The following is a 72089-nucleotide window of genomic DNA, read 5'->3' as shown; positions in this document are numbered from 1 at the left end:
ACCCGGTGCATCAGGTCAGGCAGATTCTTTCATTAGGAGGAAATTGGGAGAGGAACTGTCATTAAAGCGCTCACAGATCCTCCCACCCTGCCTCTCAGCCCCAAACTGCATCTATAGGCTTCACATCATTAAAGAAGAACAACAGAAAACTCAGACTGCAGCTTTTCCATCGGTTATGTAACAGAATTTCAGAATTTTTATCCTTGCGGCTGCTATAATCCAATTTTTTACACTGACAACACAACAAATAACCATATCTCATGTGACAATGAGGACTTGTGGTGATGAACCCTCAGCGAATGATCACCTGGCAGCGGCTCTCCTCAGCTCTGGTGGTTTTAGAATCCCAAAGCTCTCGGTTTTGGTTTTACGGCCCATAATTTTGCTTGTTTGCTTCACTTTCATCAGTGTTGTTTCATTTCAGCGGGGCAAAATAAAACTCTGCCGTTTTCTTTTTATTACATGCAGCCGCTCAATTTCAATGTGGATTTTTTTAATAATCTGCAATGATTCATATTCTATAACGGATCAAATAGCTGCTGAATCTGAAGATCTGCTCCCAGTGACAGTTCCTTCAGCTGCTTTGAGGAGTTCAGCATCTCTGCGTTTCTTTGTTTTAGGTTTACAGCCCACAAATTGACTGGTTTGGTTCAATCTTACTATTCTCATCAGTGTTGTTTCCAGATGTTGCGGGCAGCTCTTCTCAACAAAACAACATCAGGCAGACACAGGCAGGGTGAACACAGTGTAGCATTTAGCTTTTTTAAGAGCCTCATAATGTGATGTTTACAGCAGTAAGTACAACAGTGGTCAGAGAGATCACTTAATACTGATTTGGAAAAATGATCATGGCACAAAACATTAAATTGTTTCACTTCTAACGCAAAAAAAAGAAACAAGGGCACATGTCTCATCATTCCATGTCATCATTTGTTTCCCATGTGGAGTGTTTCCCCCTGTGAAACCAAAGTGGAAGTGTATCGATGGGGAAAGCAGCGTACACACTGATTGTTTATGTTTAAACTGCCTGCAGGAAATGGAACCACATTTGAAGCACGAGAGCACAATGGTGCCTTGGACCAGAGACAGATGAGAACCGGACCATATACAGAGGCTGAGAGCCGGCCAGGAAACGCTACACAACTAGTGTTGTGTCCTCAACCAGTGTTGGGCACTTTAAAAAAAGTAATAGGTCGTATTTACTCGTTACTTTCCCCCAAAAGTAACTTAGTTAGTAACAGAGTTATTACATTATATATATATTACATTATAAAAGTAGCTAATTACCAGGAAATGTAACTACTGTGTTTCTTTTTTTAAAATAAAATACTCAAATATGTCAAATTACTTGGACTCACCCGCCTAACTCCCCTTTATCTGGAACTAACCAACTCACTTAGTATTCCTCCACACAGATCACAGATTGTGATGGTTAAATAAATGACTTGTAACTTGTTCCAGGGAGAATGGAGGCTCTCTGCCTTCCACCTAGCGTCTCTTGGCTGAAAACCAAACCCAGATCTCGTCTCTGCGGCACCACCACACAAACAACCCATAACCCATAATCTCTTGTTTATGACAGATAAGACTATTCAAATATACACGTCATAACATTGTATATGATAAATAACATTATCCACCGCTCCAGAGATTGCTTTCTCGCCATCTTTGTTGTAAACAAATGCACATGGCTGGGAGGAGGGTTAGCAAGACAGAGGAAAAGCGACCCCTTTAATGTCAGTAACGGTAATGGAAACAGTAGCGTGTCACGTAGCCTGCCTGAGCGGAGGAATAGTTAGTGATTTGGTTAATTCCAGATAAACGTCTGTTTGTTTATGGACTGAAAAAAATGTATAGCATACTATATAACGTACACCTAAACGGTTGTCTTGTTATTTTGTTATGGGACGTCTTGAGTCTTCATTCCTGCTGCCATCAAAATGCACAATGCCATTTGTTAGGCTATACACGTTTACTTGGCATTTATATCATATCATTTTAGGTTATGTAAGCTGCAGGACAATTTGAATTATTTAAGTATTTTTCTTCTTTCTTTGAGTAATGGCACATTTCAATGTCAATAATGGTAACGGTGTTATAACAGGGGAAACAGTAACTTTTTCGATTATTTGTTACTGGAAAAAAGTAGCGTTAGTAACATTGTTTATTTATAACGCTGTTATTCCCATCACTGACTGAGACTACACAGAGTACAGCTGCTAATTCCAATAAACACCAGTGTTGACTTTCTCTCACTGTGAGGAAAGGCAGGAGATGAGAGGTCCCGGTTCATTCTGACACACACAGTCACAGTGTGTGTGTGTGTCCACCTCAGGACCATGTGGTGTTGGTCGGTTCTGTCAGTACTCTGCTGCTGTGTGCCATCACCTCTCCGTCTCAATGGGAAATACAGCGCTGTCGTCACGTCACACACTCTGGCACATCTGCGTTGTAGCAGCAGAGGCGCGTATAACAACAGTACACACAGGTATAGGCCACGTGTACCGCAACGCTCATGTAGAGTAGAGCCGAGTTGAGATACAAATTCAACTTGGCAGAAAACACACAACAAGACAGAAAATCCAATAAGATTCTGACCTTTGCCACAGTTCAGTGTGAACCACAGACGAGAAAATGTCTGTGATGAGCTGCCAGAGCCTGAATTCAACCCATTTGTTTTTTTTTTATTCAATATTTAAACATGCTTTGTAAAAACAAAAAAGGCTGCTTCTTCTGCAGCCTGGACTCGTCTTCTGGTTCTCTCTTTTTCCCTCCCTGAGTCCTCGCTCGAGGATTTATTGTTAGGTGATTAGTGATGACAGAGAAGACTCAACTGGTCTAGCCAAAACATTTGCACAAATGTGATGAGAGATGCGCCATAATTCCTCTCTCTTCTCTTTTGTCAGACTGTTGCTCGTCCTCCTCCGCTCCTCGCTGTGCTGTTATTGTCTCGGGCGTAATCGGGGCGTTTTGGGAGACTTGGGTTATGCACACAGTCTGACACCAAACTCCAAGAGAAGGAGTGCAAATGTCTCACCGTGAGAACACACACAATGTAATGAGGGCAATGAAATTATTACATTTTTTGGTAACACTTTACAATAAGGCTCCCTTAATTAACGTTAGGTAGTAGCCTACATTATTAAGCATTAATTAACTGTTTACAGATATATTAACAATCATTATTATGTATTACTTAGGATTAGGAAACACATTCATTAATGTAGCCTAAGCAGTTAATTAATGTTTACTACACAAAGTTAGTTAATAAATTAAGTAATAATGAAAGTTGAATAATGTAATTAGTTATCAATGTTAATGAAATCAAAGTTAATGCTTAATAATGTACTAACTAATGTAATTGTAAAGTGTTACCTACTTTTTTTGCACTGCATAAAAGAAGAAGTTTATTTGAATGCATGCTGAATTTTTTATTCATGCAAAATTGATGGATTTAGAACAGCAGCGAGCAATCTGTGGAATTAAAATGACTAGTGACATAACATTGGCCTTATTGTCCCCACTCATGCTACGTCTCTGTTTTGAATTTTGCTGCATGTTTGAAATCGAGTCCTGTGTGAGTTTGGAGAAACCAAATACCACAGCGAGGGTCTGTTTCCTGTCAGAGCAGCCAGAGAAGCAACACTGAGATACACACCTTTCATGTGCTGATTTAGGTTTTGGTCCAATGAGCAGTCGGACACACACACACACACACACACACACACACACACACACACACACACACACACACAGTCAAACAAGCACAAGGACGTTAACTTCATGGAGAAAGGCCTCCAGTGTTTGTGGCCCTTCTGAGAAGTGTGAGGTGGAACAAGGATTTCTGTCTGGGTCCTGTGAATTAGACACGCTGAACTTGTTAACCCAGACCACACACACACACACACACACACACACAGGCAGACACACACACACACACACATACATACATACGTGCACTGAATGATAATACCCCCCCCCCCTCCTCCTGTTATGCAGGGGCATCATGCGAGGGGAGTGACTGTTGTCGGAGCGAACAGCTGCCTGAGCCAAAACACATCTATCTTCCACAGGAAGTTATTGGTCAAACAGACGTAATGACGCCGTTGTTCTTGTCTTTTTCACCGTGACCGTGTCTGTCTGCCCCTCACACACAACGCTCTCAGCCCACAGGATATATACATACGCCAGAAAAATAGGTGTGTATGTTTGCGCGTTCAGCCCCTTTAAAGGAAACAGTAGGGTGGAGAGAGAATCAAGGTCATGGATCTGCTGCGTGAAAGACGTCTGGTTTCAGTAGCTTATACAAGCATATGCAATGTGTGTGTGTGGGTGTGTGTGCTCAATGTTGTGAAATGTAGTTTAAAAGCAGCTCATGTGCCCGTTTGTATTACATCATATGATTTTTGATAAGGGTGCAGATGAAGTGAGGCTAAGTCAGACAGTCTACCTGGATCACATGCAGGGGCCCGGGCCTGTCAGCCAACCAGGAGGCAAACAAGGTCCACTGACATGAGGTCCATGATTTAATTTTTGTTATCATACAGATTTTTGGTTTTCCAAAGCGTTCATCCATCACAGCTAGTGACGGCAAATTGCAGTGAAGCTGCAAAACAAGAGGTGAGGTCATACCGCATCAGGAGGCAGCTCTAAAGTTCTGGTGACCTCTAGGGGGAAATTCGCTTTTTGTCTTATAACGCTTGATCAGACGTCCTGTGTCTGGTCTGTAGTCAAACTTTGCAGAAGTGTTTGCTCATTAGAGCCTGTCCAGATTGGCCACAGAGGTGCCAGACAAGAAATCAAGTCATATCTAACTATCTGTAGTGACCCTTCTTGTTCTAACCCCAGATAAAAGAAGCTATCATGGTGGCTGATGATCCATACGTGGGTAAAGAAAAAAAAAATAGTGTCCGAACAAAGTTTTCACAGAGAAACAATATTGTTGTAACTATACAAAAGTCCAAGTCATTTATGAACAAAAGTTCCAATATAAACCAATAATACCATTTCTTAACACAGATCTAATTACAGATCTAAATAGCCCTCACGCCCCCTGTGCATTGCATCACTTCCTGCGTTAGAGGAGGTTCACCAAAATAAAACTCGCCTCGAAATAAACACTCCTCCTACACTAACAATCCTGGTGGTCTATGCAAACTTTACAAGAAAAGAAGTGATGAAGATAGAAGCTACTTCCTGTTTCTTTTGGACTGGTAGGTTAGCAGCTGTTCACACTAACGTGGGATATGGATTGTTAGCAAAAACCTGCAAATAGCTCAGAGACGAAGTGATATGGCAAAAAGACCTAATAAAACATTATACACAATACTTTACTATTTTGTAAAAAAAAAAAAAAAAAAAGGTTTTAATGGGCGTGTTTCCTCAGTTGGATATTCTTCCATACGTGTTGGCAGATGCTACAGCTAAAATAGATGCTGTGAGCTTAGAATTATAAGGTTCTATCTCCATTTTTTTCAAAATTGAGTTTTTTGCATAATATCATCCATTAGTGGTCTGTTAATGCCTGTGTGGTGCTATTTTTAAATTTTCAACATTTTTTAATTAGTTATTCATAAAATAAAAAGGTTCTATCAACCAAAACAAAAGCCGAGTTGGAACTTTGATGCTCAATATCTCGGAACTACCCAAAACGGAGATAGAACCCTATAATTCTAAGCTCACGTAATGGCAGGCATGCAGTGTCCTCAATTAGTGGTCTCCCTGTGCAGGTGTAGCCTCTCAGAGGAAGAGACCAGCTCAGTCCGTCATGCTACAGTTGTTTGAGGAAAAAAAAAAAAAAGACCGCACATATGTACAACATCAGACAATCTTCTTTCTTCCTGCCTCTGGGCTGTCATCAGAAGCCAATGATTTATAGGGGAGTGTGTTCGTGTTCACTTGTTGGAGAGCTGATAAAATAAGGAAGTGCAGATACCTGTTCCCTGGAGCCGTGCTCTGTAAGACATCAGCCTTGATCCCATAACTCCGGGAGCCCAGCCCTGTCATGCTGAAGAATGAGTGAGTCTGACCTGGGTTATGGAGTAGTCAGGGACTTGAGATTCTCATAAATTACACCCTTGTTATAAATAAAATCCTGTCCATGGAGCCAAACGAAGAGGGGGGAGAGGTGGTGAGATCTGGCTTCTGTTCACTACAATGAAAATCAAGGCATAACACAATACAGAGAACAATGTTTTTGTTCTGCAGACACAGTGCAGTACTTTTGATTTTCAAGACAAATCATCTGAACAAAAAAAGAGAAAACAATGCGATTCTTTCATTAAAATGAAAATAACCAGATAGTCAATCTAGAAAGAGCTCATTTATATTCTCAGGTTTCAGCTTGCGTTGGGTCTGAGACAGTTTACCCCCATGTCCTTGAATGAGTCTTTGATGTACTAGCCCTCAGTCTGTACCGCGGTAGCAGACAATGATGTTTGTGCAGGACTTTTCCGCTTGTTTCTCCTGGCAAATGTGGGCAACCCGTATATTTAACCTCTGCACCAAACCTTTACAGTCATCGCTCTCACACCTCCCTCCTCTTCCTTTTCTGCAGCACGCAGTTCAGACTGATACCATCTCCAGGTTACTCATGCGCACCAGAACCGTAAGGGCCGGCTCAAACCACACAGCACTATCTGGGAGCCATTGTGCTTTGAGTCATTTCAAGTCCACTTTTCTTTACGGCAAACGAGCAAGGCCACTCTTAAGCTCCATTAAGCAGAGGGGCAGTTATTTACTGTATTTGTTTTTCTTTTCTTCTGCCCTGGACAAGACCGGCCGCAGGTGCAGGCTGAGCTCTGGGACCCCGGGGGCAGTGGACCACCAAACACAGCGGTCTCAGAGGGGAACGTAATGGACCTTCCTCCTGGTCCTCCTGGATGCAGACCATTTGAATAGGATTAAATGGGATTTGTGCACTCAATGTGGTCCTGTGTGCTGAGCTGAGCTGTAGAGGATGTTGTTAGAGGGTACAGAGCAGGGGTGGGCAAACCTTTTGGCCCAGGGGCCACAAAATAAAATTTGACGGACAGGCCAGGTCAGTATCAGATGGCTGGAGAGTGTTTCTGTATACTAATATACCGTAAATTCTCAAATAAAAGTGCTCTACTGGGCCAGGTCCGGGCAGGTTTGAATAAATAAAAGTTCTTGTGAATGTACAAAACCTCTCAAAGCTCACGATCGGCCGTTTGTTTCTGAGCTGTCTAATTCGTGATAGAGTTCTCAACAAGTCTGAAAATTAAGACATGATCTGGTCTGATCTGCGGGTGATGAAACTTGGACCCAATTTTTGAAAAACACGTGATAAAGTGCCCTCTTTGGAGCCAAAACATGTGCTAAAGTACCCTCTTCAGTGGTGAAGACGCGCTGTATGTGCCCTTTTTTGTCTTTTCGCCCCTGCCCTTCAAAAAGTCTGTGCACGCCACTGCTCACAAACATTAATTGTTGGCCCGAACGCAGCCAAAAAAAGAAGTGGTGGTCGACCCGACCCGAGTTATTTATCCTACTGTATATGTTTTCAACCCGAACCTGGCACTTCCTGCCGCGTTGATCAGGCTGGCCTGGCCCATTGAGAACTCCGACTGACACAAGGAGCCGGAGCACTTATTTTTATTTTTTATTTAATCGGTGCTGATAAAACTTCTAAAGGAACACGCGCTCTGGGTCCGTCTTTTTCCTTCTATTTTTACTCTTTTAACGACATAATATTTTGAGAGGATTTTCCATCTTTGCTGAGCATAAGATTTGTTCAGAATCAAATAAAAGCCTGTCCCCTAGATGCCTGTCTCAAATATAATCCGGGTCAGTTTGGCAGTTGAGGCAAATAGAAGCCTGGGCTTTTATTTGAGAATTTACAGTAAATGATGTAAAAGCCAATACATAAAACTAAAAAACTTAAATTCAGTTTCAGTGGTCACAGTTTTTTGCCAGTGTATCAGAGTTTGTGGTCTTTATATGATTTGTACCAATATTTGACAGGCCAGATTAAAAAGCCCAACAGGCCACATATGGCCCGCAGGCCTTAGTTTGCTCAAACCCAGTATAGAGGCTTCCTGTTGTTAGCACACTGTTTGCTATTCCAAGGTAACATAACAACTAATACATGAGCATGGTATCAATTTTTTCATCAAACCAAGCAAGTTTGATTTTTCTTTTTCATTGAAGAAGCTGAACAAATATTTATTATTAGTATAATTCAACAAAAAAAAATGCATCACATAAGTCTGTTCTTCATTTTTTTTTTTTTTTTATATTTCTCTTCAAAGCCCCCCAGGCTTCAGTAGCCTCAGATATTTGGCCTTTACATCTCTGGAAGTCATAAGCTGCCTAAAGTGTATAGTTTATCCATATGTCATAGAGTTTTCAAAACAAATTGTAATCTTAGATAGCATGGGTAGAGCGCCCGGCCACACTGGTCAGGCAGTGTTACAGGAACAAGCTGCTTCAGAGGGGCCTTGTTTGGAGTTTGGCTTTTTGCGGAGAGCCGGTGTTTGGAGCTGGGAGCACGCTTCAGCTCGGGTCACCTCTGCAACAGCTTTTGATTCTGTGTCTTTGTTCTCCAATCAGAAACGTGTTTCAGTTTGAGTTTCATTAAAAGCATGTCCTGAAATTGGATCCGTGTCTTTGTACACCCACCGAAACAGGAACAGCGCGCGGCATAACTGGAAGCAGATCGTCCTACCCTTCATCAATGGACTGCCCTTACACGTGTGTGTTTCAGTTTGTGTGTTGTATGTGTGGGCGGGTGCGCACCTATGTTTTGTGCGGTGTATGTTACACACTGTTACATATCCGTGCTTGTGAAACACTATAGCTCTACGTGTCAGTCTCTCTGCATGGTGTGACAGGAACATATATTCACTGTGTATGACATAATTTACCCTTCAGACATATTAATGATTATTTCATCCTCTCTTGCTGCCAAGGAAACGCCCTCTGCTGTAAAAAAAAGGCTTCAGCAACACACTTGTGTTGTGTTTTCCATGCTATGGGAAACAGAGGAATATTTGTGGGTCTGTTGCTGCCTACTAAGCGAACAGAATTATGGGATGTCCTGATCTGCTTACAGGAGATGCTAACATGCTGTCACATCATTGTCGACTTAAAATAGGTTTCACTTTTCTGACCTTACACAAAGAGCCCCTCAGAACCAACCAGGTGTTAAAGACTCCGGGACTCGCAGCAAATTACTCCCAATTTCGATCCCACTCCATCCTCCACCTATTAAAGAAACCGATCCTGTAACATCGGGGAGAGGAATGTGTCCAGGATGCATTCATTAGCCCAGAGCTGTTGCGTAGGAATCTCAGTCTCCTTTTTCACATCATTACAGGAGCTTCACATCGGGGGCCTCCTGGGAGAAGGGAAAGTGAGCGGAGGGAAGGTCTATGCAGCACATGCAGGGAAGAGGTTCCAGATGTGACATGTCAGCATCAACGACACTCAATGACAAGGTGGGGATGGTGAAGAGTTAGGGGGGGGGGCTGACTGACAGGCTCTCAGCGTGAATGAGGATATCACTCGAGCAGAGAGAGAAAAATAATCTTAACTTGTGTTTGTGTGTCCAGGCGGCTTTGGAGGAGGTGTGAGAGACACACTCATATGGATCATCGTATAAACACAGATCAGCTGCACATTTCATATCAGTGTTAAAGGGGAATTGCCGTCTTTTACAATCTGGACCTTCTTTCTAGCATAAAATACAATCATTTACTCACCCAGATATCGTTGGTGTCATTACAAGTCGTTCTGACGGAATTAGCTCCAGCCGAGAGCAGCGTATATCCATATAATGTGAGTCTACAGGGCAGCGGAATGCGGCCTCTAAATAACACATTATCTGCCGCGCACCAATATTTTGTTATGATACGCTAGTGCTCATTTTGTTCTGACGATTCAGAAACACGCAGAAACGAACCATAGCATTAGCAGTAGCAACAAGCTGCGCCGTGCAGCACTCAGAGATGACATCATCCAGTTCAGAGGTTAGTAGGTCGAACTACAGACCCCGGATGTTGATAACAGGTAACCCCGTGCGGCATGGCTTGTTGTTACTGCTAATGGTTCGTTTCAGGCTTCCTCTCCGCAACCTGGACTTACTATTACCCAAATGCCGAAGTGGAATGATTATTATCAGAATTAGCTGTGCAGCGGTCAGAGATGATATCATCCAGGTCAGAGGTTAGTAGGTCAACCTACAGACCCCAGATGTTGATAACAGCTAACCCCGGACTCAGAGGGGAATAACACTAGCATATCATAACAAAATATTGGTGAAATGAACGAGTTTCGCTGCAGATAATGTGTTATTTAGAGGCGGCATTCTGCATTATATGGATATACGCGGCTCTCAGCTAGAGCTAATTTCGTCGGAACGACTTGTAATGACACCAAAGTTATCTGGGTGAGTAAATGATCGTATTTTATGCTAGAAATAAGGTCGAGATTGTAAAAGACGGCAATTCCCCGTTTAGAGCTAGACTCTCGACTGGACTGTGTTCAGTGTCTATGTGCAATAACTAATAATAACAGCATAGAAGAAACACTGCAAACTTGGTTCCATGACTCAGAGAGAGCTGTCTCCCGAGGCCCAAAACCAATGTTGAATTTCATTTCTATTGCATCTTTTCTACTGAAATTAGATAACTGACCGTGATAGCTCCAGCCCACATGTTTAATTTATCAGCGGCCATATTTTTTTAGTGGCTAAAGCACATTTTTACAAGTCTGTCACTGTTATTTTGGAGTCAACTGGCCTTACGATGCCAAAGGGATTCATAGGAAACTATGAATGTACAAAATCCAGCAGATGCATTTGCTGCTCAGTCTCTGTCCAGATGTATCAGACCTGGATTAAGTTGCTGCCAATGCAAACCCAACTCAATTCAAAACATAAGGTGGATTTTATTGTGACAGACAAATTCAAGGTTTTAACATTTTCTATCATTGAGCTTAAATACTAAAGGACATAATGGAATAACAGTGATCTATCGGTTAGTGATCCCCAGCGATTAGTGTAGTAGATTTCCTGGCCGAGGAGTAGGAGAGCTGAAAACACTGCTGCTTCTTGCAAGTGCTGCACAACATTGTGCAAATAAGACAAATTGAACTCCATTGCACCAATGTATATATGCAACAGACAGCAAGAGGTGAGCAGAGCTAAGTCAAGCTACAGTGCAAACTAGGGGGTGGACAGGAGGAGAGCAGGTGAGGCAGAAAATATGACAGAGGCATGAGGTGGGTGTCAGTGTGGAGGTGCAGGTCGTACATAGAAAATACAACCTCATGTGTTTTGGCTTCACTGTGTCCTGCTGTTGCTTGGAGAACTACCTGTTTTGAATGAAACTTGAAATCACATCAAAGTTGAAATTATTTCTGCCTTTGGTTCTTTATTAAACCGACGTGTGTTTGACTGCACTGTAAACACATACAGAGGTTGTTTCTGAAAATCAGAACCTGAAGCTTCTAACTTTAATCTGATCTCTCCTCCATCAAAGTCATCCAAATCATTAGTAACTCCTGGAATAATGGACCATAAGAGTCAATACGTTTATGTGGCACCCCTAAGAGGGAATGGCCACATTAATATTATTTTGTATAAAACCTATGTAGGTATGGGACACTTTTCATTAATATATGTATTTATTTTCATTTATTTTATTTAAAAAAAATAGAGAACTATATGAAAGGAGTCATTTTATTTAGAAAAGCAGTGGGGCGGAACGTTTGTGGTTGCTCCAGGTGTTCGGGGGGTATGGTAAAGGAGCCCCACCTTCCGCTGCTACCTCAGACACATTCTGGAGGAAAACAGAGACGCATGGTGTCTTCATTACTCCGCTCTTCACCTGCTTTTACAGGTCGGTAAACGGTTTGAGAACCGGAAAATGTTGTTTGATGTTGTTGCCTTTTATCCATGCTAATGTAAACAAGAGAGTTTAAGACGGTTTGTTTGAGTTATTTACGGGTAAAATGCGCTAGAAACGGGAGAAATTCGCCGCACAGCCGCCATTAACGAGCAGAGCTTGTTCAGGTCAGGCACTCGTAATGAGAGTCTGGGCACTTTATACACTTTGAAAAACACGGGTTATGTTTTGTATCATTGCAATTAAAGTATATTTTTGTTGAGATGTGAATGTTTACAGTTTATATTTAACAGTGACTGAGTTTATTAGCTAGTGTAGCACAAGCACTATGAGCACTTCTGTGTAGCTAACAAATGCAATTAAAGGGTTATTCCAACATGCTGGATTTTCATGATACACTGTGAATAGTGATTTCTACCGGTAAAATACTGAATTTGACAAACATGTGATGTATTTACTGATACTGATTATTGAATATAACTGTGTATGAAAAGAAATGTGATGATTAGAGAAACTGAAACTGCTTAAAGAGAACATATTTCACTGAGGTTGTGGAATAGTTGAATGTGAATGATGTGAACAAAGAACCAGCTGAATTGTATAGTGAAGACTCATGTTTAGTGTTTACATAGCTTTTATTTTGTGTAAAATAAATCAGACTCAGACACATTCTGGAGGAAAACAGAGACGCATGGTGTCTTCATTACTCCGCTCTTCACCTGCTTTTACAGGTAACATATTTGTCACCACGGTCCTCATCCTTGGGACCCGTAACAAATCTTGGGGGCTCGTCCGGGATCGGCACCACCTTCCGGTGCGGGGCTGATCCACTGATGACATCTGGGACCAGGACTGGAGCTGATGCTGCGTGAGCGAGCAGTGAGCTGGAGCAGAGCCTGATCCAACGTCGTGCTGAGTGACCCATCGAGAGGGACCGTGAGGAGCTACAGCCATGGCCGAGAGTGGGAGGAAGAGCCTAGTGTGGGACATTAGGAAAAGCCTGCTCACCCTGTCGGCGGAGGAACTCTACGAGGTCGCCAAGAACGTGGGTCCAGAAGGGCCGGATCAGCCAGAGCTCAACGCGGAAGACCAGGAGGACTGCTTCGAACACATCAGTTCTTTTATGTACAGTAAGCCATTGCTTGAGTCAGAGGATGGTGGGATGGTGAACTTGTTAATGTTAAAGGACTACATTGATGAGGTGATTAAGAATCGACACGCACAACATACAAGTGATGATACTGAGGCTGTAGATTCATATGCTACACAGACAGTTACACAAACTGTGCAAACAGCTCACTCTTCGGGTGACATGGGTGTTAGTCCTATACAGACTGTTCCTGTGACCACTACAGCTAACATGGTTAACCAGCCACCAGTTGTAGGTGCAGCCAGTCAGGCTGGCCCAGCCAGCTCTATTACTGATAACAAGTCCAGTGATGCTTCCACAGTTAGCTCTGTGAGAACATCAGCCAAAACTGTCTCTGATATCACTAATACTGAACTACAGGAAATGTTAAGTAGCTATGAGGAGCTTGGTAAGAGACTTAGGCAGAGCATAATGGTACCTACTGAACAGTCACCACAACACTCCACAGGGTTACCAGTTCAAGCTAACCAAACCCAAAGTGACCCATGTCGACCCAATCCACACGGGCAGCCAAGGGCCCAGCCCACCCGTGAGGGGACAATCTCTCTGAGAGACCTCTCTTATCTCCAGAGAAGAGAGTTTAAAGTGCAAGGGGGTCAAGTTGGGGATCATTCATCAGACATTAGCTACAACAGTATTTGCAAACAGATGGATGAGGGGATTAGAGAAGGCTTCCCGGACGCAGAAATAGTTCGCGGTGTGCTCAGAATAATAAAGCCTGGAACTTTTAAAGATATGCTAATCAATAAAGACGATCTCACCTTAATAGAACTGAAGGGGTTCCTCCAGGCCCACCTGAGGGAGAAAAATAGCACCGAGTTATTTCAAGAGCTAATGTGTGCTAGACAAGACGAGAGTGAGACACCGCAGCAGTTTCTTTACCGTGTGATAGGGTTGAAGCAGCGGGTCCTCTTCACATCCAAACTGTCAGATGCAGGCATAAAGTACAGTCCAGCTACTGTTCAGGATGTTTTCTTGCACTCAGTCTACCAGGGGCTAGGGTATAAGCACAGTGACATTCGACGAGAGTTAAAACCTCTGTTGTCAAGTGGAAATGTGAGTGACGAAACAATCTTGCGCCACATAATGAAAATCACGAGCGAGGAAAGCGAGAGGCAAAAGAGAATAGGTTCGTCACGTAGACAGAACACAACTAGCGCACACAGTGCTCAGTCTGAGCTTAGCACCGTCCAGGAGTGCAGTAAGCAAGACGGACCAGTTCACACAACAAAGACTGACCCAATTAAAGAACTCACAGCTAAAGTTAATGAGCTCACTGGTTTGGTGGAAGCAATGAGACAGCAGACCCTATCGCGACCATTAGATTCAGTGAACCCATATTCACAAAACAGGTCAGGAAACAGAAAATACAGAACCTTTGGATGTCCAAATTGTGTTGAACAGAACCGCTCAGATTGTTGCCATTGTTTCATCTGTGGGGAAGAAGGTCACAGGGCTGTTGGCTGCGTGAAAAAACCTAAGAACCAGGGAAACGCGAACCGGTCTCTGCAGCGGGGCAACCAGTGACCGAGTCGGGAAAAGAGCCCCAGAGTGAGCACTTTAGGGAGGTAATGACCCAACCTAGCCTTAACAACAGCAAATCAGGTTCCCCCTTGTCATTCACACCAGAAGTAGCTAACCATCAGCAGGGTGAGCCATTTGCTACGTCTAGTGTTATGTCACTCCACACTAAGCGCGGAGCAGTTGCTAAGCTAATCGGAAAGAAGGCTCTCATACAATGTAACTTGAATGGTTTAGCAGTGAAAGCATTACTTGACACGGGTGCTCAAGTTAGTATCATAAGTCGACATTGGAAAGACAAATACTTACCCGACTTAGTCATGCGACCTCTGTCAGAAATCGTCGAGGAAATGGATGAGTTGAAAGTGTGTGCAGTCAACGGGGAAACCATACCATTTGACGGCTGGATCCCCATCATGATCAACTTACCTGGGGGTGAGGACCCCAGCCTCTCAATCAGTACTCCGGTTCTTGTCAGCACTTTGCCTATGGACAAACCATTGATTGGTTTCAACGTTCTGGAACAGATCATTGAGGGACAACCAGAGCGGTTGATACCTACTCTTGTCACCTTGCTTTGTAATGCCATCTGTCTTCCCCCTGAGAAAGCTGAAGTGATGGTAAGCTTCATCCAGACGGTAGAGCCAAACACGACACAAGGGCGCTTAAGAACAGGTGACAGGGACGTGGTTATCCCTGCTGGACAGGTCACCTGGGTAAGGTGCCGGGTTCCATCAACCATGAACCCGTCCGATTGTCTAGTGTTGTTTGAGGCTGATGAGGGCAGCCAGGCCCTAGAGCAGTTAGATGTTTTGACAGGGTTAGTTAAAATACAAAATCCAGCTAAGCCCTACGTCACAATTGCTCTAAGTAACGACACCAAACATGACATTACCGTGACAAGGAAGACGGCCCTAGGCACCTTACAGCCGGTTGAACGTATTGTGGAGGCTGAAGCCCCAAACGAACCTCAACCTACCGTGACAGTTCGCGAGGTAACAGTTGAGCCAGCTGAACCTCCTCCACCTTCGTGGCATCCGCCAGTGAACCTTGATCATTTGGAGGAGAAACAACAAGAGATTGTCAAGAAAATGTTGTTTGATGAGTGCAGGGCTTTCGCGAGGGACGGAAACGACATTGGTTGTAATCCCGATTTGAAAATGGTGATAAATTTAAAAGATGATATACCAGTGCAGAGAGCATACACTTCCATACCGAAGCCACTGCTACGGGAGGTTAAAGAATATGTTCAAGACCTCCTGGTGAAAGGATGGATAGTAAAATCCAAGTCCTCTTATGCTGCTCCCATTGTGTGCGTGCGGAAGAAAGACGGTTCACTCCGTCTCTGCATAGACTATCGTCTATTGAACCAGAAAACGGTGCCGGACCGACACCCACTACCTCGGATACGAGACCTGCTCGACACCTTAGGTGGATACTCTTGGTTCAGTATCCTCGACCAAGGTAAGGCCTACCACCAAGGGTTTGTGGATGAAGGCTCCCGTCATCTCACCGCCTTCACCACACCTTGGGGCCTATACGAATGGGTGAGAATCCCGTTCGGTCTCACTAACGCACCCGCCGCCTTCCAGAGAAGTATGGAAGAGATCCTATGTTCTCTGAGGGATGACTGTTGCATACCATACCTTGATGACATTCTTTGCTACTCACAGTCTTTTGAGGCTCATGTCGAGGTGGTTCGCAAAGTGCTTCAGGCCTTACAAGCTCAGGGCGTGAAGCTTCGGCCTGAAAAATGTGAGCTATTTAAAGCTGAAGTTCGTTATGTGGGGCGCCTGGTTAGTGCTGAGGGCGTCAGAGTTGACCCAAACGATCTCGAGGCCGTCTTGGCTCTGAAGGCCAAAACACCACAGACTGTAGGTGATCTTAGGCGTGTCCTTGGCTTCCTTAGCTACTATCGTTCGTACATACAGAACTTCTCAAGAATAGCTCAGCCACTGTACGTGTTACTTCAGGGCAAGTCTTCAGAGCAGTCAGCTCATGGCCGTCAGAGTAAAAACAAAGGGCCCCAAATGCCATCTAGGGCGCCCATAGACTGGACTCCTGAACATCAGAGGATACTTGAGCAACTGATCGACATGCTAACCCATCCTCCAGTTCTAGCATATCCGGACTTTGACCAGCCGTTCGTCTTGCACACTGATGCGTCCGAGCAGGGACTTGGCGCTGTTCTCTACCAACAACAGGACGGGAAGTTGCGTGTTATTGGTTATGGATCACGGACCCTGTCACCTGCTGAACGAAACTACCACCTGCACAGTGGCAAGTTAGAGTTCCTGGCTCTTAAGTGGGCAGTTTGTGAAAAGTTTAGAGACTATCTTTTCTATGCACCACATTTCACAATTTACACTGACAACAACCCACTTACATATATCATGAGCACAGCTAAACTAAACGCGGTCAGTCATCGTTGGGTTGGGGAGCTGTCGGATTTTCGATTTAGCATTAAGTACCGACCAGGGAAAACTAACATAGATGCAGATACACTGTCACGTGTTCCTCTCGACGTTAACAACTTCACGTCAGTGTGCACAGAAGAGCTATCGCAGGAGGTGGTAAGCGCGGCTTGGGAGGGAACACGAGTAGCCCAGCAGAAAGAGGTTGCTTGGGTGGCTGTCCTTTTGGCTTCCTCTCAGGACGTCGTATTGCAGCCTAGCGCACCCCTCCAGGAAATCAAACCTGATGATCTGATGCAGGCGCAAAGGGATGACCCCACAATGAAGGAAGTCATCAGACTTAAAGAGTCTAATGTCAGACTCACTGAAAGTACCAGGAAGTCGTTGAGAGGATCCGCTTGTAAACTCCTCCGCGAGTGGGATCGATTACACCTTGAGAACGGAATCTTGTACCGGCGAACACCGGAAAGGAAACAACTAGTCTTACCTCTCCCGTACCAGCCTATGGTCTTAAAACATCTTCATGATCATATGGGCCATGTCGGTACCGAGAGGGTACTTCACCTCGCGAGAGAGAGGTTCTATTGGCCTCACATGAAGAGGTGCATCGAGGACTACGTGACTAAGAAATGCTGTTGCATTAAACAAAAAAAACCAACAGTCCATGTGCGTGCACCCATGAGTAGTTTGAAGTCCAACTCGCCACTCGAACTTGTCTGTATCGACTACCTGCATCTCGAGAAAAGTAAAGGGGGGTACGAATACATTTTGGTTATGGTCGACCACTTTACGCGGTTCGCCCAAGCCTACCCGACCAAGAACAAATCCGGTCGTACAGCAGCAGAGCGGATCTATAATGATTTCATACCTCGCTTCGGGTTCCCCAACAAGCTCCATCACGATCAGGGGCGAGAATTCGAGAACGAGCTCTTCCGGACTCTCGGGCAGCTCTCGGGGGTTGGTCATTCTCGAACATCCCCATACCACCCCCAGGGAAATCCCGCAGAACGCTTTAACCGCACTTTGCTACAGATGTTGCGTACCCTGACAGACAAAGAAAAAGAAACATGGAAAGATCATCTTCCGCAAGTTATACACGCGTATAACTGTACTCGTCATGAGTCCACCGGTTATTCGCCACATTTCTTGCTATTTGGTTGTCACCCCCGCCTTCCGGTAGATCTCTTGTTTGGTTTAGCTGAGCAGGCTGACCCTGGTTCGCACAAGGGGTACGCTGAAAAATGGCGAAAAAGAATGACAGAGGCCTATCAGGTTGCTAACAAAAATAGCCTCTCAGCTAGTGCTAAGGGAAAGTCTCACTATGATCAGAAGGTGAGAGGAGTAGTACTGAAACCAGGGGATAGAGTGTTGGTTAGGAACCTAGGAGAGCGGGGCGGACCTGGCAAATTACGCTCCTACTGGGAGAACAGGATATATGTGGTCAGGGAACAGGTTTCAGATAACCCAGTGTATGTCGTCCACCCAGAGGGTAATGGACAGGGAAGGACTAGAACCTTGCACCGAAACCTGCTCCTGTTGGTCAATGATTTGCCAGTGGAGTTCCCACAACAACCAACTAAGCCAACCTCAAAACCAACGCGCAGACAGGCAAATGATCGAGTGAGGGTTAAGAACTGTGACAACCAGACAGGAAATGCTGAGACCTCTGATTCAGATGATGACTCAGGTAGTGGCTATTGGCTGAGAATACCACCAACCTGGGCTGAACCCAGAACAGCAGTTGCTCCTGAGAAGCTAGCCATTAGCCAGAGCGGGAGGAAACCCGTGAGACAGACACAGGTTCAGTCCGAAAAAAGACCTGTCCAGGGTTTGAGGAGTCATGATGAGTCTGGGCGAAGGACGCCTGTAATGGAGGCCGTAGACATTGTTGAGGACCTGTCAGATATGGCTGGGGTCCATGAGGGAGGTCAATTAGGAAGAGAGGGTCAGGTGGCACCTGAGACTGGTCCCACACTACTAGAGGATGATGTGGTGGTGGAGGAGGCAGGCCAAGATGAGTGGCAATTGAGGGATGAAGTTGAGACTCACCAAGATGACTTAGAGAGGACTGATAGTCCAGCAGCTCTTAACTTACCTCAGCCAGATGCCGAGCCTGAATCCCCTCAGCACGGGTGTAGTGAGGAGCAGATATCAGACTCTCAGTCTAGCCCACCCACCCCACTGAGGCGGTCCATTCGACAGAGGCGTCCAGGCCAAATGCTCACCTATTCATCCTTAGGTCATCCAACATACCAGTCAAGGCCCACTATAAATACTGTAGATACTTACCTTGTGCCTTCTGCTGACCTGTGGCATCCACAGCCATACTTACCTTCATTCCAAGGTCCACCTTTCGTCCAGTTTCCGTATCTATCTTTCCTTTATCCCATATGCAGCTATTAGGAAGAAATAGCTGTAATAACGCACATATGACACATACATAAGCTATAAAATACGTTGGTTACAGACGTACCCGAGAACCAAACATTCCTAAGTGCTTTTGAGTTTTGATTTGACCTGAGAATTTTGAGTATTATCTGTTTGAGGTTTGGTAAGAATACAGTGACTTTAAGTGAAAATTTGTTTAAAGTGTCAGGAGCCACTTTTGTTGTCGGGGAGCGTGTGGCACCCCTAAGAGGGAATGGCCACATTAATATTATTTTGTATAAAACCTATGTAGGTATGGGACACTTTTCATTAATATATGTATTTATTTTCATTTATTTTATTTAAAAAAAATAGAGAACTATATGAAAGGAGTCATTTTATTTAGAAAAGCAGTGGGGCGGAACGTTTGTGGTTGCTCCAGGTGTTCGGGGGGTATGGTAAAGGAGCCCCACCTTCCGCTGCTACCTCAGACACATTCTGGAGGAAAACAGAGACGCATGGTGTCTTCATTACTCCGCTCTTCACCTGCTTTTACAGGTCGGTAAACGGTTTGAGAACCGGAAAATGTTGTTTGATGTTGTTGCCTTTTATCCATGCTAATGTAAACAAGAGAGTTTAAGACGGTTTGTTTGAGTTATTTACGGGTAAAATGCGCTAGAAACGGGAGAAATTCGCCGCACAGCCGCCATTAACGAGCAGAGCTTGTTCAGGTCAGGCACTCGTAATGAGAGTCTGGGCACTTTATACACTTTGAAAAACACGGGTTATGTTTTGTATCATTGCAATTAAAGTATATTTTTGTTGAGATGTGAATGTTTACAGTTTATATTTAACAGTGACTGAGTTTATTAGCTAGTGTAGCACAAGCACTATGAGCACTTCTGTGTAGCTAACAAATGCAATTAAAGGGTTATTCCAACATGCTGGATTTTCATGATACACTGTGAATAGTGATTTCTACCGGTAAAATACTGAATTTGACAAACATGTGATGTATTTACTGATACTGATTATTGAATATAACTGTGTATGAAAAGAAATGTGATGATTAGAGAAACTGAAACTGCTTAAAGAGAACATATTTCACTGAGGTTGTGGAATAGTTGAATGTGAATGATGTGAACAAAGAACCAGCTGAATTGTATAGTGAAGACTCATGTTTAGTGTTTACATAGCTTTTATTTTGTGTAAAATAAATCAGACTCAGACACATTCTGGAGGAAAACAGAGACGCATGGTGTCTTCATTACTCCGCTCTTCACCTGCTTTTACAGGTAACATATTTGTCACCACGGTCCTCATCCTTGGGACCCGTAACATTTACATGCCAAACTGAATAATGGCCTTAATCCGACTCTAACTGGATGACTGAAGTGCATGTAAACGCGTTAGTCCGACTAATACCAGACTTCTCCGAATCTGACTAAAACACCCAAATAATGTGATTTGTATGTCCTGCATGTTTACACCTTAATCTGACTGAAACTAGACAATGCATGTGTGCATGTTTCCCAACAGTAGAGACGGCACAAAGTGTAGCATAGAATAGCACCTGTGCTGATGCGTTGGTGCATTTCACACAGTGCAACCAGTGAGAAGATCTGTTTTATAGAAACATAAATAAATAACAAAAGAAAGCCTGTGGTCTGACACGACCCAAGTCATTTGTATATATTTCCAGCCCGAACCGGCGCATCTGGTAAGTTATTCAGATCTAAGTGACAGAAAAGTCAACTGGACAGTGGACAATGGACAACTGGACAGTCCGTATTAAGTTGCATGTAAACTGGGACAAGGACAGAACTCCAACGAGACTCTCAACTGGAGCTCTGAGCATACTGTAGCTTGACTTAGCTGTGCATGTAAATGCACCGAGTGTGTGTCTGTTGACTATGCATCTCTGTGTGTCCATCAAGTGTAGTACGTGTTTGCATACCATCACGGGGTCTGCTGGCCATCTGGAATCTACTGTACAAGCAGAAAGAGGACGACCAGCTGGAGAAGTTGCTGTTGTTGAATTCCTAAAGAGAAGAACATGTTCAGCCGATCCCGCCAGTGACACACCTTCAGTGGGGCTCAAACACTCAGGGAGGAGGAGGAGGAGGAGGAGGAGGAGGAGGAGGAGGAGGAGGAGGAGGAGGGCTGAGTGTTTCAATACCTCGTCCAGCTCCATCACCAGGTTGGCTTCATTACCTCAGACGCACGGCTTGGGACCACGCCACCGGCTAAACGGGCGATAGGGAGCTGATTGGGCCGCGGTTTCCTGCTGGGCACAAAGTCACTCTCACGAGCGTGGAGCCAGATGTCAGCCAGATGCTGCCGGCCTCGCTCCCCTTCAAAGAAACAATTAGGCACAATTATCGCAACATATAAATGAATTTCATCCATGATTAAAATGTTTAGGGTAAGGGGTGGGGGTGGCGGTGGGGGGGCGAGCAGGACGCACGGCCAGGTGGTTGTAATCTCGGCGGCGGTCGCAGTGGGGTTTCACTCAAAGAGGGCAAAAGAAAGAAAAACCCGCTGAGCTGTTTATTCAGGCACTTGTGTGTCTGGTCAAGTGCTCCCATTGCCCCCCCTCCTCCCCCTCCTCTCTATCGCTGCATGTTCACCCCATCAGCAAAGACATCTGTCCCTTAATACCACTTTAATGAAGGTCATTCATTTTAATGGAGCCTCATTTCAAACTCCAGTAATTAAAGCTGGTTGTGCACTTGACTGGGAGGTTGTTGAGACAGTGTGAGCCCCAGTTCTCCAAATAAACAGTCTCTCCCAAGCAAACCAGGGCGGCATCTGAACACCATACCACCCAGTCATGTTTTATTTGAGTGCAAATCTTTGACTAATCTTGTAAATTCTTTCAACTAATTTTGAAAATTCTATTGTTATTTGTATTCTATTTGTTTTTCTTTTTTGTCTATGATTGATGTGACAATGTGTTGAAACTTTATGTGCTGTCATTCTTGGCCAGGTCTCTCTTGCAAAAGAGATCTTGGATCTCAATGGGACAAACCTGGTTAAATAAAGGTTATAATAATAATAAAATGGGGAGGGGAGATCGGTCCAGCATGGAGGAGAAATCCAAAACATGTTAGAGAGATGAAAACAGCAGGAAGAAGGACAACAGGTGGTTCATGTTGTGAATCTAACAGAACAATCAGCTATAATAAGGTTTGAAAGGCTGAGAACGCGACGAGGAACCGAGGAGTGATACGCTCAGATTCTGATGTCAGGTCTTTATCGGACCACAACTGAAACCAGCTTCGCTTCCACTCACCGAGACGGCGTGCATGTGTGCGTGCGCATGTGTGTGTGTGTGTGTGTGAATCTATTTAGGAAAAGAAGAATGGTGCCTTAAGCCGGGGTGAAATGAAAAAACCTTTTACCATCATTCTTCACAGCTCATCAAGGTCTCCTGAAGAATGGCGGTACAGTCAGTCTGGCCCTGCAGCAGTCAGGAAACACAAGATGATGATGTGCTTTGATTCTGGGATGGGAGTGACAGGGAGAGCTGCTATATCTGTACTTGTCAGACTCTATAGAGAGTTAGTGGCATGTCACTGTCTCACACACAAATGAATATGGTGTTAACATTGTTATAGATTCCTATGTGTGATCAGTTTAAATCAAATGTGTAAACGTGAGATAAAAATCTCTCATGTGTCGTCTCTGCTAAATGAAAACTTCTCATGTAGGCTACATGTTTAAATATATCCCGGGATAATTTATGTGTTTACTCCTCAGATTACTCTTCAAAGAGATCCATCATTTTAGGTGTGTCATCTACCCAGCATGCTTTGCTGCTTCCTGGCGTCAGACAGTATAATGTTGATGTACGATCTGTGAAGAGGAGCTTTGTTTTATCTCCTGCGTGGTGGCATGGGACGGTTGTTTTATCTCCTTGCGCCGAGGCGTGGTATGCTCGTAGCCTATCTGCACGCCTGCTGAGGGGCTGATGAAAGCGCCCCGCCACCTTGTCCAGACGGCCAACATCCATCAGAGGAGCAACATGTCAAACAGCGAGGGCAGAGGAGAGTCATCGTCAGGGTGAAGGAAGGGTACTAACTCGGTCCAACGGGGTCTGAGCCTGACAAACATCTGGGCAGTGGCACGGTGGTGATGTTTCAACAGCAAAGTAGTTTCTTTATTACATGATCTATTGATCCTGGTCCCATTTTACTGTCATTAAAACATTTTTTTTTCTTTTCCCTTTTTCCAGAGTAAAATCTATGAAACATTCACTACGGACACTCCACCCAAAAACTATGAGGAGACGTCTTGTGTGGGCTGAAGTCATCGTTATTACAGTTACAATTAATGAAGTCACTTCAGGTCGCATTAGACATGATGAGACATTACCAGCTGGTGTGGTGGTTAAAGGGGAACTATGCAAGATTTTCACCTCAATCAAACAGCTTCCAAGTAATTGTGATGGTTAAATGACTTGTTCCAGGGAGAATGGAGGCTCTCTGCCTTCCACCTAGCGTCTCTTGGCTGAAAACCAAACCCAGATCTCGTCTCTGCAGCACCACAACACAAACAACCCATAACCCATAATCTCTTGTTTATGACAGATAAGACTATTCAAATATACACGTCATAACATTGTATATGATAAATAACATTATCCACCGCTCCAGTGATTGCTTTCTCGCCATCTTTGTTGTTGTAAACAAATGCACATGGCTGGGAGGAGGGTTAGCAAGACAGAGGAAAAGAGACCCCTTTAATGTCAGTAACGGTAATGGAAACAGTAGCGTGTCACGTAGCCTGCCTGAGCGGAGGAATAGTTAGTGATTTGGTTAATTCCAGATAAACATCTGTTTGTTTATGGACTGAAAAAAATGTATAGCATATATAACGTACACCTAAACGGTTGTCTTGTTATTTTGTTACGGGACATGAGTCTTGAGTCTTCATTCCTGCTGCCATCAAAATGCACAATGCCATTTGTTAGGCTATACACGTTTACTTGGCCACACAAACAACCCATAACCCATAATCTCTTGTTTATGACAGATAAGACTATTCAAATATACACGTCATAACATTGTATAGATAAATAACATTATCCACCGCTCCAGTGATTGCTTTCTCGCCATCTTTGTTGTTGTAAACAAATGCACATGGCCGGGAGGAGGGTTAGCAAAACAGAGGAGAAGAGACTCCTTTAATCTGAAAGGTTTATTGTACTTATGGAAAAACGAAAGAATACACCAGCAGGTAGCTACACAAAGGAAAAAACCCAGCACAAGTGAAAACACTGAGCACAGACACAAGGCACAATGGGAAAACACTGAGGTTACATACACGAGGGAGAGACGAGACAGAGGTGGGGCAATCAACACAGGTGAGACACATGATGTCATCACAGGCGGGAGAGCACAGGAAGACAAGTCAGAGGGGGTTTTACAATAAGACAGGACAAACAGGAAACCAGAGACAAACCATGACCACAAGAGGCTGTGGGGAAACACTGATTTCATGCTAATACATCATCAGAATTCCTTAGTTACACTGTAAATACATTACATCAATATCTTAATCACTTTAATGCAACAGTCCAAAGATTTACATCAGTGTTTTACATTGTTCTGTTTATGAAACTGTTGGTGAACACTAAGTGAGGGACATCACTAAAGCTTTGCTGGGACTATATCTACTATTTGAAGGAGACAGTCACAATGGCTGACGTAGAGCACAGGGCCGTATGACTGATTTCAAGTAGATGGTCATACCAGAAATGACCCTGATATAACTGAATTTTATTTTAATATTTATCTGTAGCACTTTGATGGTGCACAGATTCCACATTTTTATTGATAGCCTTCTTTTGGATGGAACCGTGAAGCCTTGGAAAAAAATTTAACAAACCCATTTGACCCTGCGCTAGATTACAGTAGAACAAACTCAGCAGACAACGCATGAAGAGTCTGGCTTCTCTCTTGTCCAAATCTCTGACAACGTCTCTGTGTCTGTCTCTCCATCCAACCACAGTGGAATCCAAACCTTATTATTGTTATTATTATACAGGCAGCAATGCTAATAAATTGTATAAATGTGAGAAGCGAGGCCAGATAATCCCTGTCATATGGTGCTGAGACAGCACCTAATAGGCCAGATAAATGAAAGCAAACAAACACAAAGACATGAAAACGATCTGAGCTTTCCCTCGTAGCGACTAACACACCAGCGCACTTTGAAGTGGCTGTTGAGGGCTAATGATCGGCATGTTGCCCGGACTCACAAAACAAATGTTTCTATTTTTGCAGCGTGACCTCCTCTTTGGCAAATGAAAACAAAATGCGACATCCATTTGGAGGCAATTGCCCACACAGTCTGATCATTTCAATGGGGCCTTTATACATTTTCTGCAGTTTATCCTCCAGGCTTAGTGACATTTGAATCTGTGAACATAATTTCTCTCCCTCTCTCTCTTTCTCTTCCCCTCTCTCTCTCTCCCTCAGTGTTCCCTGATTGCTTCCACACACTCGAAGCGAGTCCAGCTGGAGACTGTAAAAATAAACTTCATGTTTAAAAATGGGTGGATTAGCCCTTTTAAATTGGTTTCTTTTCATGTTTTTGTGTCCCTGTGTGTCCAACCTGGCAGGAGCCGGCAGGTTGAGAACAGAGACTAAAAGTGTGTGTGCGTGCATGTGTGTGTCTGTGTGTGCATAAGGCATGGGAACACAGAGGGACTGCAGAGAAGCACTAATTGGCAAGAAAGTGGAGAATAAGACCTGTCGCCCGCCAGATGTTTCTGTAAAAGCGCGGCGCAGGTCCACGGCGAGGTGTCGGAGGCCTGCGCTTGCATCAGAGGGAGCCGTCAGGATCCTGGACCGCTCTCCTGCTTGCACACCTGGTTTCCTCCCCTGCACAGCTGGGCACGGTTGCCTGCTACATCATGTTCAAGCTGCCCCATCTCGCTTTTCATGTTGTCAGATTCTGTTTGCCGCTCGGCAAAGACACAGCGCAGGATGGCATTGGTCGTCAACTCAAAAGACAAAAGACGGCGATCAGTCAGCGTAACGCTTTTTGAAGTTTTATTACTTGAAGACGTTGCAAGATCCTGCCTGTGCACTGACTTGGATAGAGAGATAAACACATTGGATTAAAGGGATATTTCAACATTTTGGCAAATTCGCCTACTGCCATAATCCCCATAGTTGAGTAGGTTCGTTACCTTTAATTGTCGGTGCAAGCTGTTTTTAGATCGGCGGGGCAGAGACGGGAGCTTTGCACGGCGCGTGGTATTTCTGGGCTTTTCCTCATCAAACTCATCAAATAGACAATCCAACAACTCCAAAACGCTCTCATTGACAAGTCGGGACCTGCACATTCACCACGTTATGAAATAATAATGGAACGTTCCGAGACGGAGTTGTTTTTGATAAATACGTAACCGGAACTACATTCCCAACATGGCTGCTCAGCAGAGTGACTTCAAAAGCAAAAGTAGTTCCAAGTATTTGCTTCATGTGTCGTAATGTTACATAATTATACATTATTATTTAATAGTGTGGCTAATGTGCTGGTCACAACTTGTCCACCAGAGTGTTTTGGAGTTGTTGGATTGTGTATTTGATGAGTTTGATGAGGGAAACGTAGAAATACCATGAGTCTCCATTGCTTTAGCTGAGCAGCTCACGTCTCTGCCCCGCCGATTGTTCCAATAGGTGAATTTGCCAAAATGTTGAACTATCCCTTTAATGTGTTTCTAAGCTTGCACAGAACATGGCAGATTTCTCTTTTCAGACCTTCTTGTACAGACAGTTGTCATTACCGTGCTGCACATCACACCACAGAGGGGCGAGGTCGGGACAGAGATGACTGCGCTCAGAAGATACTAATTGAGGATTAAAACAGACATGTTTGATTTACTCGAATTTGCGGAACACGCGCTCTCACGGGCCGCCTCTCATTTTTCAACAGCCTGTCATTTTTTTTCTTTTTTTCTACGGCACATTATGAAACCTATTGCTCTTCACTCGTCGCTCTCGGAGAGACAGACGGAGAGAGAGAGGCTTAAAGTGAACCTCAAGCAAAACCCATCTGGGAGGCTTAATTACAAATAAGCTCTGTTTAATAAGCACTGGATCATATGTCCATAGAGGAGGAGAGAGAGGAGCCTCCAGAGGAGCAGGAATGTCAGTGTTTGTGTGTGAAAGCACACGGTCACATGCACCGAGGAGCTGCCACCGCCGTCCAGCTCTGACTCTGGAAATTTGGCAGCGGAGAGTGAATGAGTAAAGTCGCTCTCCCCTCCCTCCAGGACTGCTGATGAGGTGCTTTTGAGCAAGGCACTTAACCTTTGACCCTTTTGATGTCCAATATTGTATTTAAGGAGTAATTGATTACGCCCTTTCTGCGTGGGCTTACACAAGACGGTGCAGATATGACAGTGTAGTCATAGTTCACATGGACACACTGAGCATTTCATACTTAACAGACTGAGTTGGATTCAGCTGAACTTTGCAATGATTTTTTGCATAGAATGACGTCAAATCAGTTATTTTTTTGTTGCTCTTTATTACCATAGCCAAGGAGTTATCTCAAGCACTTTTCTAATAGAGCTAGACCTTGTTTTCATAATAGTTTTTACAGACATCCAAGAGGAAGAGGACCCAGGAGCACAGAGGAAATGACCACAATACAATAATAGTAATATTAATAGTGGTGTCATGGTAGTGGGAGCAACAGCAGCAATAGTGTCACAGGTAACTGTATTTATCATCATGATATAACTGCAGATGAAAGATAATAACAGTAATCATTACTATTGTTAATTACAGTATCATTCAGCAGCAGGTGTTAGACAGGATCATGCTGGGAGAGGGTGGCTCACAGTTGCAGGAGAGAGAGAGAGAGAGAGAGAGATAGCCTGGGCCCCCGTGACCAGTACAGTGTCTCTTCACATTAGTATTGATTATAATTTTTAGAGTATTGTGCACTTTTGTGTAAATTTTCTAATTGTGAGACTCGTTGTACAGTATTTAATGTATCCCCATAAGGAAACTGTAGCGGAAACTTGTTAGATGTAATGCATTATGCACCGTGCAGTGTGTACCTCCCATTTTTTAGGTGATGGGCACCCGTGTTTACAATATGAGCACTTTATGTGAAGTCATATGTATTTATACTATTTTGAATGCTCTGGACATTTCTGTGTACATCTTATGTAGATTTGTTTTTAAATGCGAGGTTCGTGTATTTAATGTACCTCCACAAGGAAACCATAGCGGAAACTTGTCAGATTGAATGCATCATGCAGTGTGGACCTCACCAATCGAAAAACCTCAGTTTTATGATTGCTGGTATTAACGTGCCTGTGTATCAAGTACAATCTATTCATGATGTCTGTTTTTATGTCAAGGACTACAGATGGAAATGGTGCAACCATCTTTCTATTTTCTTTGAATAATCAATGTCACTGCACTCTGTCCTGCTATAAACTAGATAAACTAAACAGTAGCCAACAGTATTATAGTAAAGTAGGCCAAACAAATCTGATTTCTTCTTGTAAAGTAACAGTAAACACCTCTGCAGACATGTCAAAGAGGAACTATGCAAACTTGACTTGAATCAAACCTGGAAAAAAGATGTGATGTGACGATGATAAATTATGATTGGTATCAACTTGACATTATTTGCATTTTTATAGATATGTAGTGACACGTGAACGACTGTTTCTAGGGCAACGTCCACAAAAACACAAACATTGGAACTGCAGGAGCAAAGAGAACAGAGCAACATGCAGGTCCCACGTGCAGATGTTTTGTAACATCTGTTAGGCTTACTGTATAACTGCAGAGGTATTCAGTGGCACACGTACATGCACCGAGACCAGACAATCCAACACATAAAAGAAAGTGATCATCAAACAAACCCTGGTTCTGGTTCTTTCTCTAGATCTGCACCAAAAAGCAACATATTCTTTTATAACCCCTCCCCCATTCCTCCACCAGCTTTGGTGCAAATTGTTCCAGGACATTTTAGGTAATCCTGTTGAAAAATAAACAGAACAAGGGTGAAAACAACCTCTGTGGTGGAGGTAATGATGATAATAAGACAAGAATAAGAACTGCTGCAGTGGTTGTTGGCAGGCACAGGTCTAGACTCCACATTCCCAACTGCTAGTAGGCCAAGACTTATCAAGTGCAACAGCTTTTATCGATGTTGAACTTAACACTTATGATAACTGTCATTAACACTGATTTAAATGCAGAAATCTGACTTGATTTGTAACATGTTAAAGCAACACTTTGTAGTTTTTCGACCGTAAAATAATGTTTCTATACTCATTGAAGTGGTATCATGCCGTCGCTGCAGCCTGAGCGGGGTCACACCGTCTGCAACTGCACTCTGTAACTTTCCTGTTCTGGTTGTAACTTTCCTGTTTGGGTAGGAACAACAGCCCCATCGTGGTCCTGGTACACCGTAGTTCCAAGCTCAAGCCCAGTCTCCCTGCTTCTTTCACCTACACACAAGCGCCCTGTGCTGGGCCACACGGCTGACCAGCCTCCCCTCCAGAGCTCTGGAGACACACAAAACCCTCTTTGCTTAGCACCAGCAACGGCAATGGTGACGGCAACAGCACTGGTACACAGTGCCACCGTGGTCCTGGTCTGATGCAGCTCCACGTAGCTCCAGAGACCAAGCCCAAGTCCAATGTCCCTGCTCCTCTCACCCATACACAAGCTTGTGCTGGGCCACAACACACATCGGTACCGGTAACGGCACCGGCAACGGCAACAGTACCGGCAACGGTAACAAATTCACATAGGCTACTGTTCTTCTCCAGGGACACAGCATACAGTCTTATTTGCGACACAGGTACAGCAGCAGTCAGTTGCCCTTCTCAATTAGAGCAGGCTAGCTAACATTGGGCCTCATTCACGAACCGTTCTTAAGAACAAATTTGTTCTTAAGTCCTACTTACGAAGTTTTTACGAAGATTGTGGCATTCATGAATGTTTTCTTATCCAGAATTTGTTCTTAACTAAGAACAAAATCTACGAACAGTCAGGAGTATACTTACGCACTTTTAAGTGCTGAGACTTCTGCAAAAATAACCGATTATAGTGTTTTCTTTTGTTCTGAAGTTGTATGATATTATATGATTTGAATAAGAATTATTTTCTTATCTTTTATGATGTTTTTAATAATTATATATTAATAATAATAATTGACAAATCATTGCAGTTTCTTAAAAAAAACATTATAGACACTTAATTCATATCAGTTTTTTTTTTTTTAAGTGTTCACACTACACACAACTGTTTTTATTTTTATTTTTAAATATATGATAATATGATGATATTTATGATGGCACACGTGAGAGTGTGGTCTCTCTGATAACAACCCGAAGAGCTGCATCCACTGCTGGCTACTAAATATAGCCTAAATATAAATATAAATATAAAAATATAAACTAAATATAAGCCTTTTGTTTGTTTCTTAGTTTCATTCCTGCCACAGTATCGCCACTTCACTACTTTAGTTCTTTTTACGTTTGGAGTCTGGTGCTCCCTCCCAGATTTTCATTTGAGCATTTCAACTTTCTTTCTCACTTCACCTCCTCTGCTCAGTGCCTGTGGGTTCTGTTTGCACACAGCCCTGCAGTCTCATGCCCTTTTACGGGCATTGATGGGGCTGTTACCTATGCTAATCATATGTTAATTAGACTCACCTGGCACACGCCCTCAATTTACGAGGAGATGGCATTCATCAAGTAGGAACACAGCTGCGAACAATTCTGAGGCTTACGAACGCGTTGATGAATCTGACGTAGGGTTTTCTTAAGGAACCTCTTAAGAACAACTTAAGAAAGAATCTAAGAAGGTTCTTAAGAAGATATTGGTGAATGAGGCCCATTGTGTTGCTTTAACACTGATTTAAACAGGAACTAAGCAGGATTTTTCCCGTAATTCAAAAGCTCCGGAGTAATTGTGATAGTTAACTACATGACTTGTGACCATAGCTTGCGACTTGTTATGAGTGAGAATGGAGGCCTTCCACCTGGTGTCACATGGCTGAAAACCAACCTCAAGTAGTACCTGGCCGCCGCCCCGGTGCCCCAGCTCTCGTCCCTGCGCACCGCGACTCAAACGTGCTCCGTAACCCGCAATCTTTTTTTTATAGAGACAACACAAATACATACGTCATAACATCATACAATTATATAACGTTATCTACCACTCCATATTGATTTTCTTGTTGGCTTTGTTGTAAACAAATGCACATGGCCAGGTGGAGGGTTAGCAAAACAACGGAAAAGTGACCAGACTTTCTGTTTAAATGCAGAAAATCTGACTTGACTTATGACTTCAGTTCAGTTCAGTTCAGTTCTCACCTCAGTAACCTGGATAAGAAAATGTGAAGGTTATGACTTGAGACTTGCCCAGTCAAGAGGCTCGAGTGACTCACTTTAACCTCTGATTCTTGGCCAGGGATAGGCTTCTGTAATGCTTGTACACTGTGTGTTGTGTGTGTTACGAAAATGTAAATAATCAAGCAAATCTGATTAAACCATCCTTTTCATATTTCGGAGCTCAGTTTATGTGTAATGTGGGCTGTTGTGGTTGTGGTTGCCGTGGTGACATCATCCACACAGTGGTTCACAGTGTGCCAGCCTAGCATCAGTGTTTTCAAACAAACAAACCTGACCCGCCGACAATAACAGAGCCTGTTAACGTCACATTACTTTGACACAAGAGTGATAAAAGCTTTCAGCAGCCACCGTGGACTGACATTCACATATCTCATCTGACAGATGTAAACTACTAAAACCAAAATAGGGGCATTAATTCAGCGTAACATTCACATAAAGAGGGGGGCATGGGGGGCTATCCAAGACAACAAAAAGCATGCAGGTTTTATAAACTTTGGAGGCTGTGATGTGTGACAAGATGAGAGAGCCAGGCCAGGATGACATCACCCAACCCCCACACCGACTCCCACCCCCCTAACCCCCAGCTGTGGCTTCCTTTCTCACTCATCTGATGCAGTAAGACATTGCTCCAGTTCCAACAGAGACTTCATCTCCATTCACCACTGAAGACAATTGTGACTGTCTGCAATTGAATGGTCCTTCATTCACTGGGGCTGCCAGGCTCCTGAGAGGGAACTCTTGGCTCCTCTGAACCAGGACCTGCTCTTAGGACTCATTGTTACTATGAAACATGATGTGTCAACATTAAAGAGGGGCTACGCAAGATTTCTACCTTAATTAAATAGTGTTTTTAAACGGAGTAATTATGATGGTTAAATGACTTGATCCAGGGAGAATGGAGGCTCTCTGCCTTCCACCTAGCGTCTCTTGGCTGAAAACCAACCTTTCAAGATCCGGTGACCCGGTATCCCACATCTCGTCTCACGAGAAACATGGACTGCTTTAGGGCACGCCACACAAACACGCCCTTTAATCTGTAATCTCTTGTTGGGTAACACTTTATTTGACGCCTATCTCTACAGTATAATGCATTATAACCATACTTATAATGAGTTATAATGCAGTTATAGCACTGTATAACTATGGTTATAAACACACATAAATGATCATATAACAATAATTATAACACACTATAAAGCATTTTATCATGACTTTAAGGTCAGGTATTATATTATAAATGTTAGTAACTCGCTGACAATGCCCACATCGATAATGCATTATAAATATAGTTATAATGTGTTATAATTGTCTTATAAACATGTATAACTATCATTATAAACACTCATAAATTATCATAAGGCTTTATAACAATAAACATAACACATTATAGAGCATTTTATAATGGCTTATAAGGTCAAGTATTATAATACTTCATGATTGCTGGTCCCTTGCTAACCGTTTTTTGTTGCAAAGATCACAGTGTATTATCATAGTTGTAATACATTAAAACTCTTTATAATGCATCGTAATTACTGGTATAATGCATTATAATGTGATTATAACTTACTCTAAGTGGTTAACTTGTATAACTTGTGTGTTATGATTATTGTTATAAAGCATTATGATCATTTATGAGTGTTTATAACTATAGTTTTACAGTGCTATAACTGCATTATAACTCATTATAAGTATGGTTATAATGCATTGTAGAGATAGGCGTCAAATAAAGTGTAACCTCTTGTTTATGACAGATAAGACTAAATAAATATACACCGATTAGGCATAGCATTCTGAGTACTGACAGGTGAAGTGGATAACACTGAATAACACTGCATCATGGCACCTGTTAGTGGGTGGGATATATTAGGCAGCAAGTTGATGTGTGTTAGAAAAAGGAAAAATGTAGGGATCTGATCCAGTGTGACAAGGACGACTGGGTTTCTCATGTGGGCTGTTCCCGGTCTGCAGTGGTCAGGAGGATCTATCAAAGGCTGGTCCAAGGAAGGAACAGTGGTGAAGCGACCACAGGCACCAGCTACTGTTGCTCACACTGCTGAAGAAGCTGGTTCTGATAGAAAGCTGTCACAATACACAGTGCGTCACAGTTTGTACGGCAGTGTTGTAAAATATGCACTCTGAAACTATAAGGGGAGAAAACAGTGAAAAAGTGACCAGACTTGCATGGTTCTGTTATTTTTTTTTACTATAAGCAAAAATATAGAAAAAAAATAAAGACATTTAGTTTTGCCTGTTGATGTAAGTAACATGACATTTCCTCTGCAGCTCCCTCTCATTAATATTCACCACTGAGTGTGTTAAAGGCAGTGAAACTGAAGGGTAAACGTCTGGCCTTGGCCTGCTCTCTCTCTCTCTCTCTTTAAGAGCTTTCTTGTTAAAACTTTTATCTCAAAGTTATTCGCCAGTGTCTCTGATAATCTGTCATAATTCAGAGTTATCACTTCATTGTGTGCGGGTCAATTCAGTCCGCCGGCGCTTCAATTAGTGCGCTGAAGTTCTGCTGAAGGAGAGATGAAGGATCTCTGACTCCACTAATAGCCCCGGTTCTAATCTGGGGTGTTGATTGACAGTGTCTGCAATGGACGTGTTTACACAAGGTCCCGCCGTTAGCATCTGTCATCCAGTCACCTCTCATACATGTCATGAGGTGCCCCGTGTCCAGAGTAAGATACACAAACACAGCTTCTGTCGTCGCAAACTATACTAAAACATGCTCTCAAAGTCTGAGGTAATAACACTGAGGACTTTTTACTCCAGTGGGCGGCTGCAGCTCACACACACACACACACACACACACACACACACACACACACACACACACACACACACACACTGCGTTGCATCAGGCTGCATCAGTGTCTGCTCCAGTTCACACAGGTAAAGGCAGGTCGACTTGTTCCTCTATTCTCAGAACGCTCTTTGTGAGGAAACATGCAGAACGAAAACTGGTCTCAACTAATACTAAACCTGTCCACAAACAAGATTTAGGTCACTGAGTCAACTTCAATGTCACTGCTAAAGGACAGAATTAAAATACCGGTTCTCACAAACCTCTCTCTGACGGTCAAGATAATACAATAAAAGATAATATGGCTTTTTTTTTTAGGATTTTGTCTCCCTTGCTGTTCTACCATTTCCCTCTCCTCTCTCTTTCATACAGACACAGAAACACAGACCAGCCCATCATGCTGTTAAATGCATGTTTCATTCATAGAGTTGGAACCTAATTAGCTTAAAAAACTAATTTTCCCCTGGTCAAACACCTGTCACCTGCCCAGCACACTGCTGTTATAAGAGAGGATATATTTTAGCAGTTTAACAGGAGCTCACCTTTTGAAAATGGTATAAAACTCATTGCATTTAGATGACAGCTGAAAAAGCCGAATTATGGCCTTAATCTGACTATAACTGGACAACTGAAGTGCATGTAAACACGTTAGTCCGACGTTTGTCTGAATGTAAAGTAAAGCATCATGTTAGTACTGGACAGATGAGCAGCGCTGCCACCATGTTTCAATAAATACATGTTTTAAAATGAACAGATCATTTTATGTATTGAACAGGGTTAAGTTATAGGTCTTGGTAAGGGCTAGAGGTTAGGGGTGCATTGCATTGTGGGATATGAAGTAGACTGGTGGGATGTACACCTGAGAATTTTTCTGAATCAGAACGACATTTTGCTTTTGTTTGCGTATATACTAACTACATTTTGGCCATATCAGTATGTATAGTAGTAGGCTATAGTATACGGTTTTGAATACAGACGGTATTACAGTAAATACACGAAATGAGACCCAGGTGGTGCAATTAACACAGGTGAAGTAATCACAGGAGGGAGAACACAGGAAGACAAGACACTGAACTTCAAAATAAAACAGGAAACTGGACGAGAGACACAAACCATGACAGATGTAAAACAACTCTGAAAGCACATTTATATTCATTTAAAGTAGAAATAAAATTCTGTTTCAAATCAACTTTATTATTTGTGTTTGCGTGATGTATTGCATTTCACGGAAAAAACAAAACAAAACCCCATTCTGTAATTTTTAATTGTGCATTGAGTCAACACATTTCAATTTTGATTTACTGCCATGTGCATTTTATTATAAAAAAATTATATTAAAAAAATATAAATGTTACAACACATGGTTTATATTATTCTGAGTGACACTAGTGCTGCTCTTAAGCCACATACTCACACACTCTCTCATGGATATAACACACACTCACATCCACTTGCCGTCAGTAAGCAGCTGTTGTAAAAGCACTTCCTTTATTTGTCTTTCGCAATAAATATCTTGTGTTTTTGTCTGTGTGGCGTGCGCTGACACTGATACGGTGTGTGGGGTCTGAACTACATAACAAAGCATATATTTCAATCCAGTAATTACACACCAGGAGGTGCTCCCTGGAACCCTCGGGGTACGTCGCCATTCCTCCCTGACCAGATGGGAATTTCCCATTTCTGCGCCCTGCACTGCTATTTCAGGTGTTCAGACAAGCTCTAATGTGGAATATCCCACAGGAGCCTCTGCATCACATTTGTTTGTGTATTGTTCACGCGAGGTTGCGGTTATGTCGGAGGTCTTTGATGAATAATGAGAGTCCCAGAGAGACGATCTCTGGGGGGCTTTACTTCAGTCATTAAAGGTTTTGTTCTCCAGAAGTGGGGAGATGTAGGAATTATTACGGCTGATCGCTGCTCGTACAGAGTGTGACTGTGTGAGGAGGCAGGATCAAACGTTGAGCGCACCAGAATGACGATAGTGGGAACAGACTGAGTTTCGTGCAGGAATAATTTAACACTTCTGGAAGGTTTCACGTCAAACACATGGCCCGTGCAGCTTTCCACCTGGGGGAGTGTTTGATTTCACTGCCCCTGTACCTGAGCTCAGCGCTCTGCCATCACAGTTTCCCCAACGTTGCCACACACACCATGTGTTGATTTCACCTTTGGGCACTACATAATGCCACTGTATATGCTTTGTGGGAATACATTTAGTCGTAATGCACTTGATTCCGAGCTGGCGGGGGTGTTCTGGTGTAAGTACCAGCTTTTTCCATGCAGGGACCTCGGCCATGTTGAAGCTCACAGACATGACATCATGCGACAGACGGATGCGTGTAACAGGCGAGCCTTTCCTGACCGCATTTCATCTCAGCCATCACGTTAAGTGTCTTTCACATTACCTGAGTTTTGGATTACTTCCACTCACCGACTTGAAATGGAGCTCTCAGCACCGTGGCCCCGAAACACAGGACGACTGTGTTCACGGTGTGTCAGACAGTTTGGATGGAGCGAAGTGACGACAAGTGTTCCCCCGCTGCGAGGTGGACACAAGAAGAGACCTGTCACGGATCACGGCTAATCTACGTTATTGCATTCGCAAAAGTATCAATTATGTCATTGCCAACAGCGTTTTCCATTCCTGCGCTCTTATCGCAGTCTGATCAGTCTGATGAGCTGGAACATCCAAATGTTTTTACAAGCACATAAAAGACAAGCAGAGTTCACACTATCTCATTCTAGTGCAGCAAATCAACAGCAGGTAATTGAGCTAGACCTTTCACACAGAACATGTAACTTCTAACTACTGAAAATGTAACTGTTGGAGTGATGACATTTTATAATTCAACCATAGGCTTCTATAACAATTTTTTATGGCCTCATTCAGACATGACGGAGCTAATGGAAAGACTCCAGTGAAAGAGAGAGAGTCAAAAAGTGAGTTCCATTCTCGGTACTGATGGATTTTGTGATGGAAACTTATACTCTCACCTGCTGCCTGTTTTCTTCATGTGACAGAACGGTGAGTTTCAGCTCATTTCATTATTTGTTGCTGTAGGTCTTCCTATCTTCACCCATGAATGAAAATATACAAGGGGAATGCTGGACTTATGAACTGACCTTAGGTTTCATTGAAACAAAGTTGGCATTAAAGGGATAGTACAGCATTTTGGCATATTGGCCCATTGCCATAATCCCTGTAGTCGTTGCAAGCTATTTTTAGAACGGCGGAGCAGAGCTGTGAGCTGCTCAGAGCTACGCTACGGAGGCTAATGGGATTTCTTGGTTTCCCTCATCAAACTCATCAAATACACAATCCAACAACTCCAAAACACTCTGGTGGACAAGGTGTGACCTGCACATTCACCACGCTATAAAATAATAACGAAACGTTATGAGATGGAGTTGTTTTAGGGGCAAACACAGAGACTGCTTGCTGGAAAACTGCCCCTGTCAAAAACATGCATCAGCGGTTTTGCATGAATTTAACGTTCCGTTATTATCTCATGGTGTGGTGAATGTGCAGGTCACAACTTGTCCACCAGAGCATTTTGGAGTTGTTGGATTGTGTATTTGATGAGTTTGATGAGGGAAACCAAGAAATCCCATTAGCCTCCGTAGTGTAGCTCTGAGCAGCTCACGGCTCTGCTCCGCTGTTCTAAAAATAGCTTGCACCGACAATTAAAGGTAAAACTATAGGGATTATGGCAATGGGCCAATTTGCCAAAATGTTGAACCATCCCTTTAAGCACTGCTGTAATGTTTCAGTCAGTCTTGATCAGTAAAGCGCCTGACTTTTTATCTACTCACATTTTAGAAACATTGTGCACGACTATAGCACTAGAGGGTCCAGCAATGGTCAGCTGGAAGTGCCTCATCCGAGAACAAATGCCTTATCATGATTGCTATCAGAGCAATAACTCTGTGGAAACTCAACACCGTTCAGTGGATGTGCTGAAGAATTTCAAATCTGATTGGACGCTGTGAAAGTGATTTAATTTGACTTTTAGAGGCCTGAACTGAGTCACGACCTTCGATCATGAAAATCAAGTTTGGTATTAAACCTTGCAGCCGATTCACACATACAATTTTTTGGCATTTACCTCCTAGAAAAAAGAACATCCCAGGACATAATAGCAGAGCCAGGATTTTGTGAAGCTGATCGCAACAACTTTAAAACAGATGTGCATCTCATAGTTGGAGTCAAACTGTGGAATCCTCAATGTCGTGATCTCAAGACCTGTACAAACATATTCAAGAAAATGCTATAAGAAATAACAATCAGAACTTATGACACAAGTAATTAATGACTCACAAATTGCTCTATTAGTGCAAAAATGTCAGATTGAAGCTGTTGCCCAGTGACTGACAGATTATTTCAGAACAATTATGTATTGAGTGAGAAGCAGATGTATCTTCTCCCTGCTCCTTTCCAACCAGGGAATGAGAAAGTGTTGTGTTTTGGTATGTTTATTGCAAAAGGCTGTGAAATTATCTTGGTTGGAACAAATAAAGGGGAGAAAGGGAAAGGTTTAACAGTCTTTAGTTTCAAAACAAGATTAATGAGATGAAATTCTTTTAATGACATCTTGACATTGTCTGTCATGATGCCCATGCAACGTCAGTGTTGCAAGATCAAGAAGAACAAGAACAGGAGTAGGATTATTAGATTAAAGCATCTGAAAAGTGCATACAATCTGGAAGGTTTAGTCTATATAAACATGTCCTGCACATAATGATGTACCAGTCCACCAGAAGATGTAATCTCTGACAGAATAATTGATAAAATTGACACCCTAGTGGCTCTAGACTAAAGGTCAGAAGGTCACAGAAGTCAGCAGGTTTGTTTCTGTGGGGGAGATGGATATTTCAACAGAATAACATGGGAATCAACAGTTTAGATCCTTCAGTCTGGTCTACTTCAGTGTGGACTGACCATCCCCTGAGGCTCTGCTGGCATGGCGAAACCCATCAAACATGCTGGAACAGAAATGTTTCTCGTGAAAAAAATCTTTCAATTTGGGATTAAGTGCTACTTTTGAAATGGTTAACGTCTCATTTTCGAAAACAGACTTCAAAGAAAGAGCTTTTATTTATGCAGATTTGGGAAAATGACCATATGGAGTACAGCTGGTACTACACACTCCCATTTGAAAGTCATTCCAAAGTGAAAAACAGATTGACTGATTAGAGTGGAGAGAAATAAAGAGGCATAAAAAAAGAGGAAGAAATGGACTTTTGGAATTATGTTTTGATGAGTGTAATTAACATTCAAAGCTTTATTTAAAAGGCAGTTGCGTTTAAGGCTAATTGGTTTAATTATTTCACTGAGTACACTTCATAAACACTTTAATCTCCGCTGTTTTTTTCACTGTAATCTGTTTTTAGTTGTGTCTTTTAGCAAAACACAGTTTCATATGTTCTTTTCAGGATCTCTTCCCGTTGTCTCTCTGTTAACACAGTCTCCTCGTCCCTCCGTCCACCAGTGAAGTGGAAGTCGTCCTCTCAGCCGTGAAAATCAGCCCTGTGACATTGGCTTTTAGCACCGCCAGACCAATGAAGTGTTACCGGCTCTCCTACGTGGTGTAAGAAAGAGTTCACAGGCACTCAACTCACAGACACAGACGACAATTCTTATTCAGCAGGAGGAAACTGAGCAGAGATCAGTAAAATGAAGCAGCGATAAAACACAAAGTCTTTATGGCAAGTATCTGGAGAGCACATCAGGTCCGTGTGAGTCCCTGGAGGACAGGGGATGAAGGACGTGCTGCAGTGCAGAGGCCAATCTGTCGTTTAATGTCCAGATCCCAAATTCCTCTTCTGAGAACTTTTCTCCTGCGTTGAACTCCACAGTGTTCCTGTGTGTGTGTGTGTGTGTCAGTGACTGTCTCCAGGCTGTACAGTAGATAAGAGAGGGCAGCGAAAGGCACCGGGGGTATCCATTACTCACTGGATGCCTATGGAGAGCAGATGAGGCAGCACCTGAATCTGGTTTAATGGTGGAAATGGATGCACAGTCTCCCCGTGGAGTAATCCCCTTTATGGCCAGCGTTCACCTGTGATATATGGGAAGAAGGCAGATGCCAGCGAGGGCGGCACCTGGACGCCGAGGCGATTGGACAGATTCTTCTGGGTGACACGGAGGCCGAGCGCAGCTTTGAACTCATGCCACAGTCCAGGGTCACGCCGGGGCTGATTGAGTGCCGCTGCTGCTCCCGGAGGAGAGGAGAGAGGGATGAGGACTTACTTTCAGACGAGCCAACTGGAAGGAGACGATGTTAACCGGCCGTATAGCTCAAGCCCAGTGGACGTGGACGTGGACGTCGGCCTCGGCTGCAGTAAATGCTGCTGGCACAGGTCACAGGAAACAGGCAAAGCACATTGACAGTATAAGATGTCTTTATCACAGTCAGCGCTCAAAGAGAACACAACATCTTCAACCAGGATCAACAAATTATTCAATTGTATTAAATAAATCATTAAGAACAACAATGATAACACATCTGTTCTGCTTTGAACCACGGTCGATGTCCCAGAGGTTACACCACATCTTTATTCACAATGGATGCAGCAGTTGTCACTCAAAACTACAAACTAGTGTTGTTGTCAAGACCACCTAACCCTAGTCTGGGGCCGTTGACTCGCTGTTTTGGTAAGCAGCCGGAACCAGGGCGAGAGATACCGGCCTTTCCTTCAAAATAAAAGCACCAAGCTAATAAAATGCGGTGAAAGTTTTTAATATAAGGAATATAATTTACAAGAAAATTCCCGAGCCATTAAGTTAACCTTTTTCTTTTATTGCATTTAATTGTATTACAAGTTAATGTCTATTTTATAAGTTTTATGGTGGTGAACACTTTTACTTTGGTGAATTTGGTGATTTCCGTATCCGCTAGAAGACCAGAACCAGAATGCAGACAAAATTCAGAGTAAACAGAAACCAGGCTCTTCCCCTCTCTGAAGAAGCCTGGTGACGCGAGGCTAACCTACTGAGTCAAGACTGAGACCAGAGTATACCAACACCAAGACTTTAAGGTGGTCAAGAACGAGTCGAGACCAAGTCCAAGACCATTTTCAAGACCATTACTGTATTCGGTACCAGTACTCATGCTAATCACGTGGCTTGGTATATACTGTACATTATTCCTCATCTAAAGAGAAAAGATAATTCTATATACCATATTGGATTAAACAGAAGAACACAACACAGAATCTGTTAAAGTCTCCTCACCTGCTCTTTGACACTGGTGCAACCAAGTTTTTCAGATGGTTACACAACAATTTTAATTTTCTTCAAGTTATTCAATAACATCACATACACCAATGTGAGGGAGTGACAGAGAGACAAGACCAAGACCGGTCTTGAGTACTACAACACTACTACAAACCCCATGCAGCCTCATGGTGGCACTGGAGGAAACATCAGGGAACCATCAAACTCATTATGAGCCCTTGTGATTCATTATCTGGGGGAAATAAGATCTTAGAGTAATCCTAGCAGTTGTTGTAGAGACATGCGAGTCTGCAGCAGTGGGCTGACTAACTGTTGTCTGTGTATCCCAGACTTTAGAAGGTGTCAGGCCAGATGTTCTCATCATGTCCCTCATCAAGATATGATCTTTGACCAACTGCTGAGTCGTCTGGATCAACTGTGAATCTGCTTCCTTTTGTCTCACTGGCTCATAATGTTGCTAATGAAATGACTTGTCCCCTGGGGTCATGTAGTCTACTTAAGGCTGTATTAAATCAATGGAATCTGATTGGGGAAGGCCATTAGAGTACCTACGACAGCAGTGAACACACATGAATCAATGGAGTTTGTCTACTTTTTGAAAGTTTTAATATCAGCTGACCAAAATATCATGCTTTTCTATTCTAATTTTCATTTCCTTTCTTTTAAACAGGCTACTTGATATTCACAGATATGCAGGTGCCTGACTTTATTTTTCAAAGTCATCAACATAGATCTGAATAAAACAGAGCTGCCTTCACTTGTTTATTCCCATGTGTCCTTAAGTATTTCTGATCATATTAACTCATGAAGAATTTATAACAAAGCAATATGAAATGTGAAAAAGGCCAAGTAAGTGTAAAGACATTTGCCTTCATACTTTTTAAATATTGACGGACTTCTGTACGACTGCAATAAAAGAGGTGGCGGTAATATCCAAAACAGATGGAGAGGGTCCTGAAGGCCACTTCCAATACAGTATAAAATGAAGGCCGACACCCTTAGTCATGCATTTGTGTTTATGTGTGTGGTTAGCCTGTTTAATAATGGATATGTTTATTCCATATCTTGGCATTTGGAATAGTAAAAGAGTTAATATTGAAGGATTGCTCTGGGAGGTTATAATGTTGAGTATCTCAACACAATCAGAAGTGAATCACACACACACACACACACACACACACACACACACACACACACACACACACAGACACACACAGGACGAGTGGTTGTTGTGGGTATGATGTGTCACAGGGCCCCCTCTTTCACAGTGGAGTGCAGGGGGAGTCGGGGCAAAGAGGACTCGGCTACCGAGGCTTTTTAACCAAGGCTCTTTATTGCTTTATTGCTTCCTCCTAAAGAAAAGGAGCACAAAGGACTGTATCACCCCCATCACCCCCCCACCCTCCCCTCAGCCCCCCGCGGACCCCCTCCTGCTGGGAAGAACAGGCCTGCGGTGGGCAGGAGGCCTCCCTCTTTTTGATGGCCGGCCTCTGAATAGTTGGCTACGGTCATCGTTATCCTCCCAATTAACACTCGTTTGTCTCCAGTGAATTCAATTAGAGCCATATTCATGAGTGACCAGCAGGGGAGGCGTGCGTGTGGGAGGGCGGGTCACTTCCCCTCCACCACATCAGAGCACCGTAGGTCAGCTTCTTGTTCAGGCCAAGGCCTCATTACATATGCAAGGCTGGAGCGAAGGGTCATGCGGAGTTTGAGATGAATAACAAATACAATGAAAGTTCATTAAAGAACCTGAAAACAAGTTTATTGGTTGGAGAAGATGCAAAGTTATTAGACATCTCCCCCTGAGCTGCTCTATTTACATATGATCAATGGTAGAACCATAATCAATCATTTTAGTGTTGCTCTGCTCATTCTTCATTTTAGACATTTTCAGGTCTGTTTTATTTCAATCATGACACAAATTATTGCCTTAATTAGTCTATAACTGGACAACTGAAGTGCATGTAAACACATTAGTCCAACTAATATCAGAGTTCTCCAACTCTGATTAAGACACCCAGATAATGTCATTGGAAATTTTCTTCAACGTGTATACCCCTTAATCAGGCTGAAAAACAGCGTCAGCGCTGATTCAGTGCATTTCACACAGTGCGAACCAGTGAAAAAGAAATGAAGCGGACACTGTCAGTTATTCAATTTTCTCTGTTGCATGTAAACTGGGACAAGGACAGAAGTCTGATTAGACGCTAAATCAAATTTTGAGCATAGCTCAAATAGCCTAAACTGTGTATGTAAATGTACTGAATGTAAAACAGATCCTTGTTACACATGAAAATATACTTGAGCTTGAAACTGACAGGCATTAGCATGGCTATTGAAGCTGAGGGAGCTAAATGCTAATATGAGCATGCTTACATGTTAACAATAATATGGTTTCCATCTAATTATGTCACCATTCAATCAGAGGAAGATCAGTGAAAAAAAATGTGTGTAAGAAAAAAAAAACTCATGTGATGTGGTCAAGAGGCTTCAGGCCAGTCATTGTCTCAGTCAAGTGAGGGACGTCCAGCAGAGGACTCCATCTTTAATTCATAGAATGGAGATGTATACAGTACAGTGAAATGGTTGTACAAAAGACAGTCTGTCCTAAAATGTGTCCAGTTGATGTGACATACCCCCCCCCCCCCAAAAAAAAAAAAAAATCTGATCAGAAACAATAAACATGTAAAAACTTGTTGGGGTACGGAAGAGGATTAGGGCTGCTGTTGAAAAAAAAGTGAGCTCTCAGAATTCTGACTTTTAAACTCAGAATTCTGACTGTTTTCTCAGAATTCTGAATTTAGTGGGGCACCGTATAGCTCAGTGGGTTGAGCAGGTGCCCCATATACAGAGGAATAGTCCTACCCAGGTTTGAATCCCCCACTTTGCCCTTGCTGTATTTCGTTCCCCCTCTCTCTGCCTCCCAGTTTCCTCTGTCTCTCTACTGTCCTGTCAATTAAAGCCTAAAAAAAACTTGATGCAACTCAAAGACTTTTTACTGCATCTGGGTGAGCAAACAAGTCAAAATTGACCCTTATTGCGAGCCATGCTGTGGACTGAGTGTTGCATAAGACGACTGTGCGGAGGAAAGTGAGAGTTCACATTTCAGCCTGGTGTCTCTGCCTCTGGCCTGGCATGCCACGCAGACAGGACGTGTCAACAGGTAAAGTCAAATGAAACACATCTACCCTGCAGTCTGGACCGCGGCTCCTCTGCAGTCGTCACGCTGATCGCCCCGGCAGCTCCGACCACAGAGGAGAGGAGGAGGACGTCTCTGAGCGCTGGAGCGGGATGATAGAAGTGTCAATCCCTCTGAGTGTGTGACACAGGGGGCAGTGGGGAAATCAGATAAGATGTCACTGAGGGTGAGTGACTGTGACATTATAATTGAGAGGCCTGTGCTGCTGCTGCTGCTGCTGCTGCCGCTGCTGCTGCTGCTGCTGCCACTGATGAACCATGAGGTGGGATCAAGTTATGAGTTTTTACTTTGTGTCTTGGCTCCAGTCTGAATTGCACAAGTGAAAACAGTCAGTCAGCGTTCCGTAGGAGTGTCTTGATGAACAGTGGTCTACCTTCAAGCTCCTCACAACAGATTTTTTGTCAGTCTGGAACAGTGGAAATAAATTGTGCATTTGCTCTGACGGCTGTTGTCAATCTGTGCTGGGTAAGTCGCATCCAGAGACCAACTGAGGCGGTAATGATCACATGTATGTGTGAGCCAGAGCAACATCAGCGCAGGACACAAAGCCAAAGTCATGAAATAAACAAACGCTATAAAGCTCCAGACTGCTGAGGCTATTAAAGAGAGATTATGCAAGATTTTTTACCTTAACTATTATACATTTTTACCTTAATAATTGTGATGGTTAAATAAATTACTTGTAACTTGTTCCAGGGAGAATGGAGGCTCTCTGCCTTCCACCTAACATCGTATGATAACGTTATCCACCGCTCCATAGATTGCTTTCTAGCCGGCTTTATTGAAAACAAATGCACATGGCTGGGAGGGGGGTTATCAAAACAGAGGAAAAGCCACCAGACTTGCATAGTTCCCCTTTAACACAAGTTTAGTTTTAGTATCCACTACTGCAGAGATTTCAAACACCTATGAAAGAGACTTTTAGAAACTGAACCCATTTTAGTTTGACAACTTCAGGGCTATATTGTTGTCTGAACAGACAGAAACAAAGATCTCCGATTGAGTCTTATCAGCTGGGGGTAAATACAGCAGCCCCTCCATCCATTGTCTATACAACTTATCCATGCTGGAGGGGATCCCAGCTGACATCTGGCGGCTGTGGCCCAGGAGGCAGAGTGGGTCATTCACTAACTGGAAGGTCGGGGAAATGCGCTATATAAGTGCAAGTCCATTTATCATTTACATAGGGCAGTGTTTTTCAACCTTGGGGTCGGGACCCCACGTGGGGTCGCCTGGAATTCAAATGGGGTCGCCTAAAATGTCTAATTGATAACAATAAAGAATGATAAAAATATTTTTTTTAACTAATTATTATTCTTTTTAAAATTATGATTAAAAACACCACATACAACCTTAAACAGCTGTATTCTAAACTTTCACTTTCTCAAATATAAATTGAGTTCAAATAAAATTAAAGCAGAAGTAAGTGGTCCGGTCGTTTTCGCTAATGCTGCGTTCCAGGCAGCCTTTTGAAATCGTAAATTACAGCTTCAAGTCACAACTTACGACTTTGTAGTGTTTCAGGCAACCCACTCGTGTTTTTCCGACCTGTTTTACCGGTGAAAGTCACTATAACGGCCACTCGTAACTTCCGACCGGTGAACTCGTACCAGATCGAACTGGTACCACTTCACGGTCGGAAAAATACGAGTTTCCTTGAACGCACCATAACAGTCCTCGTCCCTACGTCACCACATTCACGGCGTTCCTTGGCTGCACACACAGCCCTGCATGCCGTTCTCTCTCCTCATTGGATAAAAACTGGAGGATACGATAAATGTTTTCTCCTCGGCTCAGAGCAGAGCAGAGGGACTGAGAGACCCGTGTTTCAGACCAAACACTCTATGTAAGTGATTGCTGTCGGAAGATATAACTATTTAAGACTTATATTAACACAAATATATCACTTACTTCTGCTTTAAGCATATAAAAATATCTGAGCTGGCGCATCTCGATCAACGGTTGCCAGAGAGAGGGTCGCCAGAAATTTGGGATGTCAGAATGGGGTCACGAGCCAAAAAAGGTTGGGAACCACTGACATAGGGTGAGGGGCGGGGTCCAGGTCACAAGTGTATCACAGGGCCACATACAGAGACAAACAATGCACACACACTCACATTCACACCTTATGGGAGACTTTGAGTGTCAATCAATCTAGTGTATCTCATTATTTAGAGATGATTTAATATGGCTGTTGATGCAGCCTGAAGAAAGCTGTTTTCACATCCGCCTCACTCATTTGATCCACTGTTAAAATGAGAAAGTCATTGATGACAGCAACTTTACACTGGATCATGTTGCAGAGCGAGGATGTGGTGATAATGCAGGAACTGCTGCCTATGGTGTTTCTACTCCTCTTCCTTTCACACATGCTTTACTTTACCCCCAAACAGCACTTGTGTGTAGTGAATGTGTGTGTGTTGAGGAGCAGAACTCCACTCTGTGACATCTTTTACTCCTAACACTGAGAGAGTAAGGATGTATTTATAACTTTTCTGCCTGGTCTTGTGCATCTGTTGGGTTTTTTTCTTCATTTTTGCACAAGTTGCTTGAATTGTTAACCACATTTTCTCATTCATAAGTATCCTCATCAGTAATTATAAACTATTTCATTTGTAATCTCGGGGTGTGTGTGTGTTGAAATGCACAAAGAGTACGAGAGCATTGCATTGTGTGTTTGGGCTGCTGCCTAATGCCCTCATTCAGACTGAAGGATGAGCGAGTTCCCTTAATGTGACACTGAACTAAATCCTCATGCTTCACAAATTCTGATGAGTTAACACACTGCTTCTCTTCGAGATGATGTGTGATCGTGTCGATGTGTGTATTCTTACCCGCTTGTACATGTATCCATGCTCAAATGTTAAGCAGCCTTGGTGAACATTCATGTCATTAGCCCTTATAGTCCCACTGAGTATGTGTGTGTGTGTGTGTGTGTGTGTGTGTGTGTGTGTGTGTGAGGTCCACCCACTTGGAAACCCCGTCGGCCTGCAGCCAGGGCGCACAGGCCCTGGTGTCTCCTGAAATCACCTTCATGTGGAGTGACTTTTTGCTCCACCGGCGACAGAGCAATCCCACTCTTCATTTAATGGCTCATAATTACTTCAGAATAGTTTAACGATTGTGCTAAATTCAAGCTGAAGTGTTTAGGCCTCTTGTCTCCAGGATACAGGGCAGGCCCGGTGTTAAAGTAGAAGAGTTCCCTACTGCATCCAACACAACCCAGCCATACGATGCAATACAATACAATACAATGCAATACAATCTGCCGTTTTAGTGGTTAAAACTGAATTAACAACATTACTTTTTAGTGAAATTTCATAAGCCAACGAGAAAAAATAGTGTTCTCCGAAAAAATGGGATCAGCTTGGCTTGGTTTCACTCACGGCATAAAAAATTAAGACCTAGGTCCAAAAAGTGAAATAATTTTGCCCAGTGGACTATAACTGCCCACAGCCTAGAGAAGACGAGACAGTTTTAAGAGGCTGGAAAGTTTTATATTACGGCTCTTTTTATGAAAACAAATGTATTTCATTCTGAGAGACAGGCCTCCTGTGATGTGCTTTTTTTGTCCTCTAACCTCTGCATTCTAGTGTTTCTCCGACGTAACGAGGCCAGAAGGTTGGAAGAGAAAGAAACAAGCGGAGAAACACAGAAAGAGAAATATTCGATACGATATTACGCAACCGTCTTCTTTGCTGAACAGGCTTGTTTCAAACCACCAGATGTGATCCTGTGAGCGGAGAGAGAACTGGTGCTGTTCGCTATGGAAGTGAAGCATTTTCTGGTGTGCGCTTTCTGTGCTTTAATAAGCTTCACTGATGAGTTCATTTATGTGCAAGTATGAGCTCACTTCCATAGTTGGTGCACACGCAGCCCATGCAGTCAAAGCAGAAGGAAACGGGTCCAAAAACAAAAACAAGCCTGTGCTCTCGCTCTTTTTGAAAGGTCACAAAGGTTTTGGAAAAAAAAAGAAAGAAAGCCCATCTGGAGGACCCTATGACACAGGGGTGCAGAATATCAGGTAACACTTGGGTTGTATTTTTTCCACAAGTGTCAACTTTGGAAATGTTAAGCCCTTGTACATGCATATGTGTCTGACAGGGTTTCATTTCTAAAGTTCCCAACAGGGATGTCTCAGGCTCCGACACTTCTCTCCGCAGCTTCACCGGCATCACACAAAACTCATGTGAGAGGCGGTTTCTGCGGGCGCGAAGGAATGAGCTGGTACCGGCCCGCTATTTCTGAAATGTTATATGTCTTTCTCTCTTTCTCAAATGAGTCTTAACGCTGTAAAACAACACGATCTCTTTACGGCTTGTAAATGTGTCTTTTATCTCCGTTGTGACAAATAGCTTGGGTAGCTGTGACAGCGAGCGGGCCGAACAGGACACTTTGATTGTGTGGAATTAAACGCGAGCAGCTGCGGGCTAATCGTGGAATATAGCATTTGGCTTTAATTACAGAAATGTCATGAAAGAACCACACCAGCAGCGTGGAGCCCATAGAAAGGGAGAATAAAAGAGAAAAAGAGGGAAAACTGGTCTCTGGGAGATTTGTAGAATGTAGGAAAAGATTGAAGATATATGAGTGGAAATGGAGGAAACTGCTGCTCTCTTGTTTTTCCTTATGGACCTAATGCATTCATTGTTCCCAGATATACCTCACTTTGTTTCACTGGCAGCTTAATAACATTAGGATGTCATGCATTTTCTTTTTCGTTTTTTGCACTAGGGAAGGATTGTCCTCTGAGAATTCATCGGGCTTTGTACTGAAGAAATAAAAGATCACAAATGTGGTGCAGTTGTAATAAATGATGCAGTCGCGTTAGATTGTCCCTCCGTCAAAACCCTCAATTTCCTCCGTGCTAAACACAGGACGTATGCGATAGAGAGGCCGTATGGGAAAGGAGAGAGTTTGGCGTGTGAAGTTAAACAAGTGAGGCTGTGGAATTACCCTTAAACAGGCGCAGTAGATGAGGGGTGGAGCGGGACCACACCCGGAACCAGGCACAGACTCATTACACTTGATTGATTAGTGTGTAATTAGGTCGGTCACTGATCACCGGTTAGACAGAAATACGCATCACGTCCTGCGGAGCACGGACACAACAATAAATCCACACAGCGTGGCTGCAGAGGGGGAGAAGCCGTGTCTGCTGACTTTTTTTCCTCCTGCAGACTTGACGTGCGCCAGGACTCTGGGGAATTCCGTGTGGTTTTCTGTTGACAGCTGCAAGTGGGCACGGATCGCACAATGCTAAACAATGCTGCTGACTGTTTCACCAGAGTGACGCAGTGCCAAGGTAACGGGGTGTCAGATAGGAGATAAAAGTCGGTGACCCCGGCTGAGAATGAGCTGTCATTATGCCATTATGTGGATTTTTTATGTGTTATTTGTTATTATGAGCTTTTATCAGGTAAATTCATATGTAAGTTCTACTTTAATGCATTGCTTAATTTTTGCCCTTTTTCGGTTTTTAGGTTGCCTTTAAAGAGATAGTTTTTGGCAAATTGACGCATTGCCATAATCCCTAGTCATAGCAGTAGGTTCATTACCTTTAATTGTCGGTGCAACCTATTTTTAGAACGGCGGAGCAGAGCCGCGAGCTGCTCAGAGCTACAGAGGCTCATGGGTGAGATGATCTATGAGATAATAACGGAATGTTATGAGACAGAGTTGTTTTCGAGGTCAATTCATGCAAAACAGCTAATGCGCGTTCCCGTCTGGGGCAGTTTTTCAGCAAGCAGTCTCTGCATTTACCTCGAAAACAATTCTGTCTGGTTACATTCACAACTTGTCCACGAGAGCGTTTTGGAGTTGTTGGATTGCGTATTTGATAAGCTTGATGAGGGAAACCAAGAAATCCCATTAGCTTCCATAGCGTAGGTCTGAGCAGCTCACGGCTCTGCTCCGCCGTTCTAAAAATAGCTTGCACTGACAATTAAAGGTAACAAACCTACTGCTATGACTATAGGGATTACGGCAATGGGCCTATTTGCCAAAATGTTGAACTATCCCTTTAACATCTGGCCATGTATGAAAATTAGCCTTACTGGCTGACTTTTAAATACTGTTGAGTAGGGTTGCGTTGTCCCTGTCAAATAAACCAATAAATAAATAAATAAAAGAACAAACAGGCCAGCAGGGAATATAGTAGGGTCTATATGAAGGCGTGGGCGTCCAGGGTCAGGTCACCACGCTGAACGCAACAGTCCAGTGATGCCGGAGTGTCAAGTGGGCAGCTGTATCACAGCTGCTCACGGTTTCCTCTATAAGAGCTGCGGCTTTGGCAGCCTCTGCTCCAGAATGGTTATTGTGAGGGGAAGTAGGAGGAGAGGCAGGCCGCCCTTCCCTTCCCAAAGCTCAAACACAGTGCTCCTTTCTAACTCGGCTGCTTTTTTTTTTTTTTTTTTTTTCTTGCGTTACTTACACACCCAAGTCGTGCCTTCACCCCGCATTCACACGAAACCGAGCTGTCGTCACCGGAGAGAACTTTCTTTCCTTTCTCTCCCGTCACTCGTGGCCGGAGGGTAAAAGTCAGTCTGGTCTGAGGTCTGCAGCTGAACCCAGACGGCAGGTGAGGTCCCGGTGAGTGCTGAAACCCTGCAAATCCCCCGTCATAAATAACAAACTGCTTAAATGTGTTGGACTAACAAGACCATGTGACCAACATTCCTCCGCCTGTAGACTGACTCCTCATTCACCGTGAACAGGTTAGCTTTTATTGCCAAACATAAAGCATGGTAATGGCATGGAGTTTTTTTTACTGTACAGTATATCACCCGCATAAACATCTTCAAAATAAAGCATCTGTTTTTTGTTGGATTCACTGGGTTAAAGTTACAGAAATGTTTCCACGGGCAGATTAAACTGTCAGCATCCACTCTCCGACTCCTCTGTGTTCGGACTGTCATGTCGTCTCAGACAGTGACTTTACCTACTCTTAGCATCAAAGGTTGAAAATTTAAAACTTCAAATATTAACCATCACATTTATATGTTATAAATCAGTTACGGTTGCTGATCTCGCGCGTCCGCAGGAAACAGAAACCGCGACATAACTGTGAGTGTTCAGCAGCAAATCTGGAAGCTCTTATGAAGAGCCATGAATTTATAAGAATAGTTTGCAGATTATTACTTCAGCAGATCCCAAGGTGCAGAGAGTCCCATACATTTTTAATGCAGGGCTCCAGGTGGAGGAGGGTTGGGGGGGCTTCACGGCCACAGTGTGAGAGGATAAAAGGAACAGACCATAACCCAAGATCACAATTCATCACATGACCTTCACTTCATTGTTTCCTCCTTTACAGGCGTGAACGTCTCAGTCTCTCCCATCATTTCCATGTTGATGTATTTCTCTGAATGACTCAACGGTTGACATTTATTTTAAACGGCGTGTATCGTGGCCCTGCAGACACGAACTGAACCTCCGTGTCTCCAGCCCAAGTTTGTAAATCTATCAGTGAGGTATTTCAGGAGTTCGCTTTATTTTATGGCAGCAATGCTTTCTACAGCGCTCACCGCGTCCTCGCTTCCTGTCCGCCGCTCCTGTCTCAGGTTAACGCACATTCCTCATAACCCATGGGGGTCCTGCTGGTCCTACTGGGAGCACACACACACACACACACACACACACGTATGTAAAACACAATGTATTTTTATCAACAGCAAAAATATATAGCATATAGATGTGGAAAGTAAAGTGGAAGATAGATAGATAGATAGATAGATAGATAGATAGATAGATAGATAGATAGATAGATAGATAGATAGATAGATGTTTAGTGATATTAGTTGTTTTATCAGTTGCCACATTTACATGTGCATTTCTTTTACAATCTGATTATAATCATTCTGATTAGAAATTCCAACTTCACTGTTTACATGGACGTGAAATAAAGTGTACTTGCATTAGAATAAATTCACTGTAACATGCGCAGTGTGGTTTTGGCGGTCAACTTTGTTGAAAACAGTAGAAGAAGCTTTTCTCTCCATAAACAAACGCTGTCAAGTTGGTCCTTGGCTGGCCACCTGTTACCTATCCTCTGATCAAAATGGACCTATATCATTTTGTTTCTGGGTTTCTCTTTACAGTAATTAAGCTGCAAGCACAGCAGTTTATACTTCTCCTGCGATCTACTGTATGTGAGGTGGTCGGCTACAGCAGCTGGCAACTTTTATTTTGTGCAGTAGGCAGGGACGGACTGGCCATAGGGCCATATGGGCAAATGCCACAACTGCTGCGTAATGATGCGGCCGCGTGACGACGCGACCTAGGTGGCCGCGTGAAGATGCAGCCGTGCTGATGTGGATGCATTTTTTCTCTAAAAGACTGACAACACAGTTTTAAAGGTAGGAAGGGTATTGTATAGCTCACCTGGTAGGGCTGCTTGCCCTATGATCAAGACTTATGGTCCTGTCTGGGTCTGAATCCTATTATTGGAGACCAATGCATATTGTGTTTCTGTAATGTGTGGCCTCTCTCTGTCAAAAATGCCAGGGCCTCTTTTTGGTGCCAGTCCGTCACTGGCAGTACAACTACTTTGTTCAGATTAACCGTTTATATGGATGTTGATCTGAAAATAGACCGGCATAAACCATCCCACTTGATCCGAAAATAATTTCTTTAAACCCGTTCGGATTAAAATTTTCCAATCGACATATTTACATTCCGCAGTTTTGTTCAGATCAGCATTTATTCCTATTTTATTCTGATTATTTGTGTCCATGTAAACATGGCTAGTGTCAGAGCAGATATAGAATGAAACAACATAGTGAAATTCAATGAGCACATAGAAAAGACACACACGTCTTAATGTCTCCTAATTCCAGCCTTCACAGCTTTGTAAGCCGAGGTTCAGCAGCTCTGCTCCGTGAACCCTTCTCCTCCTGCAGCTTATGAATGCGTAGAAAAGGAGGGGGAATAAATGCACTGTCTGCTCCTCACCCCGTCCACGTCCCGCAGGAAATACGACGCTGGCAAATCTCGAGAAACAATGCGACACACAACTTTAATATCGACTCAGTGACAAGCGCATGAGAGCACGAGCCCGGAGCCTCACAAAGCTGCGACTCTCTTTCTCTCTCTCTGCAACCCCACACATTTTTTCCGCTGAAACCTTTGGCGGCTATTCTTGTCTCCAGCACCATGTAATTAAGTTCCTGTCGTACTCTGCTCTCAAACATTGCTTAACATAAACGGAGGCCTGGCTCGTTAATTAGTTCCAGTGTGCGATCGCGAGCCACTGCTCTCAGACGCTGAAATGGACCCACTCCCCCTCTATGTTAAAGCACTGTGGTGGTGGTGGTGGTGGAGGAGAGGAGGGCCATAAATGAAAGTGGAACATCAATCCTGAGGAGGCGATGTGAGGGAGACCATGTCACGTTAATGAAGAGAACAAGGGAAGCCGGTTGTAACGCTGCTCCTGACTCTGGATGGAGCGACTTCCTCCTTTAATTGAGATGTGTTCCTTTAAAGTTTTTTTACTGTATTCATTTATTATAGTGTCTTACAACAGTGTCAGCAGAAATTAAGTTTGAGTGCCATCTCAACAAATAAGACATTTTTCCTCCATGTGCTGCCACCGATGAATAAAGTCTCCGCGTAAATGGATGCCCGGGGGGGAGGAGGATATATGTTGTGTTGTTTCCATATTTGACATGAATCATATGTGACAAATCTGTGATGCGATGTATGGTACAGGTGAAGAGATGAAGTTCCTTGGCTTTCATCTTCCAATGCAATTACTCTGCTATGGGATGGGCAGTGCTGATTAATGCAGCCCGGTGATATACGGCACCGCAAAAATGGAAGGGCATATTTATGAAGTCCTTTAATCTCCCTTGACAACAGCCTCATATGAGCCAGCAGGCTCATCTCCCATGGCCACATTAGGCCAACTGTTCTCCTCTGTGCCTTGAATTACTGCTGTCACCTGTCGGAGATTTCACAGGACAGCGCCTCATTTGAGGTCAATTTCTGTCTTTCCCAGCAGATCAGCGGGTCCAGCAGAGAGGGGGAAGCCGATAAAGTTTGGGATTTTGAGGAGTGCGGATTATAGGATCAAAAGGCAATGGCGCTAATCCCTCCCCGTTATTAAAGATGATAGCGCTATAAATGACAACACATGCAAAACTTCTCCCAACTCCAAACTCTTGGTAGCGTATGTAAGTACTTAACGGAACCAGGCTCAAGGGATGGGGCCGCCTCCAAGCTGGATTATCCAGGAGAGAAGGGATGTTGATCCTATAGTTACTCTCTCAGTTCCCCTAAGTTTTTTTTTTTTTTTTTTTTTTACATCTCATTTTCTGTATGAGGAAGTGCATGACTGTCTGTGGAATGGAGACAAGAATGCAGAAACAGCAGCAGTAGCAGTGAGGTTGTAGTTGTAGGAGCTCCTGTCTCTGCACTGTACACTGCAATTATCTCCAGAAGCTCAGGAAGCTAATTGGAAGAGATGTGGGATAAATCCCAGCCTGGGGGAATTGTGCTAATTTTCCACTTTCAGCTGACCTAATAAGAAGGCCCACCACTGCCACTGGAATGGTATAGTGGAATAGAGAGGGAGAGAGATAGAGATAGAGAGCAATGCCATTCCCATTCTCTGTTAACATGCATACTTAATGACCCTCATACACTGGGATCTAACTGCACCAGGGCAGATTATATTGCATCTTCTGCTTTCTTTTGCTAATTCAAGCATTCCTGTAATATCCATGTGTGTGATATTTCTGGGAATGCAGCCCAGTACCTCTCCAGCTGACACTGCCCTCATATTACATTGTCCATTGAACATCCCAAACAGCACGGACACTCACTTCACGGATTCCTCCCGAGCAGTGGAGTGTGCACTACCACAGTCAGAGCTCCTCTGTGCATATGACAAGTCTAATCCTCCTCCTTCGGAGCTCTAGCAGGGAAGTCTCTATTCAGACATAACCTCCATCATATTAACCCCCTTTTTTTTCCACTGTGTGCCCCAGACTTGCAGCTTGAACCCAGGCCCGGGGTTCCACTGCGCTGGGCAAAGTCCAAGCAGAGGTCGTCCAAGAATTCAAGTCACGCTGCAGAGCCAAGTTCATAAACCACAGCGGGTTACAGATAATAAAAGAAAGACCTTTGATGGACATAAACAACAAATAATGATAGCTAGAGAGAAAGCCTTCCAATTAAACTGACAGTCACATAATACAGGAAAAAAAGTTTCTGTACACAATCCGTGGACATGTGCATTTGCAATCAATAAACTGCTGTTATTTTACATTCACCAGCTGTTTGTGGTCGTCTGGTCGACCACCGTTGTCTCCAATAATGGAGATGGGGAGGAGCGAAGGATCTACATTGTCTTTTTAAACACACATGCAAACAAACATCTCTATAATGGTAGATCACAAGTTGCAGTCTTGCAGATATACAGGCTTATTAATATTTCCCATCATCAGATTCCAGCCAGTTGCACCAGGTGTTTGTAAATGAGTCTCTATATTACATGTGTAGTGTATGATGCAGAGGGTTGTGTTCCAATTGATGTCAACACACTACACAACTAGCTTGCCCTGAAAAATTACGCACTCTCCAAATCTAATATGAATTTTCACACTTAGTCTGATATATTTTATGAAAATGTCAAATTCTTGTGGAAATGTACACTGATGATATCAGTATGACATTAGTTAGAGATGTTAACAACAGTAAAATGAATATGAAACATTACAGAAATGTTTGCTTAATGGTTGCTTAACAAAGTATAGGAGTCACTCAAACATGACTAATGAATGGTATTCCAGACTACAGTATTTCAGCTTCCCAGTGTCCTTATTCCCACAACACACAACTGTTGTTTTTTGTTTTAAAACATATATGACTTGTTGGGCTGCAGTGACATCATGTTAAAGAGTTGTTTCATTACTTTGCGCAACATATGAACTAGAACATCTACAGTTGCTTTATATTTGCACTATTGAGGATACATTGGAAGACTCATTACAGATATTGTTAAGTGGTTAAACTCTGGACTTGACCCATAACAGTGTTATGAGGCCACCACAGAGTCCCAACACTTAATCCCACTGGGGTAACCTGGAGAACATGTGATTCCAGCCCATGTCTGTGGATGGCTCAGATCATGGGATGTAGCATGTCAACAAGGTTACGCTTTGAAGTTTTTCTGAGAAACGTGTCAGTTCCAATCTTTACAGGATGAATAGGATTAGGATTATTTCTTCCAACACTACTGTGCACCATCAAAGTTTTGCATTGAAGGTCGACGGATGATGCTTCTTATCGTAGTGATGGTCTGACTGTTGTCTCTCGTTGACTATAGTGTTTCTTTTACCACTTTTCCACCGAGAAGGTTCTAGTTCTAGTTCAGAGCCAGAACCTATACCACGTCCTCCTAAGCACCGGCTCCTGGCTCTCAAAACTGGTTCCAGACAAGCACCAACTGGTCTAGAGCCTGAACTGAGATTGGGATTGGAAAAGACATACATTGATGTTATCAGTGTCTTATTGCGTTTGTCTAACTGTTATGTAATCAATGCAAGCATAGTCAAAGCTAAGTAGCTGAGCTAACAACGGCTAACGTTCATTAGTGTTCACTGCGTTTGCAATGAATTAATGGTTGTATTTTCCAGCTCTGGATTGCCATGTAGGCTTGCTTGTCGTGCTTCTGAGTGCTACTGAGTAAGCTGAGACGTATACAGTTACGTACTGATGTTTTACACTGACATGTTGGTGTGACTTTGACTTGGCTCCTTGCCAGTGGAAAAGTGGTTCCTTGGAGGCACGCAAGTTGAACCAGCTTGCACCAGCACCAAACTAGCTTATTTTTTGGTGGAAAGGGGGTATTTGTGTACTTCAGTGTTTCCACTGACCTTTCAAACACTGGGGAGCTGAATAACTGTATTTTGGAATAATCCAAACAAAGGAGAGACCCCAGAAACACCCTCCAACAGATGCAAGCAATGACACGCAAAAGACTTTCCAGAGGCCAGCTCATAATGCCTTTTAATGGTCTTGTTTAACAAGCAAGGGAAGTGGTTTCCCTCCATTACCCACAAACCCCCAAAACCTTGCCCAGCCAAGGCCAGGGATATCCCAGAGTTCAATGGGAGCAGCATCAATCTTCTTGTCCTGTAAGACATGTGCTTATTCAATAGAAGAGTATCAACTTAGACCTGGTCCGTGTCAAAACTCACTAAACATGCATCATACAGCCTATGCGTTGCTGGTTCAGCCAAACCACTCCAACTAAACTGAAACGCCACTGGAACAATCTGCTGTAATTGATGTTTTCTCGAGAGCAGTCCACTGATGAATTCAACGAATTGCCTGCGTACTGTCTGGATGACCACAAAGCTCCTTCAAACACTCACATGGCTCCGTTCCCATAACATCATCCACAGTATGACAGCAAAATTTTGCACAATGACAGTACAATCATTAAAAAAATCACTTTAAAACGATCTGTCATCTTATACTGTCATTACTGTTAAAATGTTGTAGTCTATGGATGTATTGGATATCTAGATATCCATGAGAAGATATTTGAAGAAGCAAAACCCACCTCAGTGTAGTTTTACATCTCCTCTTTCAGGTCTCTCTCTGCGGTCACACAGTGATAACAGGTCAGTGAGCCAATCAGGGGAGAGTAGGCTCTGGGTCTTTCTTCTCATGGCTGAGTTAAAATTCAGGTAAATATTCAGAGAAGCCAAATCCTACAAGGTTGGATGGTGGGTGTGGCTTGGTGACTGCTTTGTTGTGACATCACAAAGTCACAGAAGTCCTGATGGCTGTTGTGCCTGTTTTCAGGCTCAGTTTCTGAATACAGGCTGTGTACATTTCTCTGTGGTTTGAGACTTTGATACTTTAACAGTATTAACATAAAATCTAGAGCTGCTTTATAATCACACTACACATGGATGTCTTACCTTTACATGATATGGACCTTTAATGCCTCATGCTGCCTGTCAAGTGTCATTAAAAAAGTGTATAGTCTTAAAATTCCCTTACGCTTCATGGTAATATTTTTTAAGTAAACTACAATCACACATTTTTTAAACTTGTACTATTTCTATTCTTGGATGTACAGCGTGTTACTGTACCTCCATTTCTCACAGAGTGTCACATACAGTTTGATTGGAAAACATTGTTCCACAGCAAACCTTCCCCTGCACTGTTGAAGAGCTGAATTCAACACTGACAACTTAAGAACTTAAGAACCCAACCCAATACTACTGCACATACAGTGATGGGATACAGAAGCTTGGCCATGACCTCTTGTAAATCTTTAACCAGACATGAATCTGATGTCCCATAAATACTGTAAATCCTCAATCCACTTGAGGCGATACTGTTCAGACTCGCAGGCAGATGGCACCACACCATAGTTAGACACTGATGATAACTGGCATTTATGAGTATGGTTCATACTCCGTCAGATTACATCCTCTTGTTCATGCCATACTCAGTGGATCAGATCCAACTTATGTGTGGTAAAATTTAACAAGGTAAATTCCGTCCTACTGAGCTTATTAGCTGTTATTATTTTTAGTCTTCTGCAGTCATTAAAGTACAGCTGCTTATAGAATGATTTTTTACATTGAGACAGAGTGTGAGGTCTCCCACAGGTGGTTGTGAAGCTCAGAGTGAGCTGCCCCACTATCACCATCTTGGCAGTGTCTGACTCATCCTACCTCCCAGCTTATCCAACTTACTGCTTACTTGATAACATGTAAGCAGATGAGTTTTATTAAAATTCCCTGTATGTGCTGTAGCTGTAGAGACCAAAACTTGTTTTTGAAGCAGGCTGTAAACAAGTTTATTTCTGCTGTAAAGTTGGACAAGTTAACATGGGAATCTATAGGGACTGACTCACTGTTAGAGCCAGATTCTAGTGGTCGTTAGAGGAACTGCGGTTTTTTGTCACTTCATTGTCGGCTTCATGTTTCAGCCTCAGAGGTTGATGCTTGGCGTGTCTGTAAGTTGTTTTTGACCTGTGGAAGTCGGCACCGGGAGCTGTTGTGTGTTTTTGGAGCCAGCGGCAGCAGCGTAGAGAAGTGGAACGAAATCCAGTGTTCAGAGCTTTGTCTCAAACTGAAGGTGTCCTGGTTCAGCCTCACTGAACAGAATGACTTGAAAGCCAGGGGCTCACAGTGTTCATAATCAGTGTGAGATTTTATAAACTTCACTATATGCTTCCAATCTGTAATATCCGCTCTGTTCTGAAGAAGCAAGAGAGGGAAGGAAACATTAAAGCAGCCCCCTGAGGTTTCATATATGGAACAAAGACTGGATATTATTACATTTGTGGTGCTTTCTATAGGAACTATTTTCGAAAAGAAGCTGCTGCCCCTCCCTTTTATATTGCTGTTTGAATAGAAATAAAAATGTTTTTACTTTTTTCTGTGGTGTTATTTTATTTATTCACTCCATTTCTATCAGGATATTGGCGGCCTCAGCTTCAGTGGGCCCTGCCTTACCATGAAAAAGCTCAAACACTTTGTGGTTTCAAGTGCAGTGCTGCTTGCAGTTTTTTTTTCCGTATGAAACTGAACGTGTAATACTTGTTATTTTCAAGTGTACGGTGACGTCAGAAATGGATCCAGGGGATAAAATTCTGCTTAGCACCAAGAATGTTTTGAAGAAAACAGTGTACTGCCATTACACCTGTGCGTTTCACATTTCACACGAGTAACAGCGCTTTCCTCTCATCCCTCCTCTTCCCCTCTATCTGTCATGTTAATGATCCTCCCATTTGGGGTTCCTGATATCCCAGCTCCTCTCAGAGGATCCTGCTTGGCAGAAATAGAGTTTAGAGCAGCAGAGCTGTTTCCTCATTGATTTTGGATCTGACCTTCCTGTAACCTCTTGTAAAACAATCGCCTGTGTGCCCAAAGCCCCCCCCCCCCCCTCTCCCCGCAGCAGGAGGAGACCTATAGCGGCTGACTGTGTAGACAGTCAAACATAGAAACAGGCAAAGAAAAGGCAACTTTATCACACTTCCCTCCTGACACTAGTGAAAACACAAGGGAGACAATAGGGTCGCAGAACCTGAGAATGCCCACGGCCTCTCTGTCCCAGAGCTGGTGGTGGATCCCTCAGAGGTATCAGTGCACGGGAGGAATTTGGGGAGTTTGTGCAGCTGAGGTTGTCTTCATTACACGAAGTCCAGTATTCTCAGAGGAAACAGATAAATTAAGCAGAGGGTAAAGAGGTGAGCCAGGAATATCCAGCAGTGAATTGGCCTGAAAAGCATGACTGTGCCAAAGCAAAGATGACAGACAGCCTGAGGGTCATTACTCTGTGATTAAATACAGTGTGTGCTAGGAGTCAGAACTGGAGGGGCTGGAAGGGGTCGGGGGGGTGAATACAATTGCAGCTTAGCTACGGATTTCAGCGTGACCAACAAAACCCTAAACTTCAAACGTCCCTCTCTTCATGATAAATAAAGGTGTTTGCTCACCTCCTCCAAATGCAGCGTGCACTCCGCTCACCTTTACGCACATCTGTTTCTACGCTGTCTTGTTATCACGCTCCTTGACCACAGCAGGGAGCTCGCTGCATAATAGAGATCACAGTGATGGATGAGCTGGAGTTTGGAGGGACCTCTGGAAAGAACTCGGGATCCTGCTCATGAAGTCTGACACGAGTCCAGAACAGTCCTGGAGAGAAGCTGGAAAGGTGAAAACCTCAGACTGAAGGGTTATAATCACAGAGAGCTAACTGCTCATTTTCTCACTCTCTGGGTTTAGGGATTAAAATGCTGAATTCTACCGTCCATGATCTATATTGTGCATGTTACAGTGAACTCCGGCACATGTTCAAACTATTTTTTTTCATCACTGTTTTTCTCATTTAACCAGCACACGAGCGTCTCAATAAGAAGTGCTTAAAGGGATAGTTCAACATTTTGGCAAATTGACCCATTGCCATAACCCCTATAGTCTTAGGAGTAGGTTTGTTACCTTTAATTTTCGGTGCAAGCTATTTTTAGAATGGCGAAGCAGAGCTGTGAGCTTCTCAGAGCTACACTACAGAGGCTATTGGAATTTCTTGGTTTTCCTCATCAGCTCATCAAATACACAATCCAATAATTCCAAAACGCTATGGTGGACAAGTTGTGACCTGCACATTCACCACGCTATGAGATAATAACGGCGTTTTGGAGTTGTTGGATTGTGTATTTGATGAGTTTGATGAGGGAACCCAAGAAATTCCATTAGTCTCAATAGCGTAGCTCTGAGCAGCTCACGGCTCTGCTCCGCCATTCTAAAAATAGCTTGCACCGACAATTAAAGGTAACGAACCTACTCCTAAAACTATAGGGATTATGGCAATAGGCCAATTTGCCAAAATGTTGAACTATCCCTTTAAATTCTATATAATAGCATGGGTTCTTTTTAGGACACAGCCTTCACTTTAGAGGACTCCTAAACTAAACTTTACTATCCTGTTACTGAGGTGAGACATTTCTCCTCCTAAGACTTCTCTTCTTCTCTCTGTGTACACTGGTAGGTGACGGCGTGTGTGTGGTTTTGTGTGTGTGCATTCCTCCGCTCTGCCCCATCATTGTTGCACTTTGTGTCTGTATGAACAAACAGAGGAGGACAATGAGCGGTGCAGCTGCTCGGACTGCCTCGCCGGTGAAACAGCAAACACGGCCTGCTAGTTGTTACCCACAGAGATATTTCATTACAGTTACTAATGCTGACTGTCGTGTGTTTACCTACTACATCTCCAGCATCAGCTACTCTGACATTGTGGGGAGATGTTTTCGCCGACTCTGCTGCGCACGCATCCTGGACTCAGTAATTCAACCCAGTGCATCCAAATAACAAACTATTATACTGTGGTGGACTGCGTTATACCATTCAGGTGTCCCTTTTTATTGTGAAGGTGCGGGCCCACAGAGAAGTTAATTTACATTGTAGTAGGTCTATATAGACAGATCTGAAATAGCCACATTCTATAGCGGAGGTTCACACTTATTGCTTCTCCTTTTGTATGTAATTTCTCCTTTTGTATGGAGCCTCGCCGAGGCTGTCAAAGGTCTGTAATGAGAAGCATTAGCCTGCTCACTGCTTGTTAATTGCTTTTCTTTGTCAAAATTGAAGAGATGGGAAATTGCTCACTCTGCACATTTCAGATATCATCTCTCCCCTTTTGCATTTTATTCTCCCGTCTGGTTTGCTGCACACGCACAAATTGTCGTTCTGAAATGGGCAGGATTGTGAGGGTCCCCGTCTCACCGGCGTTAACAACAACAGTGCAAGTCCAAGACCAGGACCAGAGAGAGATCTGAGGATAAGGAGTGTGATTAAAGAAGATATTCCAGTGTGAAGGGTGGGGCAGCTGAGATGCCCTTAATGGTGTCACAGGTGTTTATATCGGTCATAACTGACTCATATCTGCAACATATTCCATGGACAGAGTCTTGATAAGTACCCTCTGTTGTCAAAGAGAAGAAAAACAGTTGAAATCTGATGTCCGCATTCCACCTTTACCCCACTGCTCTGTGGATCTACATCATAACAAAGCAGGAGATCAGTCAGAGCAGGGATGTTAAATGTGCGGTCCGTGGGCCAAAACTGGCCCGGAAGGGGGTCTAATCTGGCCCTCAGAATGAATTTGCCAAGTGTGAAAATTACATAGAAGGCAGAAGAGGCATAATATTGTTGAAATTGCACATGTATTTTTATCAAGAAATTTCAGATTGTTGATAATGTGTTTTGTAAAAGAATAGTTCATTAACTGTAAACATCTTGAGATCCAATTGTGCTGTTTGTGGCCCCTAAACTAAAATGAGGGTCAGAGGCTGACACACATGCATGTGCACACACTTGGCATATGTTGCAAGCTAAATCGTAGTTGATGCAATGGACGTCATAAACCTCACCAAATAAAACCAGGTGACAGTTTGTTGTGTGTGTTTACCCTGTTGACCATCTTGGTTTGGTGTCAGTGTGCCGACAAAGACAAGAGTTTATGGTGTTGATTTCACAGTAAATCGAATAATAAAATCCGTCATTCTTGGTAGCATTTTATTGGGTCTCAATATCAAAGTGTTAGAGTTCATTTTCACCTTTGATTACTTTTTAATCTTATCTCTTACTGGGACTTGGAACCCGCATTTAGAGCTCGTGTTTCTGTGCAGGATTAGATAGACACCATATCACAGCCAGAGATAGCAGGTGCCGGCCGGAGCCGCAACTGAGCCGTGTCACCGGCTGACAGAGGTTTGGTGGTTGTATTTTATTGCTGCGCCGTGCTGTAACATGTTTTTATGGAGGCCACCAGGCAAATGTAAACACACACGCACAAGAGTCGCCACCACAGAAAAAGGCAAAGTTTACCCGCCTTTATTTGGAAAAGCGTGTGTGTCTGTAGGGTTTTTTAGCAGTCGAGCAAATAAACTTCAATTTGCTCATCTGAACCGGACCTCCCTGTCTGATGAATGGACCTGTGCAGGAAGCTCCAGCTCTTGAATAGAAGCTCTTTAAAGGACAGCTGAACTCATAATCAAGGGCTAATAGAGGAGGATTGTGCAACAAATTAGAGATGATTCGGTAATAAGACTCGTACCCGCAGGTCAAGACCCCTGAGTTCTGCTCTACATGGCAACGCTCGTCTTTTCTCCACTGGAATCACAACACTCCATGTCCTGAGGACTCGCAGTGGAAATAAAACAGTGAACCGAAGACCTCTGGAAAAATACTGATACATTTTTCAATGACACCCATTTTCCTCCCGACCCTCTGCCAACACTGAAATTTAAATCTTTTCAAATGAATCCATCATCTCTTTCTTTTTTTTTTTGCTGTCTCACCACACTACATCCCCCCACCTCCACCCTTGTGCTTTCTGCCACCCATTCTTTTTCCACCCTTCCCTCACACCAATCTGTTTTTTCCTCTCTTTGTAGTTGCCCCCCCACCCTCCACCCTCTCTCTCTCTCTCCGCCTCGTCTTCTTGTCTTCTTTTCCATCCCGTGCTCGCTCTCTCTCCGGGACCTGCTCCACTGCAGACGTATCACCTAACGTTAATGAGGCTTTTTAATCATTTATATGGAGGAAGAGAGCGATCGCACCCGGTGGCATCAGATACTGATGTACTGATGTTGCAGTCCTGAAACCTCACCCTGTTTATGACCACTCAGACTTCAGTTACTTCTCCTACAAAGGGAGTACAATTCCAAGCACATTTTTTTTTAACCTTTTCCGTCCTTATGTTATCAACTTTGATCTGAATCAAATAAATATTACAGTAACTATAACGGCCTCTATTTATTTATTTAAAGGGACAAGTTTCTCCATCGGCAGGACCAAAATTTCTGTGACAATAAAAAAGTCTCATATTAATGTGGATGAATCTACGTTACCCACTTGTTAATGGCTCCATTTTCGATAAATGTATCGTTTTGTCTCTATCGTTATTTTGTTATTATTATTAGTGGTGGAAATGCTGGACGAGCCGACCAGCATTTCCTTACTTTAGGTTTCGCAGACGCTGCCCGGTGGGTCATGGGAATAACGCCGCTGAATCGCCGTTAATGGTCGAAACTACGGCGGTATCTGATCATCTTCGAACCTCCGACTTTCATTCTTGATGAATGAAAACATTCTTGGCGAGACGTCCGTCTTGCACCGGTCCAAGAATTTCACGGTGCGTGCGGAGGCTCATGGTAAATGTAGTGTGAAAACACTTTGCTTTCCAAAACTCCTCGTTGTCCCTTAAAGGGTTCCCCATTAGCTGATGCCAATGGCACAAGCTAGTCTTCCTGGGGTCCAAAAAAGATCGTATTTTCAATATTGCATCAGTGAAATAGACATCTTAACATCGTGTTTACACATTGGTGCTGTCTAATTGCATTTAAACAAGTTGATATTAGCCTTCATAGCAATCATTCATTTAACAGGAACAAAACAGGGATAAGACATTATACTTGCCAGACCTGATTTTTGCTCAGCTGTTAAGTAATGCATTATTAGATGGTATTTGAATGAGGACTTGCTGTTAGATTGTCGTATGTGAAGGGGTCAGCTATTCCAAAGCTTGATGGCACGAAAGATAACTGCCTTTTTTAAAGCGTCTATAACTGTCTCTTTATCTTGGACAAAGCAACCTGCCTGAGGGCACGATGGTGGATAGAAGTTTAAATGAACAGATGTCTGAGTAGAAGCGCAGCACCATGCTGCCACCCAATTTGGCCCTAGCTGAGTCTGGCCGTATAGTATTTACACGGGCTAATGTGAGTGTATGGCTCGGGTCCATGGAGAGCATCCAGGACCATACGCCATAGGCCCCTCGGCTCTTGTAAAATTAAAAGTAGTTGGAATGTAAGATGCTCTGCAGCGGCTCAGCTGGGGCCGAGCTGGCGGGGGGAACACCTGTCCCCACACCGGACTGACCCACCAGCTTTGAGCCGACATCGTAAACAAGATTTTCCGCATGCAATTGTGTGTGTGTGTATGTGCTTACTCACCGCCACAGAAATAGATGAGCTAGAAAAATAACATCTGTTCAGGGCCATAAAATATTCACTTTTTTGGCTCATTGTGGAGCGGAGGATTAAGTTAGTCAAATATATCTCTGAGTGAATGATGTTTAATTTTCATTTCGCATTTCAGCAGCGGTGCAGAACATAACTGCATTTATGACTCTCATGTAGTTGTACTTTATCCACCTACTGCTTTATTATACTCCATTAAATCTCAGTTAATTTTACACACATGATAATTATAGGGCTGTGTTAGAGACTGACCTAACAGAACCAATAAAATGCTGCTCAGGTCCACAAGTTAATGTATGTCACTGGTCTATTATGAGTGAATTCAGTACTTTACATCCAATTCCCCAAATCTTCAAGGACTTTTCACTTTGAGCTGGGCTAATTGATGTTTTTATATTCAACTGATCAACTCATGGTGTGCACTGTAATATTAAAGGCGTTGTCACTGAACTCTGCAGTTCCTCTCACTATTCACCCAGACCCACAACACTCACCACCCACCATTAAAAAAAATCATCTGCCAATTCAGAAACAATGCAAATTCAAAAACACAGTCAAACAAATACAACAATGGAAAGGTGTGAAAAGAATAGCAGCAGGAAGCCAGAGCAAATACACAAGGAGCATTATGTTCTGGTCCCCTGTACAGTTCCTGTTTTATTTTGAAGTTCATTGTCCTGTCTTCCTGTGTTTGCCCTCTCCTGATTACCTCATGTGTCTCACCTGAGTCTAATTGCACCACTTGTGTCTCGTTTCAGGCCGATTTTCACACAATTTTGATAAATTGACTAACAAATGTCCACTGTCGGGCCCAATTTTTGCGCCTATAGGACACTCCATGACGCCCCGACGTAAAGTCTGTCATGTTAGATATGACAACCCCTACCCTGACTTATACAGTAGCTACACTGAAAATAATTAAACACAGAAAATGCAAAAAGAAAACAAAAACTCACCAACACCCCGACACAAAGACGACAGAAAAATGTCCCCATCCATATCCACACAGCACACTGGAAGCGCTGCAGCTCTCTAGGGGGACTTCTGTATAAACTAATGCTAACGGTTGCTATTAGCTTTAGCGGCACTGTCAAAACACAAACATCTACATTGCCCTTCATCACCTTTAATGTCACCTCCTTTTTCTTTCTTGTTTTCTTGTTTGTTGAAAAGTCCAGTAGTTATATCTTAATAATTTATGAATTTGCATCTCACATATCAGATTTGTAGTTTATTTCTGATGATATGAGTCTTTTAGGTCATTGAATGCAGGGTTTTTACATGAGAGCTGTTGCATGTGGTATCGGCACTAAAGGATTTCTTCCACCACTTTCTATCATATTCAACCATGAACTAGATGAATCTGTCATTGCTAACCCAGGAAGTTGTGTAGACACAACTTTATCAATAACATAGATTTGACACATTTTCCACCATTGTGTTTCTCCCAGCAGCAACAATTATTGATTCTTTTATTATTGCGTTTACTTCTTGAGGGCACTGCTTTACTTATTAACTGACCACAGATAATGAGATGTGCGTGCTGCATAAAAGGCCTGCATAGCAACCTCAGTAATGATTTAAAGTTGTAACCGGGGCAGCAAGTATTTAAAGCTCGGTTTATGTCTGTTTTTCGTGTGGGGGGAGGTTGTGTTTATTATGTCACATTCTTTCACACGAAGTGAAAATGTGGGAGTTTGGGAGTCCTTGTGTCCATTCACTGGGGCATTACCATGTTCTTTGATGGACTTCATTGGGCCCAAAGGAGAAGGACGTAACCCTGTTTATTTAAATGCACAGCTTTGTGGGCCCTTAAATGCTGCTCTGTCTTCATTCCTCAGTCACTGTGCCTCCATTCACAGCAAAAAACAAAAACCTTTGACCTCTTTTGTTCGCCTCGTTTGTTTCTCCGTTTGATTGCAATCTTTGTGCTTCATGGATTTCTCACTTTTAACAATTTTCCAGTAAAATGAGGTTGTTTCTCCTTGGACCTGCCTTTGGCTTTCCTGGCTGCCTCTCTGTGCTGTTCTGGTGGGAATCTGCCACCTAAAGGCCTCTTTCTGCTGCGATGCCCCAATGCGAATGGCTGGTCCCAGTGACATTGTAGTGACATAATAGATTTCAGTCCCTCTGCTTTCTCCCCTCAGCTTGTTACAATTAAAACCGTATGCAAAGACACAAAACAGATTCCCAGCCAGGCAGTCACTGGGTCTGGCCAGTTGTTCTAACTCCAGATAATGGCAGGATTAACCAATTGAGAATGGGCTATTATTTGAGCTAATATTGAGCCCTTGCTCAATATAGTGCAGGCTTGGCAGGTCAATCTCCCCCTACTCTGGAAGATTATAATATTTCATCTCACAAAAGAGGTTTTATGTCTTAATTCAGCCACCACTCACTCTTTTTTTGTTGTTTTTGGACCTTCCATCAAATCACTTCAGGGTGATTCATGGGTCACGTCTTATGGCAATGACATTATAAGTGCAAAACTTTAAAAAGACAGTTTAATATAAAGTTTTAATGCAGTTGGGTTTAAATGTTCAGTTTAAAGCCTCTTTAATCATACGAACCCTGATAGCCCTATATTCAGGTGAGAAGAAGTGCTGGTGCCCTGGTTAATGCGTCTCTGTGTTGCTTAGGATGCTTTATGTATTTGGGCAGAGCCGGCTCCGTTAGTGTCAGTTTATGAGCGGCTTTACGAGCTGGTTGCAGGTCTGCTCATGGAGAATGATGAAGAGGCCTTGAACAGTGCCTTTGACTGGGCTAACTGCAGTCCGTCTGCAGCGAGCTAAAATCAACACCAGTATTATACGCTTTAGCGAGAGACTTGCCAATAAAACACTTTTCTGAGAAGCCCTGTTGTGGGCCGTCCCTGTCTGACTTCTATAACTTCCTTCTCTCTGCCTCTGCATCTCACTCAGCAAAACACACAATATGTGCTGAGCCGAAAACACCAAAGAGCGTTATGAACAACGATGGAGGGAGCTTAGCTGACTGCTACTACTTTTTTCACCCTTTTCTCTTTTTTTTTATTCATCGACCTTGTGGCATGCGCCAGTTTTGGGTTTGGAAGAAAATACTGTCTCCTAAAAATGCCTTAAATTGTGACCCACCACAGAGAGAGGGTGTAAAAAGGCCTGTGGCAGAGACAGACAGGGAAATGTGGTAATATGAGGTGTTTTATGATACCGTCAGGGATAGCCTGATAATCATGAAATATTGTAGCAGTGATGGGGCCAGAAATTCAGCCTTCAAGATCCTGGGCAGTGTTTCTCTTTAAAGGATCGTAAATTATTTTGGCAGGTGGGCTCTAAAGTGCAGGCCACACAAGACAAGGACCATCCTGAGACTCTGGCTTCTAACTTTTAGACATGGTGCAGTGGTAACTCACAACAGTCTGCTGGCAGGTTTTACATGGCGAAGGTCTACCAGCGTGGTGTAACTGAGGAGATAATGAGCTCTAACATGTGAGTGACACGGACACAAGTAAGAGTAAAAATGCAACAAGTGAGTTTTCTGGTTTTACATTTGATGTTGATTGTCTTAAATGTGTGTGTGCATATGTGTGTGTGAGACAGAGAGAGAGAGGGAGAGAGAGAGGGAGACGGTTTTAGTAAACCCGGGGCTCATAAAAGGAGCAGGATTTATATGGAGTGAACAGTGTGTCCAAGAACCACTTCAGAGTTATGTGTCTAACAGAGACTTGTCCTCAGACACAGAGCAGGGAGGGGCACCAGTGAAATCTAATCATCTGCTTTATGCTGAGTTTATTCAGTTCAGTCGGAGCCTGAAGTTCATTCACATCATTCTCATCAATATCTCATGGTAGCTCACATTCAAAGAGAAAAGCACCACCACACCAAGGATTAAAATGAATGATAGCCACGAGAACTTTAATGTGATTTAGTTAATGTGGATGTGGCCAATTAGTCCTTTTTGCTGTTTAATAATCAAAAGGGAAGCAACTTGTGTCTCGTTGGATAAGTAAGGGCTTACTGGTGAGTCACTTTTCCCACTGATATAAATGTGACAGTCATATTCATTCATAGAAATGAACAGCAGTTATTAACTTGTGGTGTAATACATGGCTTTTTGATTTAGGTTTTCATTAAATGGACTCCATGTGTTTATATTTTTCCACTTTCAAAGCACTGACCTCTCGCTGCATTTCAGATGCTCTGTTGAGGGCAGCACCAGAATTCTGCATACACTGCTGTATGTTGAAAGACCTGTATGCAGACAGCTAAGCATGTTCTCAATGCGGTTTAGAAACATATAGATCATAAATATTACATGTATACCTCCTCCCCCCTTGGAAAATCCATACTGCAGTGTGGATATATAAACATCTTAATGTCACATTAGCTGTTTCCTGCTTTGCTGACTCATCAGTGTACAGTATGTTCAGTGGAGGCTCCAAGTTTTCATATTATTTATTTTTATTTAGTTAGTAATTTATTAAAGGGACAGTGTGCAATGGCATTAATCATTTGCGAGAAATGAGGAGATGGTTGAACCAGATTTAGCTAGCTGCTAATTTCCAGCTGCAGTGCAGACATGTAATACACAACAGGCAATAAATACAAAGGAAAACCTGATACATAAAATGACATGAATAAACAGTGGACAGCGCCAAGACAATTACAGACACACAATTTCCACATTTAAAAAAGAAACACACCCATGAACATCGCTGGCTGGAGTATGTTGGTGCTGTTGTCCCTGTGTTCTCTGTCATGTTTCCATCCCTTCTTATGTTTGTTTGTCCCCCTTTAGTCTCTGTGTGTCTGCTGTGTGTGTGTGTGTGTGTGTGTGTGTGTGTGTGTGTGTGTGTGTGTGTGTGTGTGTGTGTGTGTGTGTGTGTGTGTGTGCGTGCGTGTGTGTGTGTGTGTGTGTGTGTGTGTTCCCTCCAACTCCTCCTCCAACCTTATCTCCATCCAGTCTTGACCTCCAGCGCCTGCTGCAGCACAAAGACCTGCCGCTCTCCACCAGATCACACTGTCACATCATTGGCTAAAAGTCTGTCACTTACCTATTGCTCTGTATTTTTATGAACTTCTTAGTTTTCCCATTTATTCCCTGTATTCCAGCTCCACACACACACACACCTGTGGCCAGTCTGGTGCTGCCTGCTTGGAATTCTGTTTGTCTGGCCTGCTTTTGTGGATTTCTGTCTGTGAGCCTAACCTCCACCATCATCTGCCAGCCTGTCCACATCCCCGCCCCCTCCCCTCCCCACCCACACTCGTCACATTCCTCATGATTTACAATAAAGGGCTTTCCCCTTCACCCCCAAAACCGTGTTCTGCTTTGTGGGTTCACATCTAAAACCGAAACCACACAGGATCATATTCCACTCTAACTTGTTGTGATGTCTATTGTCAGCCAACAATGAATGGCATGTTTTGCAGTGATAGTGCTTGGGGCTGTGCAAATCTTGACACATGAGCCAGTGGGCAGTGGGGTTATTTGGGAGCACTAAGGTCATGGTGTGTAACACATACAGTACCAAGCTACTAGGAGGCTGCAGCTGTCAAAGTCAGCTGAACTCTGAGTGTTTGAGGTTTGAGACTGAGATACTTTCCCCCAGGAGAAAGTGATGTTATAT

The sequence above is a fragment of the Trachurus japonicus genome, chromosome 4 (assembly GCF_045865225.1).
Source record: "Trachurus japonicus isolate A0001 chromosome 4, Traja_1.0".
NCBI lineage: Eukaryota > Metazoa > Chordata > Actinopteri > Carangiformes > Carangidae > Trachurus > Trachurus japonicus.
This window is presented reverse-complemented; position numbering follows the sequence as displayed.